The 61,896-nt window shown below is 38.8% G+C and overlaps 2 protein-coding genes and 1 pseudogene across 2 annotated transcripts; all 3 read right to left on the reverse strand.

The window, feature by feature from the left end:
• Positions 1 to 10,150: 10,150 nt before the first annotated feature.
• PPP1R2 (protein phosphatase 1, regulatory (inhibitor) subunit 2) lies at positions 10,151 to 32,800 on the reverse strand. Its single transcript, XM_008568141.1, has 6 exons — positions 32,362 to 32,800; positions 23,004 to 23,111; positions 19,869 to 19,946; positions 19,260 to 19,354; positions 13,303 to 13,470; positions 10,151 to 10,850 (listed from the first exon to the last, which is right to left on the reverse strand). Exons 1-6 carry the CDS (start codon positions 32,481 to 32,483, stop codon positions 10,804 to 10,806), a joined length of 618 nt encoding a protein of 205 aa, XP_008566363.1. The 5' UTR covers positions 32,484 to 32,800; the 3' UTR covers positions 10,151 to 10,803.
• A 13,490-nt stretch (positions 32,801 to 46,290) lies between these two features.
• Positions 46,291 to 49,587, reverse strand: LOC103586812 (annotated as a pseudogene).
• Positions 49,588 to 50,869: 1,282 nt separating this feature from the next.
• On the reverse strand, positions 50,870 to 59,072 carry LOC103586813 (apolipoprotein D-like). Its single transcript, XM_008568146.1, has 4 exons — positions 58,960 to 59,072; positions 57,582 to 57,842; positions 54,240 to 54,328; positions 50,870 to 51,361 (listed from the first exon to the last, which is right to left on the reverse strand). The coding sequence occupies exons 1-4, from the start codon at positions 59,070 to 59,072 to the stop codon at positions 51,126 to 51,128; spliced, it is 699 nt and encodes a 232-aa protein (XP_008566368.1). The 3' UTR covers positions 50,870 to 51,125.
• Positions 59,073 to 61,896: the final 2,824 nt, after the last annotated feature.

Genomic DNA, 61,896 nt, shown 5'->3' on the forward strand with positions numbered 1-61,896 from the left:
TTATTTTTTTTAGGTAAGATCATTTAAAATCTACTCTCAGCAATTTTCAAGTATATAAAACATTAACTATAGTCACCGTGTTGCACAATAGATCTTCTGAATTTATTCCTTCATCTAACTGAAATTTTGTATCCTTTGACCAGTCCCCACACTCCAGCCCCTGGTAAACACCATTCTGCTCTCTGCTTTACTGAGTTCAACACTTTTAGATTCCACATAAAAGTGAATCATACAGTATTCTGGGTTCATCCATATGTATGCATTTAATGTTCTTCCGTGTCTTTTCATGGCTTGGTAGCTCATTTCTTTTTAGTGCTGAATGATATTCCACTGTCTGAATGTACTACAGTGTACTCATTTATCTACTGTAGGACATGTTGGTTGCTTCCAAGTTTTGGCAATTGCAAATGACAGAATATCCTTCCTTTTTAAAGATGAATTGTATTCCATTGTGTATATATACCACATTTTCTTTATCCATTCACCCACTGATGGACACTTAGGTTGATTCCATTTCTTGGTTGTTATGAATAATGTAATGAACATGGGAAGTTCTAAAAATNATGGGTTAAATGTGTTCTACAAAGGTTCATGCATTGGAAACTTATCTCCATTGTTAAAAATGTTAAGAAAGTGAGAAATCCAATTATGGTATTTGAAAGGTGAGGGCTTTGAAAGGTGATTAGATTGTGAGGTCTGCACTCCTGTGAATAGACTCATCCATTGATGATTTAATGGGTGGTAATGGGTGTGGTTATGACGACTTTATAAGGAGAGGGAGTGAGCAACTTAGCTCTCTTTTACGCAGCTATTTGTCATGTAATACCCCAAGTTGCTGTAAAGCTAACACCAAGAATACATCAGATGTCTTCCCTGGACTTTGGACTTCCCAGCCTCCAAAACTGTAAGAAATAAATTCCATTTCTTTAATTAAGAAAGTGAGAAATCCAATTATGTTATTTGAAAGGTGAGGGCTTTGAAAGGTGATTAGATTGTGAGGTCTGCACTCCTGTGAATTTAATGGGTGGTAATGGGTGTGGTTATGACGGCTTTATAAGGAGAGGGAGTGAGCAACTTAGCTCTCTTTTACGCAGCTATTTGTCATGTAATACCCCAAGTTGCTGTAAAGCTAACACCAAGAACACATCAGATTTCTTCCCTGGACTTTGGACTTCCCAGCCTCCAAAACTGTAAGAAATAAATTCCATTTCTTTATAAATTACCCAGTTTCAGGTATTCTGTTATAAGCAACAGAAACAGACAAATACAATGGGCCAAAGACCTAAGCAGACATTTCACCAAGGATGCTATACAGATGACAAATAAGCATATTAAAAGATGCTCCACATCACATGTCATCAGGGAAATGCAAATTAGAACAACAATGAGATACCACTATATACCTATTATAATGACCAAAATCCAGAACACTGACAACACCAAATTCTGGAAAGGATGTGGAACAACAGAAGCTCTCATTCATTGCTGGTGGGAAGGCAAAATGGTACAGCCACTTTGGAAGACAGTTTGGCAGTCTCTTACAAATCTAAACATATTTATACCATACAATCCAGCAATTGCACTCCTTGGTATTTATCCAAAAGAATTAAAAACTTGTGTCCATACAAAACCTCCACACATGTTTATAGCAGCTTTCTTCATAATTGCCAAAACTTGGAAGCAACCAACATGTCCTACAGTAGATAAATTAGTACACTGTAGTACATTCAGACAGTGGAATATCATTCAGCACTAAAAAGAAATGAGCTACCAAGCCATGAAAAGACATGGAAGAACAATAAATGCATACATATTACTAAGTGAAAGAAGCCAATCTGAAAAGGCTACATGCCATATGATTCCAATGATATGACATTCCGGAAAAGGTAAAATTATGGAAACAGTAAAAAGATCAGTGGTTGCCATTAGGGGGAAGGAAGGGATGAATCAGCAGAGCACAGAGGATTTTTAGGGCAGTGAAACAATTCTATATACTATAATGGTGGATACATGGCATTTTACATTCACCTAAACCCATAGAATGTACACCACCAAGAGTGATAATTATGGACTTTGGGTCATTATGATGTGTCAGTGTTGGTTCATTGATTGTAACAAATGTACCACTCTGGTGGGGAATACTGATAGTGGGGGAGGGTATGCATGTCTGGGAGCAGGTGGTATATGGGAAATCTCTGTACTTTCCTCTCACTTTTGCTGTGAACCTAAAACTGCTCCAAAAAATAAAAGCCTATTTAAAAAAAAAAAAATCATAGAACTTCCTTTGACTCATGTTCCAAGTAGACCATGGAACTCGACAACTGATATGTTTTCCAAAAATGTTAAAGACTTTCGTAAAACAGGTAGGGCTGGGCACAGTTCAAGGGATATTACATTTCAGTAACAACCCATTCACTCTGGTATGAGATTTGGGGCAATTTCTAACAGCCAGAAACAAAGACAGTAAACTGGAAGTGAAAACAAGCTTCTTGGCATCAAGGAAAACCATCACAAACCTCACATACAGAAGCTGGTAACTACCCTCAGATGTCTTACTTTTGAAAGCATGTTGAAGCTTAGGGAAAATCCCTTCAGTGGGCTCTTGAGGGCAAGACTGATTTATTTCAGATAATATAATAATCTATGTTCATAAGAACAAGCTGGAGTAAGTAAATTATGTCTGGGGTCCTTGGTTTGTGATTACTGGAAAACGCACCATTCTCTGGCAAGATTTACTACCAAAATGTTTAAAAGTTGGAGTTTTGGTTCTAGGACTCAGTGGTTTGAGAAATTTTACTTGGGTGGAAAAGCTTGTTTTCAGATGATCCTGAATGAGTTAATTCTTAACTCCCTCCACTCTGAAAAAATACAACCACCAAGCAAAGACAGGACTACTGTGGTCCAATCCAAGGAGACATTTTATTGTGAAAATGAGGAGTCAGAGGAACTGGATTCTAGTCTCTCCTCTGCCAATAACCAGTTAAGCAATCTTGACTTCCCTTTGCCTGATTACCTTATCTAAAAAATAAGGAAATTAGACTAGTTGATTTCTAAAATCCTTTCTTGGTTCTAATATTTAAACATGAAGTATATGAAGAAAGGGTAATAGGAAGGAAAAGATGTATCACATTTTGAACAAGTATCATTATTTCATTAATTCAATAAATATTTGTTGAGGCTTCTGTTGAATTGAGCCCATACTAAGCTTTCAGAGTACTACAGTAAGTAAAAGTGCCCTTGCCTTCATGGAGCTTTCTGTTTAGTGAGGACATCAGATAACAATCAAGCAAATCAACCACATAAGGAAATGAGTCAGAATAATACGAAAGACAGCTTTTTTAGATGGGATGGGCAGGGAATGACACCTCTGGGGGAGTCATCTTTGAACTAAAGAATGAGAAGAAAAATAACATGAAAAACTAGTGAAGAGTAGGCTGGCCCGTTAGCTCAGTTGGTTAGAGCACAGTATCATAACACCAAGGCCAAGGGTTCGGATCCCCATACTGACCAGCTGCAAAAAAAAAAAAAAAAGTTAGTGAAGAGAATTTCAGACAGAGGGACTTGCTAGTGTCTAGGCCCTAAAAGAGGGAGAAAACAGTGAATTGGAGAAACTGGAAAAAAAAATTTTATGACTGCAATAACTAAGGAGAGTGGCACAAGATTTGGAGAAGTAGGTGGCAGTCAGTACATGCAGTCTTTTAAGACATTCTACGAAATCTGGACTCATTCTCAAGGGTGGTGGAGAAATCACTGAAGGGCTTTAAAGCAGGGCAGCCAACACTTGCTGTATAGAAAATAGGTTGGAGAGGGATAGAATAAAAGTAGGGAAATCACTTAGAAGGTTATGACAGGCATATAGGCAAGTTATGATGGTGGCTTGACTAAGATGTCTACAGTAAAGATTGGAGAAGGGGAGAGATTTAAATACATAATGGAGGTAGAGTCAGGTTTACTAATGGACTGGATTTGCACATCTGAGAGAATTAAATGAATCAAGATTGACAGATGATATGGTGCCAAGTTACTAATTTTGAGAGAATGTTTGGGGTGGGGAATAGAGCAATTTAGAATAGTTTGGAGGAAAAATAAAGAGCTCAGTTTTGGACATGGTGTTTGTGATATGTGTAAGACGTCTTACGTAAGCAACAGACATCCTGATCCCTCTGTTGTACCTCTCTATGTTCTATATTTTGCTTTTGGTCACAGTAATTGTATACCTTTTTTTTCTAAGAATCACCTTTTATTTAACTTTCTATGCACACTGCCTAGCAAAATTCCTGGGCACATAGTTGGTGCTTAAAAAATATTTAATAATATTCTCAAAAATAAGCATCTTTTGTTCTCAACTTTACATGTAGCAGTGTGTCCTCATCCAAAACATAAAATTTCATGACTCTAGTTTAGGTTCTATAGAACAATGCTTGATGATTTAGAATAATAGAGAATACTAGTCTGGGTTCAATTTACTCTGCAATCTGGTTGTTTTTATCCCCTAGGGCTGTTTTTAAGATTCCTAGATTGGATTACTTTGTGTTCACCATGAAAAACTCATATACTCCTACTTGGGAAAGTGGGACTAGTTTTCTTTTCAAAGTTAGCATTGGACCACAGCACATTTCCTGAGATAGTTTCAAGCTAGAATGGGACTCCCATATTTGTGGTCTTAACTCCCATACTTGAGGTCTTTCCTACCTCAGCCCATTGTCCCCCAATAAACTGACTTAGGGATTAAAATGTCAGCAGAAGCTTAATTGGCAACAATCCACAAATCTTCAATTCCTGAAATCCAACATTTTGTATTAGGCTTCAGTGTCATTTGACATTTCTGATTTTTGTGGGAACTTTGTTGTGGTAAGTGACTATAAAGACATTTTAATTTGGTTTAAAGGGAATCTGCACAAAAACCTGCTAAGTAGCAAAATCTGCTAATTATAATTGCCCATCCGTCCCAGTCTCACCTGCCAGAAAGGACTCATCAGAATGGCTGGAGAGGGTGTGTGTATGCCTACTCTTTTCTTGTTCCCTCAAAACAGTGCTTCCTCTCTGCTCTGTATGCCCATCTAAGCTTGAAAATCTTTAAAGGCAGGGAAAGAGTCCAAAATTTCTCAATTTAATTTGGCACAATGCCCTACAATAAAATGCTTGCTTACTTTTCAACTGGGCATCTCTTTCACATAGGGAGATGAAAATATATTGTCTTTAAGTAGTTGCTTTTACATAAGGGATACTTCAGAGACCAGGTAGCATAACTAAACAAGAGTGTAATTAAACTTCTTCCTATGTTCGTTAGCTCTGTTACTGGTAACACTTTTTCCAACTGAACCATTTTATTAGAATAAGGCATTCTGCAATGCTGCTTATAATCCCCTTTGCTTAAAAAGTGAGGTCAAATGATACTAAGATACAAAAGATTAGCATGCACAATCTTCTTCTATTTCTAGTTAATACTGTCATCAATCCAGAAAGAATTAAACAGAGGGGAACAACAATTTATAGGAGTTCCCTTCCAATTCCAATAATTCCCATTGGTAATAGAACTGAAATGCTAAATACTTGGCAGACTTACTGAAAAAAATTTCAGGTTGGGCAGTTGAGATAAAATCATGACTAAACACTTGCCAAATCCACCCTCACTTACCTACTCTCAGCATTACTCCCCCAAATAATTCCTCAAATAAAAAACTCGATGAGTCAAACCCAAATTTAAAGTATAGGAGCCAAAAAACAAAAATAAAAACCACTTGCTGGGGCAACTAACCAAGGGTTTGGGGTGTGAACCACAGACCAGAGACACTTGCTATCTGCTCTTCTATTTTCCCAACAAGTAGCAGATGTGTTCCCATCAACCAGCTATGCAAGAGATGGTGAGGATAAGCCGTTTTGGAAAACTGCTTAGAACAGCAAGTCTTGGAGCAATAGTCAAATCATACTAAACCACAGCAGCTTATAATCAACCACAACCTTATCTGTCCTGGATATGTATCTTACAGTTTCGTGCACAAGTTACCAAAGACGAAAGTCTTATGTTTGGCAAATTGTATATAATCCATAAATACTATGCAGTTATTGCTACCATGCCTTCTTTCACTGATAAACCATTCTCTTCCTCTTTTTAGAAGGAAGTTCAACTTTCATATATTAGAGACCCTAGCCTATTCTCCTACTTGGGATGCTACTTGATGGACAAGGTGGGGCAGTTATAGTGAAATGTTTGAAAAATACTAGGTTAAACTAAGTTTTAAACAGTTCCCTTTAAGCAGGACTTCTCAGATCCTTTAATATGACAATGTGCATGATTATATGTCTCCAAGGAGGTAAGGGGATAAAGTATGGAGCAAAGCTCACTTGCTCATGGAATCCTTTTCACGGAACATCTTGTGGGATAGGGTTTTATGAAACACACTGGGAAATGCTGATTTAGGTATACGTTGGTTTCATTTTTATTATTTTTGGCAGCTGGCTGGTAAGGGCATCTGAATCCTTGGCCTTGGTGTTATCAACACGTTGGTTTTTATAGGCTAGCTTCCTACTGTACTTTGCAACACTGATTCTATGAGAAAAAAAATCATGTAATCATGATCTGAGCTTGAAACAATCTACTTAGAAACAAACTTGCAGAACACAACTGAATCACATGCACTTAGACATCTGCAGACACTAAGTATTTTTGAAACCCCAATTTTCAATTTTTCACATTAAAATAAAAATCAGAATCTCAAACTAAACATCTGAAAAATGTTACTCCTAAAGCATACAGTATGTATCAATAATCCAAATAAAGCTTGTAAGATGCAAGTTCTAAAATAAATTTTCTAGAGGCTGGTCAGTTAGCTTAGTGGGCAGACCACCATGCTGACAGCACCAAGGTCAAGGGTTTGGATCCCCATACAGGCCACCCACCAAAAAAAAAAAAAAAAAAAAAAAAAAAAAAATCAGTGTTCATGTATAAAATAAGTTTTCTGCATCTAAAAAAGTATGGATAAAGACCATGAAGTTCAGTTAGATCTGGATTTGAATCCTGTCCTTCAGCATGACACTGAAACTGAATAACATGGCCAAGAGCATTTTTCTCACTTATAAAGTGCAGATAAGAATGCCTGCTTTGTTTGGTGGTTTTGAGTATTAGATATGAGGAACCTAACAATGCTTGGCAAGAGCAAATAATACATTCTCAATAAATGGTAGCTCATTATCATTTCTACGACAACTAAACAAACTACTATGCCACATGTAGTCCAAGATCCACTCCTGGTATCCAGAACATCTGGTCAATGAAATATGGTCTCAAGATAGCTAGGTAGCAAGAAAATATAATCCACACACAGGATATTTTCATATTATTTTATTACAATATGTATACTGTATACTAAAAGGGAGAAAATGCAAACAAAATGAAAATCTAGTGGAAAACGGCATTTTGTTCTAATCTTCAACTTAAAGTTGCTCTTATTGTAACAATCCATTTATCCCATTGTTCTTTGGGTTTTAAACAGCCATCCCTGCTAATTTTTAGACTGACAAATGAATAAACAAAGTGACACCCCGGAGTTTAGCAGAAGTGATATTGATTAAAAAGTTGAAAGTAAAATCTATCTTGGCTAGAACTGAACTGTGAATACAGATAACTTTCTCCAAAGGAAAATCTAACTGAATCATAAGGGTTAATTTTTTTGACTAGTCCAATACCATGTCAATTAGATATTCATGACTTGATGAAAATNGGGGCCACACCCCTAACTGCCCATCCGGCTATACGGTACTCAACCCTCAAAGAAAAGGCAACCTAAGACAGGGGCCACACCCCTAACTGCCCATCCGGCTATACGGTACTCAACCCTCAAAGTAAGGGCAACCTAAGACAGGGGCCGTATCCTTTTTAAACCTGGCTGCGTGATACTCAACGACGGGTAAGACCTTTAAATAAAGGCAACCTAGACTGAATAACATGGCCAAGAGCATTTTTCTCACTTATAAAGTGCAGATAAGAATGCCTGCTTTGTTTGGTGGTTTTGAGTATTAGATATGAGGAACCTAACAATGCTTGGCAAGAGCAAATAATACATTCTCAATAAATGGTAGCTCATTATCATTTCTACGACAACTAAACAAACTACTATGCCACATGTAGTCCAAGATCCACTCCTGGTATCCAGAACATCTGGTCAATGAAATATGGTCTCAAGATAGCTAGGTAGCAAGAAAATATAATCCACACACAGGATATTTTCATATTATTTTATTACAATATGTATACTGTATACTAAAAGGGAGAAAATGCAAACAAAATGAAAATCTAGTGGAAAACGGCATTTTGTTCTAATCTTCAACTTAAAGTTGCTCTTATTGTAACAATCCATTTATCCCATTGTTCTTTGGGTTTTAAACAGCCATCCCTGCTAATTTTTAGACTGACAAATGAATAAACAAAGTGACACCCCGGAGTTTAGCAGAAGTGATATTGATTAAAAAGTTGAAAGTAAAATCTATCTTGGCTAGAACTGAACTGTGAATACAGATAACTTTCTCCAAAGGAAAATCTAACTGAATCATAAGGGTTAATTTTTTTGACTAGTCCAATACCATGTCAATTAGATATTCATGACTTGATGAAAATATTGTTACTCAGTTGCATTCGACTACCTAAAATCCTACTGAGCATGCTATTTGGCATGTCTTACTCCTCTGAGATAATTATCTACTTTCTGAAACAGAAAATGAGAATTTGCTTGTAATTTATGTTTCAAGAAATAGTTTGCAGGAAACACCAAAAAAATCAGTTGTTAAAAGGTCTTACCTGTTCTTCATTGTACAGCAACTACTTGTACAAATAAAAAGTATGTGGATACTTTCTAAGAACTCAAAAACCAAAAACAGATGTATAGGTGCGTGAATATTTATATGTACAGACAATTTCCACATCCCCTAAAACAAGTTTAAACAGCTAAGATAACCCCAACATTCTAAATTCAGAAAGCAGAGATAAACACTGTTTTGTTTATAAATCAGTGGTATTATTAGCTAAAATGTTTAGCTAGAATGTTACACCTGCAGTTCAGAGGTACTTTGATTATATCTCGTTAAAAAAAAAAGACATTCAAAATAATAAGCACATTCTTCTAACAGCAAAGAATTCTCCCACTTTTTATTTAGACACAATGGTATTTCCATAAACTTACAAGTGGAAGATAAGCTGTTCAATAAAAGCCATTTCATATATATAATATACAGAAATTAATTAAAAAGTCTGTTCATATACAGATTCTTTTGGTACTAAAAAAATTAAGATACAAGTAAATGACTAGAAATGAAACCATCACAAAACTAAGATACACAGGAACTGCACTTCATTTCAGGGAAAAAATTTAAATGATTCTTACTCTGTTAGAAGAATAAAGTACATTTCTCATCATATACACTTTCCTATTCCCTTAAGTCAGGGACTACTTAAAGTTTTTTTTTTGTTTGTCTTTTGTTTTAATGGTGACCGGTAAGGGGATCTTAACCCTTGACTTGGTGTTGTCAGCACCATACTCACCAAGTGAGCTACCTGGCCATCCCTATGTGGGATCCAAACCCATGGCCTTGGTGTTATCAGCACCGCACTCTCCCTAGTGAGCCATGGGCTGGCCCCTTAAAGTTTTTAAATTAAAAAATGTTCAGGCTTACTTCTGTCTGAACATTCAGGAACAATCATATCACTGCTTATACACAATTCTCTCATTATGCAAAAAAACCTGTTGTTTTCTAAGGTCTGATTAAGTCAAACTAATAATAGCAATTTAATCAGTAATCTGTAAATCAGAAAATTGTAGAAATTTAGCAGTTGAATTGTTTTTCCTGCCTATAGTACTACTCCTACTCAATCTATTTTCTTTATGTATTAGAAGAATAGGCATTGATGATTAAAATAAGAATTTCATTATTTCAGGAAATGACAGAATATGAGAGAAGGAAGAGTTCCTTTAAAAGGTAAAGAATTGTGTGTGTATGTGTGGAAGAATAGGAAACAAAAGCAGGAGGTTAAGACAGGCATTTAAAGGGAATGTTAAGATAGCTACATTAGAATCATATTTATCTAAAAAACTGCTGAAGCCCACCCAGTGTACAAAAAAAAAACACCCCAAAATCCAAAAAACAGAGCAGACATTAGTGCAAGTTTAACCTAATAATTTATTTGTGGAAAAAAAAGCTAGTTTTGATGAGAAAAAGTTTAATCCTTTCCTTGTAAACACAAAGAAACTCAACAGGAATTTGAAAGGTAGTAGGCCAGAAAATGCAACAGTAATTCTTATAATCCGTTTCAATTAAACAGACAAATCAAATTGAAGACAGTGTTAAAATATATTTCAACTTGAATATTTATCAGCCTATATATCCTGTTGTTCCAACTGGCTTTTGATTAAAAAAAAAACCAAACCATTAAACCTTTTATAACAGCTACCACATCTAGAGGTGATGAAAATAAATTAGTTCCCCTCTCCCCCAAAAAGATATTGTTTAACCTCTAAAGCATAAAAAGCTATATAATATCTTATACAAATTAACCAGTGTTTTATAAAAGTAAAGCAGATTTGGACTGATGACATTACACTGTATTTGTGGTGAAGTACTAGGCACAAGAATATACGCATCAAATAGGCATTTTCAGTCTAATCAGTCTCTCAGGTTACCATTTAATTCTTGGCAATATATCATAACAGGTATGCATTTTGGTACTTAAGTCATGAATTGTGGAGAACAAGAAGCAGTGTATTATAATAACAGGGTTTGTATTTGACAACTGCAAGGTTGAACAAATCCCTTCTATGAACTTTGTGATTTGTTTTGCTGTTGGTCACCTGTAGTAGATCCTGCAAAGATAAAAGAAAAAAAGTCAATGTCACTTGTTGTATATTGCCAACCTTTAATCTACCTGAGCAAAAGTTCCCTTCTATTGGCATGACTGATAATTTTAAAAACAAATAAGGTATATTTCATGTAAGCTGAATTAGACTTTTTTTTTTGTCTTTTTCCGTGTCCGGCAACGGATTGCAACCCTCAGTGTCGCCCCCGTACCGGACCGGGACCGGCAACGGGATCGCAACCCTCGGTGTTGCTCCCGCGCCTCACTCAGCCAGTGAGCGGGAACCGGTCTGTATGTGGCAACAGATCGCAACCCTCAGTGTCGCCCCCGTACCGGGCTGGGACCGGCAACGGGATCGCAACCCTCGGTGTTGCTCCCGCGCCTCACTCAGCCAGTGAGCGGGAACCGGTCTGTATGTGGGATCCGAACCCTCGGGCGGGAGCGCCGCCGCGCTTCCCAAGCGGCGCACTACAGCAGTGCGCCACCGGGCCGGCCCTGAATTAGACTTATATGAAAGAATCCATATATACCCTAGTCTAAAGAGCAGAACAGGTGTGTCTACTTGGTGATAGGACAAATAGGTTTCAAATTGAACATTTCTGTGAAGAAATCACAGATGGAAAGCTAAGAGTTTATTACAACTCAAGTATCTGAAGCTATAAATTCCATGTATTACCTCAAAACTATAAAATATAGGCTGGCCAGTTAGCTCAGTTAGTTAGAGCATGGTGCTGATAATACCAAAGTTCAGGCTTTCATCCCTGTACCAGCCAGCTGCCCAAACCAAAACAAAACAAAACAAAAAACTGTAAAATACTACCTTAGAGTCTAATTATGCCACTTTTTTCCAATAAAACAGGTGGCAATAGAGGAAGAAGTTGGGGGGAGGTGGAGGGAGAAGACAGCCAATGCTTAAAAAGTAATGGGTTCTATAGAGCCTGGAGATTTTAAAAGCTGACAGAATTTTTTTAAGGGTTCAAAAAGAGTAGGGGATAAATAAGGAACTTATTTCCCTAAGCCTTATTATGTAGTCTTTCCTATCTTTATGGCTTTTATGATGCTAAGCAGAATATATTCCTATGTAAGGAGTATTTCATCGCCACTGAAGAAAAATCAGGCACTGAGCTAATACAAATTTTAAGCATCTATTATACATAAATGGAAAAATACATTATGTATTAAATGTGTGAAATATAATGTCTTACAAACAGAGATGGACAAAAGGCCAGAGTTATTTCTCAAAAGCCATGGCTTAAAAAAAAAAAAAAAAGAAAAGAAAAAAAGAAATAAATCCCTTTAATCTTGGGAACAGTGGTGGTGGTGCTAATTTCCAGTGGCAGATGAGGGTATTTGAGGGTATTCCTAGTGTCTTACGATAGTCACTAAGAGTTGATATTAAAAGTCTAAGTAGAAATTAATGAAAAGTTATAACCAAAGAAACATTTACTTAAATACATGAAAAGAAACCATTAAGATATAGGTAAAATGGGAAACAAAGGCCCCTGGGCAATTAGGAGATAGGTAATCTAAAAATGGATAACAGATTTTTAAAAAAGGAAGAGAAACATGTAACAACTACTACTTAAGATGAAGTTTGTTCAAGTTAAATGTAAGTTAAACATACTATGGTATATACAATGGAAATGAAATGCTGCATGAAGCAGACTAAAAGGCTAACGCATAATATGGGATAACAAAAAATATTGCAATGTTGACACTTGCCGAGACAGTGACTCATCAGGTTGTATCATAAGATTACTCATATTTCATACTATGCTCATCAAAACAACAGTATGATAATTATTTACTTTGCTAAGACTTAACCATTTTAGGCACCACAAAATAAGTTACACCTCCACTAAAAAAGCATCAGTTTCCAAGTACAAAGACTAGGTAATGGGCACATGAAAAAATCTTCATTAGTGATGCAAAAGATTCACCTTCATTAAATATCAGAATGACTGATCAAGAGTTGCTAGGACACAGGGACTGGTTGTCCAAGAAAAAAATCAAATAAATTGTCAAACCAACAAAGAATCATCATTGGAAAGATAGGACATACTTTGCATCTAAAGGGATGCCCAAACAAATCTTCCATATTAAAAGCACGTTTCTTTAAAAAAGTTTTAAACTTTAATTTAGATTTGTTATGACAAATAAAATATGACCTGAAATATTCAAAACAAAATATAGCTTAATATGAAGACAAACATGATTGCCTAAAGCCAAGTAAACCATTAAAAAGCAGCCATACAATGAAACACATAGTCTTAAATCAACTCTGGGAATAAAATCTTTATTATTTTGAAATTGGCCACAGGGGTTGAAATTTTAGAAACATTTGGCATAATAATAAAGTGAATCTCAGGAAAACTTTGAGGTTTTTCACAAGCTTAAAGCGAAATAAAGCAGGCACAGAGGATCACAAAAGTGTCAGTGATACTTTCAAAACATCTAACCTTCATTTGATTCTTCCATACTCATGCTTTCTCCATCTGCAGTCTCTAACATTTCTTCATCTTCCTCATCATCATTTAGGTCTTTTGAAATTAATTGTCTAGCTAATTTAATATTCAGTCCTTCATTGTAGTGAAGCTTCCTTTTCATTTCAAATTGTCGCTTTTTCTCTGCAAGATACAAAAAGCAAGCTTATCTCAAGGGCCAGCCCATGCCTGTTTTGTAAGTAAAGTTTTACTGGAACACAGTTATGCTTTTTTTTTTTTTTTTTTGTCATGCTTAAGACTGCTTTTGTGCTCAGTGGCAGAGTTGAGTAGTTTGCAATAGAGACAATACAGCCCACAAAATCTAAAATATTTACTATTTGGTGCTTTACAGAAAAAGTTTGCCAACCTCTCTCCTCTCTGCTTTTAATGGTTCAAGTACATCTCAATGGAAGAATAATAAGAGCCATAAGAAGTTGTATTTGTGAAGAAAATATAAAGGTATGGGAAAATTCTCCAGAAAGAGCTGAATGGGGGGAAACAGCAAGCTATAATACCACATACGAGGGTACTTCAAAAACTTTGTGGAAAAACAGAATTAAAAGATAAAAAACAGAATTAAAAGATAAGACAAATCTTACCATAAATGCTTTGAAGTACCCTGGTATATATTATGTACAAAGCCTATGCATGCATGTGCACACACATGCATGCACACACACTCAAGTGGTTAATTCCGGGTCAAGAAACAGTGGAGTAGTTTTAACATTTTCATGTTTTCTACTTTATAATTAAGAAAAGATTTCTTTAAAAAATCCTTATAATCAACTGGCCAGTGAGCTCAGTTGGTTAGAGCACAGCCTTGTAACACCAAGGTTAAGGGTTTGGACTTCCATGCTGGCCTGCGGCCAAAAAAAACCCCCAAAACCAAAAAAAAAAAAAAAAAAAAAAAAAAACCCTTATCATCTGTTAAGAAACTGCCATGATTTAAAATACTGCTGGCTAAAAACATAACCTCACTCCCAGGGTAATTTTAAGAAAAGCTTGTTATAAAGGAATGATGAACTGATTCCAGATTATTCTTTAATTTATAGTCTTCACCAGAGAAACAAAAAGCTGGCAGCAATTCAACACCACTGACCACATTTTATTAATAGAAAAGCACTTTAAAGACCAATTGTCTATGAAGAAATAATTCTCAGATTTTAAAATTTCTTAGACCAGTAAATTACTACACTTGTTCTTGGCCAAAAGGCCAAGAAGTGATTAGACCAGCAAATTTAAAAAAAAAGGGGGAGTTGACATAAAATTGCCAATTGTTTATTTTGTCAATGAAGAGTATTAAAACTAATTCACCATTGTTTTATCAAACATTTCATTAAGATATTTTAATGTCAAAAAAACAGAGACATTTCTCAGAATAAGGCTATTCAAAGTACTTCCTTAATGTCCTCTAATTCCTAAGTTTTATTTATTTATTTATTTTTATTTTTATTTTTTTTTCCTTTTTGTCTTTTTTCGTGACCGGCAACGGATCGCAACCCTCAGTGTCGCGCCCGTACCGGACCGGGACCGGCAACGGGATCGCAACCCTCAGTGTCGCGCCCGTACCGGACCGGGACCGGCAACGGGATCGCAACCCTCAGTGTCGCGCCCGTACCGGACCGGGACCGGCAACGGGATCGCAACCCTCAGTGTCGCGCCCGTACCGGACCGGGACCGGCAACGGGATCGCAACCCTCAGTGTTGCTCCCACACCTCGCTCAGCCAGTGAGCGGCCGGTCTGTATGTGGGATCTGAACCCTTGGCGGGAGCGCCACTGCGCTCCCAAGCGGCGCACTGTAGCAGTGCGCCACCGGGCCGGCCTAATTCCTAAGTTTTAAATATCATCTATACTTATATTTTAAAAACATATTTTTAAAAAATGTTCATGTTACTAATAGATCTGCAACATAACCAGCTACTTTAGACAAGCCCAAGTACAAAGCAGCGCCGCCCACCTCCTCCCCTTCCCTCCCTCTTCCCTTTAGGAGAAGTCTCCTGACTTAAACAGAAACCCCTGTTGCTTCCACAATGACGCAGTTCTCCACCGGATACACGTTAGCAAAATAACCTTCCTTGATGGTAACAGCCAGCCCTTGGCGCACTATATAAGCTCTACCACCCCCACACTGGTGCTGTCCACCATTTTCAGGGCAGCCCCGGGCTGTTCCCCACTTTGGGCATAGCCTGGCAGATTCTTTTCCTTTAATAAAGCTTGGACAGTACCCAGCATCTCGGCTCACTTTCTTTCAGTTACTACTCATCAATCACTTTTCAGCTTCTACCCAGGTTGGAAAAGGGAAAGTTCTGAGACTAACATCCATATCACTCTATAAACATTTGTTTCAAGTTACCAAGATCTTGCCAGCATCTCTTTCCTTCTCTACTTATAAACTACTTTTGTGATTTGTTTTGCTCTTTGAAGGTACAATATTGTAGACAGAATTTAAAAAGAAAAAAAGAGAGACCAAAAAAACCACCAAATCCTCATGACTTAATTTTTAGTGATGTCTTAGGTATTCAGAAGATGTAAAAACAATACTAAAAAATAATAAAAATAGTGGTTCTAATTGCCTCCACTACCAGTTATATTTACTAAAAAGGTAACACTTTTTTAAATTACAAAGTAACACATTTTATATCTCATGAATTTTTGTAACCAATTAAAAAAAGAAAAATAGCAATAACAATTAACCTACATTAAAAACAAAAACAAAACAAAGTTAACACACATTCATAGTAAAAACTGAAAAAAAACCACTCAATTTCCTCAGTCAGAAATTACCATCAACAACATTTTATAACTCTAGACTTTTTCTTACAAATGGATTTTAGAAAAATAAATTATATATTGCAGTATGGACTGATTTTTCACTTAATATATTGTTAGGATGATTATATATCCCAGTTTGCTGAGGGCAGTGTCAGTTTATGCCTAGTGTTTGAGAGAACTATGCTAATGACTCTTTCACTCTTAAAATGACCCTGTTTAGGCAATAAAGCATATAAACATACAGTAAACATTGTGCCATGTACAGATTTACATAATTTTTAAAAGGTTTTAAGGTAATAGTGTTATAATTTAATTCCCTGTTCTCAGTCAAAGATTTCTGATTTCCCCCTTTGCATTTTCAATGTTTTTATGATGTAATAATATATATATATTTGTGCATTTATTCTATTATTTTCTCAATATAGGCCACTGCCTTTCAAACTGTGCATCATGACTCTTTAGTAAGCCACAACAAACATTTATTTATTTTTACTTTTATTTTTTGTCCTTTTTGAGACCGGCCGCACCGCGCTCAGCCAGTGAGCGCACCGGCCATCCCTATATAGGATCTGAACCCGCGGCGGGAGCGCTATTGCGCTCCCAGCGCCGCACTCTCCTGAATGCGCCACAGGCTTGGCCCCACAACAAACATTTAAAAGATGAAATAAAATAAATTGGAATGTATCACCTATAGTAAAGGTGAATACTGCTTTGTGAAATTTTTACTTTTGTAATTTTATATGTGTATTTATAGTGAGTGGGATTTGGTCAAAAATATTTTTAAAAAAACACTGGATAAACCCTGGGAAACTGAATTGCTAGATCAAAGGGTGTATACTTTCTTTTAAATAGCTTTTGGTGTATATTGCCATACTGACCTCCAGAATGACCAAACCATGCTTCATGCCCAATAGTATATAAATAACCTATTTTTCCACATTCACTCTAAAAGACAAATTGTCATTCCTTTTTATTTTTGTTTTCTAAAAGATGACCAGTAAGGGAATCTTAACCCTTGACTTGGTGTTGTCAAAACCACACTCTCCAAAGTGAGCTAACCGGCCATCCCTATACAGGGATCCAAACCCATGGCCTTGATGTTATCAGCACCACACTCTCCCGAGTGAGCCATGGGCTGGCCCAGAAAATTATTTCTTTCTGATGCTAAGAGATATTGAACTTGGTTTTGCTTATTACAAATATATTCTAATTTTGAAATACTCAGAATTTATTATATCATTTAAAAATATGTAAAGTATTCACTGCATAGAAAGCTGCTATAAAAGTGCTCTCAATCTTCTCTGAATACTTATATTCATTTTATTTATAATCCTTGCATGGCAGAGCAACATAATGCAAAGACTAAAAGGACATTTAGGTTTTAGGCCCGGCTCTAGTAACAGTCATCTATCCATATGAACTCAAGAAGTTAATTACCCTCCTTATACCTACCTTTACTCTTTATGGAGAATATTCTGATCATTTTGTTAAAAGTTAATATTTACTGAGCACTTATAATATGCCAGGATCAGTGCTAAATGCTTTGCATGCTTTATCTCATTTAATAGTTACAAATAACTCTAAAATAAGTAGTTTTATACCTCCTAATTTACAAATGAGGAAAATGAGGCTCAGAGAAATTAAGCAAATTAGTCAGTGGCATTATCTGGAGCACAAAGTTAAGTTTGTCTGACTCTATAGTCAACAATCTTACTTGCTATGCTATAAATTACAAGATAATTTTTTTCTAAGAATCTCTACTGTCAATAGCAATGATTCTGTAGACATGTGATTGTCTAAAGCAAAAAACACCTACATAATTCAGTAACTCTAACAGTGGAGACTGAATTAATGAAATTATAATCAAATGGCTCCCCCTGACGGCTGACTCTTGGAACTACAATATGAGGAACAATTTCTCCCTTAATGAAAGCTAACATATACATTAATAATAAACTCCCTATTCTCAATAGGTCATGTTTTTAGACAGCAATGAGGAAACAAACTCTAGACAAAATTTCTATGTGAAACCCTTTTAAAGGGCCTCTTGCGATATATTTTGGGAAAGTCAGTCAGAAAGTCACAGAGTAGAAGATAATACAGCTTGAGAATATGCCAAATGTAAAATTTCTCTCCTGTACAAATAAATATTAGGCTCAGACCATCATAGTTATGTCAAACAGGCTATATTCTGAAGATTATAGGAAAAAATAGCTAATTATATCTTAGCAGCTACATATGACAAAGATCCTGACAAGTAACTAGCAAACATCTGGAGTCTTGGTTCTAAAGTTTCTGAACTTCCTTACTGTACGGGGTAGTCCCCACATCGCAAAGCTTTGAGTACACTTCTACTCTATTTTCTTTATTCTATTTGCAAATGTGTGTGTTTTTTCTTGACCTTTTTTCCTATACATAGGGTTGGTTTTTCTTTTTTAAAAATAGTTGAAAATAAATTATATACACAATTTTTAAATTCTTAAAGATTCTACATTTATGTGGTTCAAAAAATATAAAAATCAACAAGGTAAAATATATTTCTTATCTCCCCAACTCCATAGGTAACCACTGTTACTTGTAAAAATAGAAACCATGAGTAGGTAGCACTGACTTCACTGTGTATGTGCAAGCTATGAAAGCCTCTTCCATCCCTGTTAAGGAGAGTGCTGTCTCTACTTCCTTTCCTATGACACAAGTGCTCTTTCTGTTTGATGAGACCCAATAAAGATTTTCACTCTATGTCTCACCATTTTGGCTAATTTGATAAGTTACACCATTGTCTTACAACAGAAAAAGCACAAGTAATTGGGAAATTAGCTATAATATCTGTTCACTTTAGGATCATTAATAACTCTAAAAGCATTAATTTAATAAATATTTACTGAGTATCTACTCTGTACCAGGCACTAAAAAGAAAGGAATACTTTAATAATTACTTTAAAGATGGTAATATTTCCCCAAATTATTAAAATTAGGGGGCAAAAAACTGTTAAACAATAAGCCCCCACAAGTAGAATCTGAATTATAAAAAATGTTGTTTTCCATTTTCCTACCCTCCACTGTCCAAAACTGAAAACCATTTGCCTATCTTCCAAATAATGGATCTATTTTAGCAAAAATTATTAGCATCATGCTGAGAGCAGTAAAGGAAATAAACTACCTCGTTCTTCAGGTGTGAGGTCACTATCCTCTTCTCCACTGCTTTCTTGTTCCTGAATCCGATACTTTGGCTCCGAGCCTTCAGCAGCAGCTAATCTACAATCATGTACAAAGCAACTAATAGTCTTATTCAACTTTTGAGTCTCATAAAAAAATCTAAAGATCATTAATGTGCTAGCCATAAACCAATGATGAAAATAAAAAGTAAGAGAGTAGGAATGGGTTTAGAAACCAAAAAGCAAAAAGAAGAGTGGGATGAGTGCTAGAAATCAATAAACAGCAAAGGAAGAGAACTTTTGTTTTATGATTTTACTTATTTTTGCCTTTCTCACTTCCATCTTTAAAATGTAGGTGGCAGGATATTTTTTTAAAAATGCACAGGGAACTGACACACCTCAGTATCCCAGGCTCAGGTGCTCTAGTCTTCCTGCCACTTGCATACCTTGCTTTTAATCAAGAAACAAGACTATAAAAGTTGGTATGAAAAAAATCTAGATAAACTTAGCCTTTTATTTACATTTGTACAAATAAAGCAATGTAAAATGCCTTCTTTACTCTGTACAATTAAAAATGGCAAAAATGAAAATGCTTTGTACTCATCAGTACTTACTTCTTAGCTAAGATATCTGGGGTCATGGCTTCAGTGGCTTCTGAATCACTAAATGCATCTTCATCATCACCTATCATACTAGGATGACAAGCACATTGTAATTAATACCTGAAATATAATTTTCCAACTAGAAAAACAAAGTAGAAAAACATAATTCTATTAACCTAGTTAAGATATCAATATATTTATAGCTCTGTTGTCATCTTTGAGGTTTAACTTTAGTTTCTATTCAATGAAATATTTAAAGTACAGCACTAATCAAGAAAAGACTCCAAGTGATTTAAAAAAAAATAATATAACTTGAATCATCTGAAAAAAGTAAAAATACTACAAAGTTTCAATATTCCATCCAGTGGGAGGGAACAAGTAATGAAAAATAAACCACTGTCTGGTTTTATAACATGTATTTGTACATCAATCTTAAGATAGAGATAAATGATCTATGCAAATATAAGCCTAGGTAAAATAACAAAATTAGATCCTAAAGATCTAATTTAGTAAGTTTAAAAGCTATTCAGGTTTCCCACTCTACCACCTAATGAAAAATTTGCTCTCCATTTCACTGAAAAAATGGCATCCTTAATTCTCAAGCCACAGAAAGGTACATGAAGCTACTTCAAAAAGTTCACAGAAAAATTTAATTAAAAAATAATACAAATCCTATGAACTTTTTGAAGACCTCTCCTAGAAAGCAGAACTCAGGTATATATACAAAACTACCAGTTTATACATTTCCTGGTTAATTAAGGAGACAAGTTAAATACATGCTTTCATTTGGATGATGCTCTTTTTCCTAAGGGAAGTTGAAATAAACTCATCAACATTACTGAACTTAATTAAGCAGAGCACGGTAAAATAAATATAATTCGTCAATTTGTAGAATTGTTCTAAAGAAAATTCTAGGTTATGTTAAAATTTACAGATAAATTGTATGTGTGTGTTTGCATATGTTTATGTATATAAAAAAAATAATAACTTTTTGTATCCAAACAGTGTGAGATTCTTAGGTAGTATAACATGATCTTTCTATAAAAAACATCTTCTGGGGCTGGCCCGGTGGCGCACTGGAGAGTGCGCCGCTTGGGAGTGCAGCGGCGCTCCCGCCAAGGGTTCGGATCCCATGTGGAGACCGGTTCCCGCTCACTGGCTGAGCGCGGTGCGGGTGCAACACCGAGGGTTGCGATCCCGTTGCCAGTCCCCGGTATGGGCGCGACACCGAGGGTTGTGATCCCGTTACCGGTCAGTTAAAAAGACAAAAAAGAATAAAAAAAAAAAAAAAATCTTCTGTTAAATAAAACTCTTTTTTAAAAAAAGCCATGAAAGGAACTGGTAAAACTGAGCACTGAACTGATAAAAGTTGAGCACATATTACCTCAATTACTTAGGGACCAAATAACCTTTACATTAACTCTCAGAGAAATGATATGGGTAAGAGGGGAGGAAAAGCAATACCTACCATTTAGATTTCTTATATTTTAAATATTAATAGTCAAAAAATAATAGCTACAACTATTTTTTTAAAATCATGTCTGATCTTAATTCTTCTAGAACAATTATCTCTAACACAGACAAGCAAGGAATGGCTACATTAATGAAAACGAAAAAAGCCCTGACTTTGGATTCTGGTAAAATAAAGGTTTTTGTTTGTTTTTATTATTTTTTAATTTATTATTAGCATATTCATTGTTACAAATTGTGATATTTCTTTATGCCCTTTACTAGACCTGTCACTTCCCAAATCCCTATCCCCTTCCTCCCCCCAATCTCTAGTATTCTTAGGTTTGTTCTCTCCTTCTGAAAGTTCAACATATTGTTGTGGTCTTTTCTTTCTTTCTTTCCTTCATCCCTTCCTCCTTCCTCCTTCCCTCCCCTCCTCCCTTCCTTCCTAGCAGCCAGTTAAAAATAAAGGTTTTAAGATAGGTTTTAAAGTATATGCCTGTAATTAGGAGAAAAATACGTATATAAACTTTTCCCCTCAAATTTCATTAGTATTGAGTTTTAGTGTCTGTACATCCTATTTCATGATTTCTTTCTACTCCTGTCACAATCTTTAACCTCTTCATGTTTATTCTTATTTTTGTTGTTTTTGTTAGTATCAAGTTATCTCAAAATAATCTTTCAAAGTTTTCATCCACTGATTTAAAATACAATATTTCTTAACCTTATTTTAATGGTAACTTCTGGATTTATGTTGACTTACTTTAATGACAATATATTTTAGTTCCGGAAATCTTTATTTTTTCAATACAAGTTAGAGCATAATTTTAATTGGTATTTCTACTTATTTAGAATCTCCATCTTCTCATAATGCTTACTGATGCATTATTTTTGTCTTCATACTGGTTACTACTATACAATACCATTTCACAATTCATTTAAAAAATTCTTGGAGGGGCCGACCCGGTGGCGCACTGCTACAGTGCGCCGCTTGGGAAGCGTGGTGGCGCTTCCGCCGAGGGTTCGGATCCCACATACAGACCAGTTCCCGCTCACTGGCTGAGCGAGGTGCGGGGCAACACTGAGGGTTGCGATCCCGTTGCTGGTCCCGGTCCGGTATGGGCGCAACACTGAGGGTTGCGATCTGTTGCCGGTCACGGGAAAAAAAAAAAAAAAGACAAAAAAAAATTCTTGGAGAGTCAAAACTGCCAAAAATCACAATGTGATTATCTGAAGTAAAACATTATGACAGTTCAAAAATAAGGACATAAAACAGCAATAATGACCACCTATCTTTCGGTGGGTTAAAAAAGAGTTATCGTTCATGCAGTTATCCTTTCCTGCAAAGAGAATGAGTAAGCCCCTGATTTCTACTTGGGAAGCAAACAAGCCCAAATCTCATCTTCCTTTCAAAGAAGGCAAAACTCACTAAACTGGGTGCATCATTAGCAGCTAGCAACCACTGAGGTGCAACAAATAAATGTTTTACTACTATGATCATAATGGACATAATGGATTCCATAATTTTAATGTTACACATTACTTATATTACTACAAAAAAAAAAGTTAGGTTATTAACATAGTTCGTCAGTAACAAAAAATAAAACACAAACTCAAATAGGCTTTATTCAGAAGCTCCTATCAAATGCAAGGTGGAAACAAGTCACAAAAGGAATGATGTCTATTTTATAACATTACCTGTGGTAAGGAGTGCTTGGTTCATCTATTTTCATTAAACCATAGTCTTTGTCTGCTGGATGGTATGTCGCCAGGATGTTCATTTCATCCCACTTCTGGGATTTTTTACTAAAATTAAGAAAAAAAGATCCCTGATGCACATCTAAAATTCATAAGCATTCAAATCCCACATTTAAACTTCTCTTTGACCGCTAACCTCTATTTTACATATACTCTCTTGGAATTGAAACTGACTTATGATAAAAGCCACAAGTAATTTCAGTAAAGTGTCAGTAAATATTTTTAGAACACTTAGTGCCCACATACTAAAAACACAGTATTCAGAATTCACATCAGACATTCAAAATACTACTGTATGATGCTATGACATGCTTAGTCTTCATCTGGCCTACAGAATTAGTAACAACTAAAATCAAAATCTACACATTGCCTGGCCTCAGTAGTTAAGGATTTTTGATCTACTGTATATTGGTAACTCTTGACAAAAAACATAACAGGAATATTTCCTTGGCATAATTTCTTCAGGGATATCTATAACAATCAGAACATAAAGAATCAGAACATAAAACTACAGAGAAAACCTCATTAAATTCAGACGCCACTGAATACTTAGATTGCAAATAAAAATATAGTTTAGTTTTTTTTTTAATCTACAAAAGTAAGGGTTAAGAAATAGTTTATTCTGATTTACTTAAGAGAAATAGAAATGCTTTATAAGTGCTTTAGGGGCATCCACGCATATTCTAAGAAAGTATTTGCACAACTACTTAGGGTGCTCAATAATTAAATACCTTAATTACAAACTCTTACCTATTCATTAAAAAGGACCTCAAAGGCCTCTCTACCAGCCACAATATTTTGTTATATATACAGTTAGTGACTTTGTTATGTACTTCAATGTAAATTTTACACTGATTGAAATCATCCCTTCTGCATTTGGTCCAAATTGGTGAGGTTTTACTGTAGATATTTTCAGTTTCCCAGATCCTGAAATGCCCTTGAAGAATGACATACTTAAATTTTAATATCATATTCCTTTCTCCATGTTCTCAAACGGGTTTGACGAGTCACCTTAAAAATTACACATGCCCACTTCTCGCAGGTGAGCCTGACTTTATGTTCTTTTGCTTTCTACCTTAAGAGGTCTAAAGCGTTCCCATTTCAGACTAAGAAGATTTTTCTTATTGTGGTAAAACATACATAAAATTCACCATTTTAACCATTTTTAAGTATACGATTCTGTCATTAAGTACATTCACACTGTTGTGCAGCCATCACCTTTATCCATCTCCAGAACTTTTTCATGTTCCCCAAATGAAACTCTATATCATTAAATACTAATTCCCCACTTGCCCTTCCTCATAGCCCCCGGCAACTACATTCTAATTTCTGTCTCTATCAACTTGACTACTCCAGGTACCACATAAGTGAAATAATACAGTATTTGTCTTTTTGTAACTGCCTTATTTCACTTAGAATAATATTTTCAAGGCTCATCCATGTTGCAGCATGTGTCAGAATTTCCTTCTTCAAGGCTGAATAATGTTCTACTGCAGACAAACTAAGGTCTATTGACTACAGCTTCGAGCCTCACGTACCCTCCTTTTCTCAAGAGGCAAAGGTTGGCCCAGACGGATATTCCACAGGTGACTGAGACTAATACAACTCTCACTTCTCCCCCCAAAACAATGCCAGAAGTCTCTTCACTATGAAATAGTCGAAAACTTAAAAAATTAAGACATATAGGTCATTACTTTTTTTTTTTTTTTTGGTCTTTTGTGTGACCGGCCGCACCACGCTCAGCCAGTGAGCGCACCGGCCATCCCTTATATAGGATCCGAACCCGCGGTGGGAGCGCCGCACTCTCCCGAGTGCGCCATGGGGTCGGCCCTAGGTCATTACTTTTAAGCACAGAAACAGCATTTCTTGTTTAAAGAACATGGAACTCATACAAATACCCACTCAATCCACCTGAATTTTCAACCAATCAAATTAAAATGTCACTAGTACCCCCCAAAATTCACTTGATTGAACTAGACTGGGTAAACAGACCTTGCTTAAACAATACAGATACTCCTGGACTTTAGAATGGTTTTACATCCTCATTACCCCATCTTAAGTGGAAAAAGTAAGTAAAAAATACATTTAATAACCCAATAAACCCAGTGTAAAGTCAAAACATCATTAAGTCAAACCATGCTAAGTTGGGGGCATCTGTATAGATTTCTGCAGATGCCTAGACTTTTGTCTATCACAGTAATAGTTGGTCTTGTGGCAGAAAACAAAAAAATAAATTTAATTGAGAGACAGACATTTAAGGCTCAAGTTCTAGTTACCATTCACTAATCCTGTAACTAAAGACAAGCCCAATAAACATCCTCTCTGGGGCTATATTTACTCTACATAGAAATGATAATAAAATAGGTTTTAATAACAGTCTTTATGATTTACAGTTGTTGAGACAATCAACTGAAATAATGTCCGTGAAACAATTATAAAACCACCATACAAATATAAAGATTTTAAAAATCTAAAGTCCTATGTTACAAATCCCCAAACATGATCTCACTTAGCACTGTAAGGGACTGAGTTCAGATACGGTATTCTGAAAAGAACTTTAAAAGTGCTTTTGTATTGAAGTCCTTCTACCTTTTGGCTTACAAGACTCAAAGTTTAAATGATTTTGAAATATTTAAGATCTGCCACAGAATGAGAATTTCTAAAAATCCATCAGTTTTTTATTTCTGACTAAATCTACAGTTTCAGAAATTTTATTTTGTTAAATAGCTCTATTACCTACAAATTTCTGTAAACTTAGAAAACAAATGTTCAGGTCTGCTCATGGCCATATTTATATGGAAACTCACAATGAAAAGAGATACACTTCTAAAGATTAAGATAGCAGAAATGATCAAGGAGCTCTGATTAGCAGGACAATGAAAAAAATGGATACAATTTTAAGAGATTTTTGTGAAGAAAGCAATCCAATTAACAGACGTAGACACACCATACTATAAGTAAATATTCCCTCCTTATAAAGATTTCCTATTAAAGCTACTATAAAGAAATAAAAAAACTAGCACTAATCCATTTACATAAAGTTCAAAAGTAGGCAAAACTAAACTCTGTAGGGATATATACCTAAATGATTACAAAAGTCAGGATAGTGGTTTCTATTAAAAGGAGGAAACTATGATTGGAAACAGAGGGGACATTTCTGAGGTGATGGAAAAGTTCTTTTTCTTAACCAGGATGGTGGTTACATGGGTGTATGCTTTATAATAATTTCTTAAGCTTTAATTTTACATTTATTTTTCTGTATGTGTATTATAAATTTTTTTTTAAATAAATGCATATTAATGACCCTGTTGGGTGCTTCCTAATCTCAAAGTAAAACAAGTTATTTCCTAAATGGTGTTAACAATATTGAATTAAAAATGACAACTTATCATTACTATTTCTTAGGAGAGAAAAAGAATAAAGATGAACCTTTGGAGTCTAAAAGGTGTCTCTAATGGGAGGAAGAGGAGGAGAAGGACACAACACCCTGTAAATCTGTTTTGCAAGATAGTGATAGAAGAATAATAACTACAGGACACAAACAGAAATTACGTTTTCTTTAAATTAAGAATAAAATGTAATGATCACAAACCCAGAACCCAAAGCCATTAAAAATTTTGATTTCTGCATATTTTTTCCACTCTATTATATAAAAATATATATAAGCTATCAATATATATATACATATATAACTGTATTACATGCATTATATCTAAAAATACATATTCTGATATATAAGCTATAAATATATGTATTATATAAGCTGCTTGTGTTTTCTAGTTTTTACCTTTTTAATGACTGCATAATATTCAACAATAAACTACTCAATGTTAGATATTTAGATTGAATCCAAGGTTTTCTTATTTGAAACAAGGCAGAAATAAACATATTTGTGCATATTCTATTCAATAACGTTTTTAGTATAACTTGCTAGGACAGGTGTTTCTGAGTTAAAATTTATCCATGTAGCCATATATGTTTTTTAAAAGAGCAGATATAACACAGTATTTAAAAGCTGTTTTGTTTGTGTGTTTTTTGGCAGCTGGCCAGTAAGGGGATACAAACCTTTGACCTTGGTGTTAGCAGCACCACACTCTAACCAAATGAGTGAGTTGTTTTGTGTTTCTTTGCTCTCATTACCTAACACATTATATGAAAAATGTGCATTTTACTTTCCTTGTATTCATACCCTTTGCCTATCTATTGGAAACCTTCTTATAAATTTGAGTCCTTTAAATTTATATAAATAAACCACATTATATATAATGCCAGTTTTTCCCAAACTGTTTGCCATTTAGTTTACTTTCCCCTGTAAATAGAATTAGAAGTTTCACATATTCAAAGCCTCACTCAACTTCCATTTCCTCAACACAACACTAAGAAAAAAAGAAATCCTTAGAATTATTCAGATCCAACAAAGATAATATCTTGCAAAAACACGCACTTAATAAGGGTATAAAACAATAGGCTCCAAAAAATCTTGGAATTCTTTAGATGGAAAGATAGTGAAGTAGAAGAAACTCTCAGCAGAGAACACTGGATGTAGAAATTAACATGTCAAGTTTTAGTAGAATTAACACTAGTTGTGGAGTAACAAAACCCAAAGAGTGAACATGAGTTTAATCCCAATACCATCATGAACTGAATGAAGTTCTTTGGGTTAACATCTCCACAGACAAAAATAGGGGTAATACCACTACATGGCAGATTTGCTGTGACAGTGAAAGCACCTGCTGGTTTCAGTTTCCCCCTCCCTCTTGGGTGATTGGTTTTCCTACAGCCTAAATCTGGTCCTGAAGAAGTCACTACTTTTCACTTTCGTTAGCTCATATGATGGATGCCATCTCAAAGACCTGCTCAGACTTCTTGTTGCTTGTGACTAGCTTATTTGAAAGTTCTGGCAATGCTTGGAGTGGGAACCAGGATTTTGCTTCAAGGTGTTAAACTTTAATTGCATATTTCAGGAAGTAGTTCTTTTTTTAAATGAAGACTCAACATATGTAGGTCAACAAAATACAAGACTTTCAAACCTGACACCATTACTGAACAATTAGGTAAGATTTAACAATAAAAGCAATTACAGGCCTTCTCTTTGTGGTGAAAGCTGAGTGGAGAGGACAAGAAGGAAAAAGAAAAAAAAAAAAAGGAAAAAAAAAAAAGCAATGACAAGCAAGCAAAAAGTAACTTTTGGAAAACTTTTTATTTTACTCAGTGAGCCTTCGACATAATATTCCACACCCCTCTATAGGCAGAAACGGACAAAGCTGGAGCATGCTTATATCTTAAATTATATCAAAGGAAATTAAATTCAAGTACAATTTTTTCAAGTAGAATTTGCCTGCATTATCTAAGACTTCTATAGAATTCAAACTGAAGAGACATGAACTCCAAAGCAGATTGTGTAAAACAACCCACTGAGTTATAGGAAAAATTAGATTTCTCTATCTCTATTAATAAGACTAACATTTGAAGGTAAGGCACTAAGGGTTAAACACTTTATATTTATTAACTCATTTAATACTCAAACTAAGGCAAAGATATAATGAATAACTTACTGAAAATCACAGCTAATAAAGTCTGCTAATAGTGGCAGACAGGATCCCACCTAGGCAATCTGGCTCCAGATTAACCACTAAACTTTCTGAACTATAATACTTCTCACAAAATAGGCTTTAGTAACATTTAATATCATATTTCAAAAGTTCAAAATGCACATTTTCCACAATTTAATATCTCTGAAAAAGAACATATCTTAAAATGGATGGCATCTTATAATCATAACTGACAGTATTTTTCTTGGTGTTACATCTTAGAGTCAATGATATCTCGTTTTCAGTGAAATTCACACATGTATTCACTAGGTCTGTCGCATTAGACCTTCAGGACTTGTGCACTATATTCAAAGTATCCTGAAAGAAGAATGGAAATTCCACAATCACAGATGATAGTGGCTGAATAATGTGTTGCAATGTACTGAGATTTATCTACGCCTAATTATGTGGATTTAGGAATTCTATCCAGTTTTAATTTAACTAGCCCTCAACATTAAAAACCTGACAAATGGTACTTGAAGAAACCACTCATTGAAGATAATAGTACTATTGCAAAGTATAAAGAGAACAATAAGAAAATAATGGCACTGAGTCATCTAAAAAACAAATAAAAAATGCCCAGTGATGTTTGATCAGTTCTGACAAGAACTGGATAAAAAAATTAAAATGCTAAAGACTACCTGAAATATGGCTTTATATGAACCTTACTTTAAGTGTATATTAAGTCTTGAGAATTATCTAATGGCAGGTAGTATATACATATATGAAGTATAAACACACATTTGAAGTGTGTTTGAACTTTTTTCCTTAAAACAAATCCCTTGGTAATATCCCTTTATGTAAAATATTACCCTCTCACAACAGGAGGGGAGGTGGATAGTGGTCAAACTACCACTGTATTTTACGTGATAAAGGCACCAATAAAAGGTAGGGTTCATCCTCATTATACAAGGATTCTTTACTTGTGAATTCACTTACTTGCTAAAATTTATTTGTAATTCAAAAACCAATATTGAGGCGCTTCAGCACTTGCTCACAGAAAGAAATATGCAGAGCAGGAAAATATTTGAATTGCCCAATGTATACATTCACAGCTGAAGTCAAACAAGGCAATGCTCTGCCTTCTTATTTCAGCTCTCATACTGTATGTACACAAGTGTCCTTTTTGTGGTATATTTAATACCACATTTCTTTGCATTTTGGTTGGTGAATTCACTGTTTAAGATGGCTCCCAAATATAAAGTGCTGTCTAGTGTTCTGCCAGGTAAGCTTCGTTCAGGCATGAGTTATACAGTTGTTGGCTCAGTTCAAAGTTAATAAGCCAACAATACACATCAAATAAGATACCTTTAAATAGAAACACTCAGAAAACAAGGTTATGCATTGATCAGTTAATGAAAATGTGACCAGAGGCTTGTAGGAACCTAATCCCATAGTTCCCCTAGAAGTGAGGGTTCAGTACTCACTAATTCAGTACACATGGGGACTTTATAGAATATAATTACTGTGAGTAATAATATAGTTTGATCCCTGGTCATTTTCACATTAACATGAGATTTTTCTGACTTAAACTCTGTTCCAACATCTGAAGTTGGACCATTACACTACCTTTATGAGGTTTTGAATTTTAAGTGCATTGCAATTTCAAGAGCTACTTATCTTCAGTACTTTTTATACAAAAGGGGGAATATTGGTTGTAATGAAATTAAAATTAAACATTACAAAAAGTTTGTTTCAAATGTATTCAACTATACTTTTATTGTTTCAGTTCAAAGAGGCTCTCCTAAAGTTTCTAATATTGTCTGCATGAACTGTGATATAAATAATAATGTATATTGTATTACTAACAGAATTAGTTTCTTTGCTGTACAGTCATAAAACACTGACCATGAAAAAGCCCATCCCTTTTTACCACTTGGAACCAAACATTGTGAGCCTCAATGAATTAGGGCTTGGTAGCTTCCTTTGAAGAGAGGACTAGACAAGTCACTCACTCACCTTGTAAGTCCCTTTTTGGATGTAAACCACAGCCAATGAGAGAGATCAATGAGAGGGAGAATCAAGGCCAATCCACAGGGTGGGGCCATGGGAAATCACAGCAGATCAAAGTTCAGCATACAGAGAAGTTAAGGAAGCAGAGAAAGATAGAGAAAAAGAATACCCACTTGGTAGCTGGACAAAAAGAAGCTTACACGGGAAAATGGCTAAATAGCATTAAGTACCAGTGAGAACCATATTACTGCTGCTGAATACCCTGAAACTGCGTTACAGCCATACCATTATGTTCTGGTGAGATCCATCGCACCCGGCCGCCCTCCCTCTGGTCACCCCCCGTTTAAAGTTACTTAGCCCAAACAGAGGCTGTAAAACTGCGTGGGAAGGAATGTAAGATTCAAGCATCCAAAAGAGAGTGGGAGTAGGGTAGTTGCTAGAAAAAACTAAGGTCCTTTCCAACCCCAAAAGGCCACGATTCTAAGTTGTGATTCTACTTAATATTTTCTTCAAGGCTAACACAAGTCCCCATAAATATACCACCACCAAGAAATAGTGGTTCCTTTTATGGTCCTAAATTAGATTTTTTTAATACAGGAATGCCTAGTTCCAATATTCTAAGATTTCATGGACATTTTCATTTTAGCTTCACGACTACAAATTCCAGTAACTTTTCTTAACCCTCATTTCCAGAATGCAGAGTCCTTTAATTTTTAGTATCTTAAAACATCCAAGCTCCCTTGCGTGTCTAACCCAGTGGTGTATTTTACACTATAGATACTGTACTGCAACGTTTCTTTCATTGAGCACTGCACCTTGGTTATCTTTCTCTGTGCATAAACGCCTACCCTCCTTTTTTAAAGGCTGGTAAAACGCCTATCTCATTCTTTTTTAAAGGCTGGTATATTGTCCCATTATACAAATGTGCCATAATTAATATTTCACCAGTTTTTACTAATGGACCTTGAGTTGTTTCCAATTATTTACTATCACACATAATGCTTCCGGTCAACATTTTTACATGTGTATCTGCAGAGGATGCAAGAAAAACTAAAGTATCACAGGATCATTTTAGGTTGCTCTTCTCCCAAGTGTTCTGAACCTAGGTATGTCTTTGAACAGGAAAAAATTAGAAAGCATCCAAAACTGTCGTTGCAGGTGCAAAAATAATTAGAAATAAACAGTATTCCATTCAAAAAAGATCGAGGACTTGGAAAATTTGGGCTTCTCTTAGTGCAGAGAAAATGAAAAACCAGGAACTAAGAGAGTGAGCGTGGCACGAGGCTAATGTGGAAATGCTCTCTTTCTTTGCGGGGGTATCTTCTTAGTTTAAACCTAGAGCTAAAGCCAAGGCAAGAAAATACACGTTAATTTTAGCTAGCTCTTGGAGCCGAGGTTAAGAAATAATAAAAAGCTTAACAGCTGAAGCTCTGAAACTCTAAGTTGATTCTATAATGTTCCCAATTGCAGAAAGTTCAAAGATCAGGTTTGCTTAAAAAATATTATATATGCATATGTACTTTTTTTAAAAAAGGAAACACGATAAACGTCATCGCTCCTGCCTTCTTTACATCACTCCACCTTGCGGCTGGCCGGAGAAGGAGGAGACCCGGGCGGCGCCGGAGCCGCATCCAAGCAGTCGCCCTGCCGGCCGGCCGGCCAGCGCTCGGGGTCCGGGTGGGTAACGGCGGCGGCGCGCGAGGCCGCCAGGCCAAGAGGGAGGGGCTTTCCAGGCCGTCCCTCCCGGCTCTCACCTCAGCTCCTCGTCGACATTCCCGCGGGGCTGTTCGGCCGACGACACCACAGAGGAAGTCGTAGAGGTCTTGTTCTTCAAGATCCCCTTGATGGGCCGGTGCGAGGCCGTCGAGGCCGCCATTGCCTGTCGCTCCGGCTGTCGGCTCAGGGTCGCTGCTGGCGTGGGGACCGCGAAGAGAAGGGTCGGGCGCTACAGGAGACCCGCCAGGCAGCTGCGGAGCCCGCTCGGGTCTAAAAGCGGCCGCACCTGCTGTCGCGGAAACGGCTACTCGCGGCTTCGTCACAACTCAACGACCCTGACGCCAGAGCCGACGCCAGAGCCAACGCCGCGCGGCTGGCGGCCCTTCGCGCGCCCTCCGCCACCAGCACTTTACCCGCGACCCGCGGACACAGGCCGGCCTAGTGCCCCAGCGCCGGAGCGACGCCGACGCCAGAACCAAGTGGGCCCGCCCTCTCGCGATATCTAGGGCGGGGGCGGGGCGAGAACAAAGCCAACCTCCTCGCCCCGCCCCCTCCGTACCTCTCGCTTTACTCGCCCAACCCCGCGCGGCGCTGGGAGCCCGGGAGCGGATTCCGAGCCTTCGGAGAGATTGGTTTGCTTGTGTAGACTTGTAGATCTCTCAGGCACCCTCACGCCCACCACTTTATAAGGCCGTATGGTTATTTCTATTTTATAGACCCCTGTAAAACAGAAATAACTATTTCTGAGGCTCAGAGGTGACGTCACTCCCCAAAGAGGTTAGCTGACTTGCAGAGAAATATGTCTGCTCTTTCCAATTAACCCGCATAAAAAGCTTAACTCCCTCTTATGAAATCATGAAATATCAGCATTGGGATGGTCCCTAGAGACATACTATGAAATCATAAGTATTGACTTTTATGAAATCGTAGAATGTCCGCATTGGAAAATTCTAACCCCTTTTACTATTGAAGAAGCTGATTGACAGAGAGGGAAAGTGACCACCACTGTCACATAGCCCATCCATAGCATGTGAAGACGGACAGGGAGAATGCCATGTGACAATGGGGGGTTGATGCATCTACAAGCCAAGGAACACTTGGCCACCAGAAGCCAGGGAAGTACATGGAAAACATTCTGCTCATTCTGCTTCACATTCCAGAGAGAGAGCCAACCCTGCTGCTCTTTGATTGTGGACTTCAAGCCTCCAGAGCTGAGACAATACATCTGTGTTGTTTAAAGACCCCAAGTTTGAACTTTGTTATGGCAGCCCTGTACACCCTCTCTCCTCCAGGTCCCATCTCCACTCCGCAGCTCACTCATCACCAGGCTCTTTCTTCATTAGGCCCCTTCCTCATCCTCATGGTAGGCCAGAGCAGAGCAGACTGAGCCACCTGGAACTGCCACCTCCAGCAGACCATCCCCCCTGTGAATTCACAGACTGCTAAGTCTGGAAGGAACCTTGTTAAGCAGTCCCATGAGGTGGCTGTCCAGCCTCTTTCTCCAGCAACCTCAGTGGCAAGGAGCTCCCCACCCTCTAACGCAGCTTGTTTTATCTTTGTACAGCTCTGAGTCAGAAGTCCTTCCTCAGATGGAGCTGACACCTGGTCTGTCCAGTGGTGTTGGGGTTGGGGTGGGGGGTTCTACACTATGTTAATTGTACTCATGTCTCATCTCTGTTAACAGGGGCTCTGTGCCTGAGGACGACACTCAGTTCTGTGTCCATAGGACCCTTCTCCTCAGGAGCAACTTAAGAGTTCCTGAAACTATTCTTTTATTGTTTGGTCCCAGAACGGGGCTTCAGTAAGGGAATGAATGCTGAATGGAAATAATGGAGGGGACATGAGCAGGAAGGGGAGAAAGGAAAGGGTGTGCTAGTCCTAGAGCTGAAGCTTCCCTAGGAACTTCCCCCATGTAGAGGCCTCCACAGCCACCCTCAGCTCTGGCCCCACCTCTGTTCCCGGTCAAGTGTCCTCACTGTCCTCCATCCCTCCCAGGCCAGGACTGCCCAGTGGATCTGGCATCACACCCTGACAGGCCTGTCCAGCCCATGGGACAGAGAGACGGTTCTCAGTGAAAGGAAGTAGGATGGCTGCCTCTCTTCCTTTCCTGAGTCCTTTTCACCCCAGCTTCCAACACCTGTGTTGCTTCTCCTGCCCTGTCAGCAGGAGCACAGGTCAGCGGTGGTAATCCTGTTTTCAAGGGAATACACAAAACTTCCCTTCGTGTTCTAAATTATTGGGCAGATTGGCTTTGTTCCTGCTTGGGCCTGGCAATCATCACCCTGAACCTGTGACTGGGCCCTTAATTAAGCATTGCCTTGCTTTGAGACCCTCTAATGAAAAGTGCTACCACACTATGACATAATTTTATTACAGTTAATAAACTAAAAGACATTGGAACAGGAGGTGGTGAAGAGTTCCCCAAAGAACCTTGGGAAAATATTTCCCTCAGCAAAAGTTAAACTTTACCTCTTGTACTATTTCTTCCACTCCCAACTCCACCAAAAATGAATGCAGATGAAGAAAACTTCCTTAACACTTAAAAAAATATATATATCTACATAATCTATATATCTATATATATATTAGTTTGGCTGCAAGATTGTGAGTGCCAGTAGAGCTTTTCTTTATATTTTAGTTAAACCACTTTATTCCTCACTGTGCCCCAAAAGAAGATTTCCAAATGCCTCTAAACAGAGCCCTCCTCCTGGCCTCTGCTGAGGTTTGCTCTCATAGGAAGTCATCTGGACCAAAGAACCTAAGCATTGAATTTGGCTGTATTTGTGTTACATTTCCTGTGTGTTGAGGGTTTGGCTGCCAAGAGATGGATTGTGGATGGAATCTTCTGGTTTCAGTTTCTGGAAGCAGCTGTTGAGCTCAAGGCAAATCATATATTTAAGAATATATACACGTCTAAAGATTATCTGGCAATTATCTCTGCTCTAATTTTGAAGGCCGCATCATGGTTGCCTGACCCAATGCAACATACTGGGAGGAGAAGAGGAGACACTTAATGTACCTCCTTAAGTGGCTGAGCCAGTTGGCTCTTTGTTCATTGGAATAAACTAGTAAGGCTGACACCAATGGATTCCCCACGAAGAACAGAATTCCAAAGCTAGAAATGGCTTCCCTGGGTGGCTCCACCCAGCCTGCCTAAATCATCAACCGGGGTCCGCTGAGTAGAGAAGTGGATAGTTCTCCCACCCCAACCTCTGGAAAATTACCCAGAGATTGTGACTTAATGATCACTGAGTCAGCAGCAGCTCCTTGTTTGCCAAGAATAGCACATTATTCTTTTCCTTTTCAGGTAATCCCTCCACTAGACAGGAAGATAACAGATTTTGTAGTACATTGTAGATTATTTAAACAAAATACAAAAAGTATTGAAGAGAAAGAGAAGAGACAATACAGAGAATAATCATTTTCTGTTTTGAAAAATGGCTTTGATTCAGAACACGGAATGCTCCACTGTTTCTTTTCTCTTTGAAAACATCTAGGAAGAGGATTCCTTAACTTCACCACAAAAGCTTCCAAGTGGCCAAAACACTTTTCTCAGAAGACTCACAGAGCATATGCCCCCCTCAGGTACACAAGGTTTCATGAGTCTCTAGATGTTTCCTGATCCTTTAAAAACTAATTAAATCCAAGGACTCTGGAGAAGTACTTACTTTTTTCAAAACCTATGAGACAAAAAGTGGAAAGAAAAAAGAAGGCAGGATAAGTACTAGGATGAGCCTTGGAATGGTAGGTAGAAAATATGAGTTGATTTCTTGGCTAAGCTATGAATTTATCTTGTGCTTGCCAGAAATCACTCCGTTTGTTTTTGTGTGTGTGTGTGTGTGTGTGTGTGTGTGTGTGCGTGTGACTATGAATTTTCTATAAGTGTTAACTTGTTTGGTTTCTAAACTATTGCAAGAAGTAAGCAAGTAGTGCCATCTGTTGTAATTTCGTTGTGTTAATTTTGCCAAATTCTATTGCATCTTTTTATTCTTTGAGCTCATAATGGGATAAGGAGTATAGACTTTGATTCAGAATACATGTGATTTTGGTATGAACACTTCATGGAAAACCCTAAATATATTTTGAAGCCTAGATTGTCATTGTTTATAATAAGGAGACTTTTTTTTACTTTAATACTGTATTTATTTATGCTCACTTGCGTTTGTCCTAGTTTGACATTTCTCAAATATGTAATTTTATTATTTTTATTTGACTGTTGCAACAGTCTCCAGATTGGTCTAGGGACCTCCACTTTCTTCACTGTCCATTTTTCTTCATACTGCTCTCATATTTTTTTAAAAAAATAGGATTATATAATGATCCTTAATTTATAAAGTCAACTCGGCCTTGCCACACAGTGTTAGGCATGGGGCAGACAATTAGATCCTTCCCTCCTTTTTGCTTTTTTGCTCAAGGAGCTCAGTCTTCAATGGCTGCTCATTGAATAGGATAAAGTTCAAATTTCTTGGGCCTTCACAGTCTGGCCCCATCTGTTTTTCTAGGCTCCTTTTCTTTTTGCATCCACTTCCTTTCCTCTGTGTTCTTCACACCAGTCATAATGTCCTTCTTAAGGTTCTGGAGCACTCTGTCTTCCTTCACTTTTTCATGTCATTACTAATCTATGTGAAATGCTGTCCCCCATTCTTGCCCTTCAATTAGCCCAGCTCAAAGGTCACCTCCTCTGACTCCACACAGACAGAGTTAGTCTTTGCCTCCACTGAGATCCCATGGAACTGTCTGCATTCCTCTATCTCAAAGTATCATAATTATCTAAGTGTCTGTCTCTCCCACTGTGACCTCTTTGGGAACAGGCACATGTCTTTCTCTTCTTACTCCCCAACAGCTTAACTTAATGAATATAGTGTCTGCTGTAAGAAGCCTTCAATAACTGTTGGTTGAATCAGGGAATAAATGAATAAACTTTTCTGAAATCCTCTCTCCCCAAATAATGATGCCCATAAAGACATTGATTTGTTGGAAAGCAATCTGATTATATGTCTTGTTCTACGTGGCAGAGTGCAGTATTAACAGCTATAATACTGGAAAGGAGATAATAGAAATAAGAAAGACTGCTGAGTAGGCAGAAAAAGCATTAAAAGGAGGAGGTTGTCCTGTCAACAATCAGTCAGAAATCTTTATTGAGGGCTGGTATGTGTCAGGCCCTTTTGTAGGTCCTGTCTATTGCTTGATTTCATAAAACAAACTACAGTAGGCATTTCCTTTCTTTTCATGTTAGGTCCAGAATGCTTTCTAAAAAAATTTTTTGTTATTAGACACACGGACCCCAAGGTATATTTGTTTCTCCCAGCTTTGGTTATGTGCTCTGGGAGAGTAACATTGCTGATTTCACAAAGGTTTGTCTACGTGTTTGTGTCAGTCAGGTGTTCTTATTAAGTGGTCCCATGCTCTGAATAGAATTCAAGACCCTCTGTGTTTTCCTGTGGCTAGGGCAGGTCGGGGTGGGGAAACTGAATAGAACCACAAAGCTGTCTCGAGAAACTGGTGTCTAGTTGTTTTCTTCTCCATGGGCTTGAAGCCAGGGGAAAGCAGCGTTAAGGGAGGTTGCAGAGAAAGCCCAGGCTTGGGAAAACAGCAGCAGGGACTGCGTGGGTTGGTGGTTCCTGTGCAAACGTTCTGATCTGTGAAACATAAAGCAGGAAATGCTGAAGCCTTCCAATACTCCTTTTTTATATCTCATATCAAGAACATTCTGGAGCACAAAAGAGTTTGACTTTTCACTGTCTCCCATATATGAAGGTTTTCTAGCCAGCATCTTGAACTGAATTAAATTAGAAATGAAGCCAAAGTGAAAACTAGCTTTGTCCCCAGATTTTTTTTTTTTTTTTGATACCTGATAACAAACAAACAAAAATCTGCTCTGATCAGGTCAGCTAAATTGTAGTGCCTTGGCAGATCTGGGATAAGTCAGTAGTCAAGTCCACATGTCCTAGAAAACATTGTCATGAGACCATTTTTACTTAGAAGTAGATATAATGGCATCAGAAAGTCATAAAATAACCCAGAATGCTTCCTGCAACTCTTACCCTAGATCCCTGCATGTAGGATGTAACCTAGTAATAATCCCAAATCTATATGTCATCTACAGTGGGGCTGTCCTTTCTCTTCTCTCTCTCTCCTTTGATTCTTACCCCTTATGATCATAAAATGCTAAGCTCTACTGGCCCTCTTCAGAGAGCATTTCTCAGGGCCACCTGACCTATGTGCTTCCCCCGTTGCAATCATCATATTGGCTCAATAAATCCTATACTTTATGTGTTCGGCCTCAGTTTTTTTTAGGTTAACATATATATACTGTTATCTTGTAGGTAACCAAGTAGAATGTTCTTTCTAACTGCCTGTAATTAATGGTTTACCTACTTGGAAACCCAAACCTTAAGACAGGCCCCTAGCCAATACTAATTTTAGTCTTAATTTTATGAAGGTCTACCACACCCCTAATATTCTGACATTCTTGAATACACTGCTCAGTTGTGCAGTGTATTAAAAGTAATTTCATTTGCCACATTTCGGAAGAGAGTCCGGAGCACATCTGACTCTGTTAGGAGTGGCTGCAGTGCAGGCTCGTGGAGCTTTATGGATGACCAAAGCTGAAACTCACTTTGATCTTACTAGATCCTTCCATATAGGAAACAATGACTAAATCTGCAGGGTAAATTTCCTCAGAGTTTTTCAGGGTCAAAGAGAATGCATTAAAAACATTAACTGCTTTTGTTTCATGTTTTCTCTCTCCGTAGAAGGACATAAACATAAAATTTATATGAGTGGGCAGGAACAAAATCTTCTGGTTAATTGAGTTAGCATTCTTATTGGATGTGAGATTGTACTTCTTGAAGGATTAGAATATAATACAATTAAGTCAGTGCTATAATAGCTCTAAGCAGAATTGAGAACAAATATCTTTTGCTCCCCCATGACAGGCATTGAACTCTACTTTCAATCTTTCCAGCTCTGGGAGCCGGCCAAGCCCTTCCCTTCTGGGACAGCTGCTTTCAGAACTTGACTTGGCTAGTCTAGCAAGCTCTTGGAGTGAAATGGCATGGTGGATGGTCCTCTCACACCCCAGGCCAGTCGGCTCATTAGGCCTCCCATCCTTGTCCCCCTCAGTTTCCCTGGTCATGCAGCCTCTTTCCCTATCATCATCCTCAGGCATCTCAGTGTGGCTTCTCCTCCTCAGCCCTGTCTGTTGGGCACTCCAGCCTCCATTCCTCACAAGCAAACTGCTTATACTCAGGAGGGTGTTCAGAATATTTGATAACCAAAATAGTGTGGGCTGGCCCCAACCAAGCAGAAAAGAAAATGGCCATCATGCAGGCAGGGGTTCATGTAATTCATGGAGACCTTTGCTGTACCAGATGTTAGCCCTTTAGTTTTGGGGCTCACTGAGGAGTTCCAGAAGTGGTCAAGTAATGGGGAACATTCTGGGGACTCAGAAGAGTGGCTGCCTACCAAGCGGTATTGTTGTGCTGGTACACACCCACCAAGCATCAGCCAGCCTGCGACCCCAAATGCCTTCCCAGAATGTTGCCCTCACTCCTCACCTTCACAGAATCCTGGTTTCTCTCTCCCATGTGGCTCTTACAAATAGTGGCTGGCAGTTCATCCACATGACACGGAGTCCAGGGCCAGCTCCTATGAAGGAGGTGGGTTTTCTCCTAGACTCCCAAGCCTGCCACTTCCTTCTTCATCACTCTCCCCAGCCTGACCCACCCCCAAGGTAACAACTTCTTGAGGCTCACGTCAGCTAACTATGTATCCCTGTCTGCCCCTTTCAGTTGCTGTCATCTGGTAAGCTCCTGCCAATCTCTAAATTTCATCAAGAACTTTGGCTCATTTTTTTCTTATTTAAGAAATATTTATTAAGCATTCACTGTGGCAAACAGTTCAGGGCATGTACAAAGATGTGAGACATCCTCGTCCTTAAAGATAAGCTCATAGTTTAATGAAGAAATATAAAACAAAGAATTACCAGACTAGATGGTAAATGCCTAAATGAACATACAATATTTACAAACATGGAAGCATGAACACATGGAAATGGTGGCGTATTAGTTTCCTGTGGCTGCTGTAACAAAGTACCACAAACTGGGTGGCTTAAAACAACAGAATTTTATTCTGTCACATTTCTGGAGGTTAGAAGTCAAAAACTCAAGTTGTCAACTCTGGGACCCTGGGTAGAATCCTTCCCAGCCTCTTCCTTGCTTCTGGTGTGGATAGATCTTGGCGTTCCTTAGCTTGCAGCTACATCACTCCAGTCTCTGCTCAGTCATCACATGGTGTTCTCCCAGTGTATTTCTGTCTTTGCATGGCATCTTCCTCTTATAAGGACATTTGCCATATTGTATTAGGACCTACCCTAAGGACCTCATCTTAACTTGATTCAATATGCAAAGACCCTATTTCCAAATAAGGTCACATTCACAGGTACTTGGGTTTAGAACCTCAACATCCTTTTGGGGACACAGTTCAATCCATAACAGTTGGATAGGAAGGAAAACAAGGGCCAGAGAAGAATTGCTGGACAGACTTGGTGAGACGGCAAGTTGGAGTCATCCAGTTAGAGAAGGGAAGGGAAAAGGGGTTCGTGTCATCAGGAGCCATGTATATGAACAGACTGCAGAGTGAGAGGATGACACATTTGGAAACTGCAAGTGGTTCAGTCCAGCAGGCTTACAGGATCTATGCTCAATCATGGAAAGAGATAATCCTAAAATGTGGCAGGAGCCAGATCATGAATCTAGTCATCTCCCACACAAACGTAACTTCACTTCCTTACTCCTGCTTTTTGGCTCATCTTAGGCTCCTGATTCCCTTGTCACTTCCCACTTGCAGTTGATCATAGTTCTTCCTCTTAAAAATCTCCTGAATCTGCCCTCTCCTTTCTGCCTCCCCTCCCTTCCATCCCCACTGCCTCATTCAGGCCCTCATCATTACATTAGTGCAGTGACCACCTCACTGGTGCTCCCACTTACAGGCCCACCCGTCTCCTCTCCATCCTCCTCTGCTGCTGGAGCCACTGCTTCATATTATCAACTCAGGACAGTGCCCTTCCCAGGCGGAAGGTGTCTGGGCAGGCTGTATGTGGATCCCATTGTGTAATGAATAAGGTTGCCTTGGCCTGTTGCCTACGCTTCACCAACCCCTTCCCACCATTCTCTGTAGCCAACCTGAAGACGGAGAATTGCTTCCCGGAGGACTCCAGCTTCAGATCTGCTCGTTAGGGACTTTTTTTTTTCTTATTGTGAATTAATAAGTTGGTATTCTGATTTTATTTTTCAAATATAAGTTAAAATCCTTCCTAGATTTAAATCTTTCAATAACTCTCCTTCACCTTCAGATTGAAATTCGAGCTCCTTGTCATAGTTGACAAAGCTGCCAGTGAACTGACACTTGGCCACGTATCTAGCTTCACATTCTGTTGCTTCCTCACAGGACTCCGGACCCTAGATGCTACTGAGTTATTTGAGTTCCTTCTGGGTGGCAGTCTTTTTCTGCCTGGGATGCTGCCTCTTCCCCCTTCTATTTCTGGATAACTCCAGTTTGTTCTTCCAAATGCAGGGCGGGATTTACTCCTGAATGAAGCCTTTACCACCTTTTCCAGGGCAGGGTCAGGTGGCTCCCCTTTGTGCCACACAATCCCCCAGGCTACCCTTGATTACAGTCTCCTAATGCTATGTGGTCTCTGAATCTTAAATGGTTAGTTTTCTTGTCTTTCCCTGTAGGCTCCAGGTCAGTTCTCCCAAAAGCAGTGTACATAAATCACTGCCCTTTTGGATCTGTGGGGGTATCTCAGGCTTCCTCCCCCATCCCCGCATTTTTGGAGTTTTTATTTTACTTCTTTTTGGTGGAATTGCTGGATTTGCACAGATGTTAGATGCGGAGTCTAAGGCATCTCCTTTCAAAAAGGTAGCGTTTGTGTCCATGATGGATGCTGAGCAGCAAAGGCTGAGTGAGGCGGGGATGGAGCGATCGGCAGGCAGCTGGGAGCCGTGCTGTGGATGAGACATTGAAGTTATATGGAGACTCTGAAGATGTTGTCTGCGGGCGGATCCCAGTGTAAATGCTTGAAATAACTTGCTTTCAGTAATCCACGATGTTTGGTACAAGTTAGTATTTATACTTAGTATTTCAGAATCCAGTATGTTATTTTGTGACTTCAGGATCTTGATTAATAGTAAATAAAGAAGAGTAACAGCCACAAGGGAACTAAACAATACAGTCACTCATAAAGTGCTGGAAATCTGTTATGAGTTAATTTGAAATATGAAGTCTGAGGTGCCTTTGGTCAAAATATTTTTTAAAGTCCTTAAAATGTCAAAAAGATAGGAATGAAGAAAAGAACAGATTTTTAAAAACTACACAATCACGTGTTAATTTTATTCTTCTGTACCATAAGTGGGGAATACAGAAATAAATAAGACAGGACTCCTGCCCACCATCTAGTGGGAGAGACAGGCCAGCAAACCAACAGTTGAGAATCAAGGAGATAATTTAGGTAAACAATTTATAGTTGAAACATTGGATTCATCTTGGAGGCAGTAATTCTAAGAACAAGAACTAGCTACCTTCCTGCTGAAGCTAATATATAAGAGTGTTGAAGTTCTCAGGCATAATTCAAATAATGAGTCAAACTAGTTCACAGAGCAGATAACTGAAAACTTTGCATATGTTTCCAATCTTTGTTCCTCAGGCAGAAAACTACATAGTGTTGCTTGATTGCATTGAATTTGAAGACTAATGCAACGTTTTGGGGGATGTTCTGTGGATTCTTTTTCTAGAGAGTTGCCATACTACCTGGATAGTTTCCTTTGAGTTTTCTTTTATTATTCTGAAATAATTATGTATTATTTTAAATTGCTTTGCTTGGTCTTTTTTTTTTAGTTTTGTGTTTAACATTTAGGGTACAATCATTCCGTGTTGAAAATTGTCTCTTAGGAAGCTTCACATTGGTTGCTCTTTGTGACTTTAAAGGGAAATGCTTTTCTTTAAGATGATGGTAGAAGTGGTTGCTACAATACTAGACATAATTAATGAGTGCTATGGATTGATGTCGCCCCTAAACTTAGTCCACAGTGTGACAGTGTAAAGACGGTGGGAAATCTTATTAAAGTAATTGAAAGGTGGGACCTTGAAGAGGTGATTAGATTGTTGGACCATGTTGTACTGAATGGATTAATAATGGTGGCCAGGGGCATAGTTCTGAGGGCTTTAAAAGGAGAGCATGTGAGAGTCTCTCTGCTCTACTATTTCGTGCCCTGGGTCACTGTTGCCACCAAGAAGACCCTCGCCAGATGTGTTCCCTGGACTTTGGACTTCTCAGCCTCCAAAACTGTAAGCAATAAATTTTGTTTTCTTATAAATCACCCAGTTCCAGGTAATTTTGTTATAAGCAACAGAACTGGACTAGTACAATGATCAATATTAGGTAATGAAGAGATTTGTTTGAAAACTAGGAAATATTCTCTATGGTAGGCTATTCTTTGGTAAATCACTCATCTTCATAGACTTTTTTCTGTTGGTTAGCAGTGAACTTACTTATGAGAAGTGACACTTTGGGACTTTTATTTGTTTGAAATGAAAAAAATTATTTTTCCTTTAATAACATAGTGACACTTTTCTAGTATAATTCAAAACAGATTTCAGAACAGGAGATATTTTCTAGGTGAAAGAAATAAGAAAGGATGAATGAATGAGCTGGGTATACTTTCTATCACATAACAGAAAAATGAGAACTGGACACAGATAGAACATTCACACTTATTACGGAAAAAGTGATGTTTTTCAATTGATATATTAAGTACATGCAATCAGCACTTGCTACTCAAATCACAAGGAGGCAGCATAGTTTCATGGGAGGAGGGAAGTGGGTTTTCTGAGGTCCTATTCTTCATGCTTCCTGTGCTGTCCTTGTTCAGATGGCCCTGAGAGCTGGGAAGGTTCTCATGTCATTTAGTTCCCTGCTTACTGGGAGAGTTGTGCCTTCACCACTTGAAACAATATCTCCCTAATGCTAAAAATAACCAGAGTCTGAGTCCAGGACTTCCATGTCAACCATCTAGTATGCCCAGTAGCCCTGGGAAGCAGGCCATGCCCATGTCCCTTGTCTCTAGTAATACAGAGTACCACCAAGCCTAGCCTAAGTTGCCTCCCTAATAATTATTCCTTGAATAGAACGCATATGTAGTGGTTATTTACTTGCCAAATATAACACTGACTTTATATCATAGTTTTATATCTCACGGAGACAAAAACACTTTTATCATAGAATACGTTTTGTTTGATTGTGGGGGAAAGGAGCAACATGAGGTAAAAACCCCAAATCATCCTATGAGTACATTATTTCTCTGATAGAAATCAGGGTCCAAGTTTAAGTCATAACTATTAACTAGCCATAGTTTTGTTCACGTAACCTCGCTTTGCTGAGCTTCATTTTCCTCATTTGGAAAATGAATGTGCATGTAAGAGGGATGATATTCCAGCGGTAAGTTGTGGGAACATACCAGAAATAGCAAATCGAGAAGCAAACTCTGCCAAATATGTTGAGGCACATGCATATAGGACATTTTTATCTGGGCTCAGTTTTCACTTCTGTGACTGATTCTTTCTGGGTTCTGGAACATTTATTCAGCTTCTGCATTCATTCATTCATTCATTTGTTTATTCACTTATTTATTCAATAAATATTTATTGAGTATCTCAAAGTGTGTCAGGCAATGTCCTAGGCTCCGAGGATACATGAGTGTACAAAAGAGGTAGGGTTTTTGCTTTCAGAGAGCCTACATTCTAGTGGAAGAGATGGGCAATAAATACATAAACAAATAAACAAGATAATTGCAGATTATGAAAAGTGGTAAGAAAGAAAAAAGGTGGTGGGATTGAGGGTAACTGGGGCAATCACTTTTAGGTAGATGCCTCTAGAGATGCCATCTGAGCTGAGACTTCACAAACGAAATGCCAACAATCTCAGCTTCTAAGCCTGCCAAGGTAGAGAGGTTATTCTTATTAGTCATTTATAGGTGCGAAAATGACCCATTTAGACTGTTTTCAATGCACGCTACACTTTGTTGAGAAAATGCCCTTAAGCAAAATGCCACAGATGTAACCCTCAATTTTGTGGATTTCTATAGCATTGTCAAATAGGGTTGGTCCTGGTCATTACCAACCACTCTTCATTTGGGGAGAGAGGATGCAGGGAGTCCTCTGATTCTGTGGTGCACACACTGTCTTTCACCAGTCCTGCTTGGACCAGACTGCAGGCAAAGAACACCCACTTAGTCACAGCTGAACTGTGCGGACAAGGGAGTGGCCATCTGCTTCCTCCAGCCCTGCACATGCCAGCCAGGGGGCTCCTGAGCCCATTTGTCACCTCCTGGGGAAAGAGCTGACTCATAGTGAAGTTTTGACTTGGGAGGGGCAGGAGACGGAAAGTTTGGATTAAATGCAGGTGGAGCTGGTGGTTGCCTATGTAACATGACTGGAATTTTTCTCCACTAACCTGTCCACAATGCTTGAAATTCTACTGCTAGAAGTTAGCATCCAATCCAATTGATTTTGAAAGTTTTCTGAGTTTTTTTTTTCAGTTTTTCTGTTTTTTATTTTTGGTCTTCAAGTCTCCCATTAATGCGAATTTTTAAAGGAGAAACCACTCTTTAAACATTATAACATAACATCTTAAAAGAGGCTCACGAAAAGTTCTAAAAATGACAAAAGTCAGGTTATAGGTGTCATGACTTGAATCCCATCTTATCCAGAATTGCCCCACCTCTGAAATAACAAATTCATACACTCTACTCAGCCTCCTGGAGACCTCTCTTTCTATGAGTGGTTCATGAGACACATGTGCAGAGAACTGTAACTCAAGGTAGAGGGCCATGAGTTCATGGTTGCTTTTTTCTTTTTCTTTCTTTTCTTTTTCTGCCCCCTAGTTTTATAACTTTGACAATCAGTGGTTAGTTCTCATCCAAATTGACCATCTATAGATTTTTGAAAGTGGTTACAGGTACATAGGTAATCAGTGTATAGAGCTTGTTTGGTGAATCTTGATCCTCATTCGTTTTCTGGACAACTGCACATGGATATGTCTAGGACATTCCTTATTCCTTTGGCCCAGACTGCTTTGTTGAGCCTGGTATCAACGTGCACACCTGAGTCCCCATCTACCTCATGGAAAATTTCTGGATCTCTTTGAGTGCCTGAGGGGCACACTTCTTGAAGCCCACTCCATGGATGCACCTGTGAATATTAATGGTATATTCTCAGGTCACCACTTCATTGATGACAGAATGGCTCTTCTTCTCACCTTTTTTTGCAGGAGCCACTCTGATGGACCCAGGTTAAAAGCCCAAGTCCGGGGCCGGCCCAGTGGCGCACTGGATAAGTGCGCCGCTTGGGAGGCGCGGTGGCGCTCCCGCCCGAGGGTTCGGATCCCACATACGGACCGGTTCCCGCTCACTGGCTGAGCGAGGCGCGGGGGCGACGCCGAGGGTTGCAATCCCGTTGCCGGTCCCCGGTCCGGTACGGGGGCAACACTGAGGGTTGCGATCCGTTGCCGGAGACGGAAAAAGACAAAAAAAAAAAAAAACCCAAAGCCCCCTTTTAAAAACCATTCCTTTTAAAAAAAAAAAAAAACCCAAAGCCCCCTTTTAAAAACCATTCCTTTTAAAAAAAAAAAAAAACCCAAAGCCCCCTTTTAAAAACCATTCCTTTTAAAAAAAAAAAAAAAAAAAAAAAAAAAAGCCCAAGTCCGCTATTAACTACCATTCAGTTTAAGAAATAAAACATTACTGTGGTAGGCTGGAAAATGCCCCTCCAAAGATAGCAGGTCCCAATCGCTGAAACCTGTAATGTCAAATTTTGAAAAAGGGTCTTTGCAGATGATTAAGTTAAGGCTTGAGATGAGGAGATTATCCTGATTTATCCAGGTAGGCCCTAAATGCAATTACACGTGCCCTTATAAGAGGCAGAGAGACGGAGATTTCACACACACACACACACACACACACACGCACACATGAGAAGGCCCTGTGAAGACAGGGGAGAAAGAGGTTAGAAGACTGGAGTGATGTGACCACAAATCAAGGAATGCCAGCATTCACCAAAAGCAGGAAGAGGTAAGGAACAGAGTCTCCACTAGAGCCTCAGGAGGAAGCACAGCCCTGCCCACACCTGCATTCCAGCCCAGTGATACTGATTTTGGATTTCTGGCCTCCAGAACTGTAAGAGAATAAATTTCTGGTGTTCTAAACCACAGTGTTTGTGGTAATTTGTTACAGCAGCCACAGAAATGAATATAATTACCAATGCAATGAAAGCCACCTGTGTTCCCCTACTCACTTGCAACTCTCTCCTTCCACTGTCTGGAGGTAACCAGGACCTTGAAGTTGGTATTTATGATTTTGTGAATTTCATGCATTTTTATTACATATGTATGTATTCTGAAATAATGTCATTTTATATGTAGTGTCATACTTATCCCTCTGTATAGTTTTTTAATCAACATATTTTGTAGATTATATATGTTGATACGAGTAGCGCTAGTTAGTTTTCACTGTTGCATGGTATTCCATTGTGTGTGTATATGAGGGTGTGTATGTGTACCACAATTTTTAAATCAGTTCTTCTGTTGATGGACATTTAAGTTGTTTCCAATTTTTCAGTCTTTCAAACAGTGCCACAATGAACATTTTTGTATGTGTCTCCTTATGTTCATATACAGAAGTGTTTCTAAGATATTTACCGGAGAAGAGAATTCTCAACTTTATTAGATATTGCCAAATTGCTCTGCAAAAGTACTGATGTACACTTGGCAGGTTGGATTCTGACAGCAGCATATTTTGATAAGAGGAATGATGTGCAGTAAAGGTAGAGATGGTAGGCAAAGGGAGCTGCAATTAGTCAATTGTCTTTGAAAAAGCAGTGATTCTCAGTGGAGGCACTGGAGCAAATCTGAATCACTTGGGGGAATTTTTTGTAATCTTTTGCCCTCTTTTGCTCACTCTCTCCCCATTCTGGGATGTCTTCCCAAGGAACTGATATATTTTCCCCATGTGATTGTGACATACCTTGGTTGAGAAAAGTGGACTGGACACCTGGAAAGGAGCCGAGGCAGGAAAGCTAGGTTGCGAGGACTGAGATGCCAGGCTGGGAGGTGGCATATCAATCGGGGGCATAGTCAGTTTCTGAGCAGAAGCTGAGCACCTTTCCCTCAACAGGTAGTCAGAGGCATCATTAGGGATGCAGCACCCTTCAGTTAGGAGATTTGGGATGAAGTTTGTGTTTGACCACATGTATTGAGCTCCAGCCCCTGATAGCTCTTGTCTCAAGTCCCCTTGTTCACTGAGAGAGTCATTTTATAATTCAATGAGCTATTGCTCCCCCTGGGTCCCTGGGTGTACTGAAGAGCTGAAGAATTGACATAAGGTTGGTATATTTATATTTTAATCAGCAGACTAGGAAAACTCAAGATAATATGATGTAATATTTCTAATGCATTTATAAAACATAACATGTAACATGAGTAAAATATATGTATCTCCATGGAAATATATATATATCAAAATAATTTATACATTGATAGGGTTTAGAAGAAATACAAAAAATGTAAAGGGCTGGTCTTAAAAATAAGCTTGTGGTATATTATTCTTTAAAAAGGTCCAGGTACTCCTTCCTTCTCAGCAAAATTTTGCTTTATTATTCATGTACAAAGCCATAACACTATAAATGTTTGACCTGGGGCCAAGCCCGTGGCGCACTCGGGAGAGTGCGGCGCTGGGAGCACAGCGGCGCTCCCGCTGCGAGTTCGGATCCTATATAGGGATGGCCAGTGCGCTCACTGGCTGAGTGCGGTGCGGCCGGTCTCAAAAAGGACAAAAATAAATAAATAAATAAATAAATGTTTGACCTGGAGGAGTCCTTAGAGAGATCTGCTGGAATAAGGGGCTAACTAGTGGGTCCCATTCCCATGTTTCCCACCACACTGCTCCTTAGCCTTTCCAAATAGTTTGGATCACCTTATTCTGCTGGAAAACATTATGTAACTCTCTAGTCTATTATAATGTCATATTTAGTCAAAATGATTATAGCATAAAAGTTGACCATATTTAAGAAATATTAAAAATTTTAATAGTTTCTAATAATTATCAAAGTGAAAATGCTTGCTTTTTTTGGCAACCTATTATAAAATAAAAACAATGGTTAGACTACTATGAAAATAAAAACTTTCTAAATTACCTGATATCTCCCTTCATGTTTCCTAGCAGTGGTATAGAGGAACTTGTTGGTAGTAAATAAAGATTGCTTTAATAGAGAAGTTTTAAACTACAACACATCCTATATTCACAAATTATGCCATTATCTCAGATTTTTTATGAATGTGGTGGGATAGGAGAATAGTCCAGAAAGGTCTCGATATCTGAGCTAGTTGTTGGAAGAAGAGGCCTATTTATGTGGGGTTTGGCACTAGACTTACCAGTGTCAGGTTGAACTAGGAGGAGGTTTTAGAGTCTAAAGTTGTAGGGCCTTCACTACAAACAGAAGTAGCAAAAATCAAAACGGAAAAAAAATTCCACAATTCCACCACTCTAACACATTAATTGCTTTCATTTTCTCCGTTCACTTTTTGTCCTTGATTTTATATGCAAAATACTCTTTAAATTTTATAGAGATTACATTCTCTGAGCACCTTCAGGAGATAAAATATAACCTTTCAATTTTGTTGTTGTTCAAAAAGAATTTGTATTTGTGAGATATTTATACTTAGGTTGCTATGGGCAAAGTAATAGGATGTGATACCTGAGATTTGCTTCAGAACACTCTAGGGAAAAAATTGGGGGTGCTGGGGGATAGCTGAAGCAAAATTGGTGAAATGTCGATGACTGTTGGAGCTGATGATGGGTATGTGAGGATTTATGACATACTCTTGTCTCTGTTTTGCTGTGACTTCCCACTTTCCTTCTCTTCTTCCCACAGCACCCCCTCCACATGCCTCTACCTTTGCATTCCACCTTGGATTATAATTTCATCTTTGTTGATCTCCCTCACCAGACTATGAGCTGCTGCGGGAGGACAGGGATTCTGTATTTTTCAATGCCTGGAATGCAGTTGGGCCTCATTAAATATTAGTTGAATGAAAGACCAAAAAATATATATTTTCTTAACTACAAAACAATCCCCATGTCTTCTCCCCCATAGATTCTCTTCTTACTTGCACAGACTCCGAGATGGTCTTGTTCTTCAGCCTGACTCTGAAAACCTCCTGATGAGAAAGTAAAATCTTCAAGGACACTTCCCAACAGAAACTCAAAACCCCCAGGATAATTCCCCCCAAAGAAGTGTCTACTGCAGAACGGGGGCACCTGAATTCCAGCCGCCCAGAATATGCCTTTGCCATCAGCCTTCCCCTTCTGGAAACAGGAATGTTATCTTTAAACTAGGACAGTTCAGTGCTTGTTTTTTTCCCAACATAACTGCTTAAGGATTTCTAAGCATAAGTTTATAATTAAAGCCCCACAATAATTAATCCAATTCATAATTTACTGTGAGCAGGTCAGAAACAAGTTTATTTTTAGGCTGGCAAGGTAGCGGGGTGGGGCATGTTTGGGCCAACTTTCCTTGAGTTCCCTCCATTGGCTTCTGCCGTCAAACTTCCCTTCTGGTATTTGCAACGGTTTGTCATGGCAGGTTCGTTTGTCTTTATGAAGAGTGGGATGGGGTGGGGTGGGGTGGGGGTGGGGGGAAAGCAAAGCAAAGTGACATGGACTGGATGCAGCCTCCCTTTAGAGCCTTGTTAACGGGACTTGGGGCAGTTCACCTGATCTGTGACCGTCATTTTCTCCACATCGATGTTATTGGAAGTCAGGATATCTTTTAGATAGGTCACTGTTTCTGGAGGGAGATAAGGGTTTCTTCCCAAGATCCAAACATAATCCAAGTGAAAAAGCCAGACGATCGTAGTACAGGAGTACACAAGGGCATAGTTATCATAGTCGGTGGCCAGGACCCAGTACGGGGCTGACGGCATCACTGATAACCAAAGAAAGGCAGCATTAGGAGGGACCAAGGTGAGGGAAACTTCTTCTCTAGGACTATGGAGGCCAGACTCTGGAATCCTATTTCTTCTAAATCAGTGGTTCTTAACTCTGGTTTCACATGGAGGTCATGGGGGGGGCTTAGAAGGAAGCCAAGCCCACTTTCCCCCGCCCTTCCTGAGATCATGATCTGGAGGTGGTTTGTACTTTTAAAAACTCCCCAGTGATGTCAATGTGAGACCAGAGTTAAGAACCATTGTTATGGTCCTCCTCCCTGGTAGCAGGTGGTCTCCTGGGATAACTGAGGAGTTTGGCTGGACCTCCTGGACTGACAGGTTGTACTTAACACCAATGTACACGGAGGCTAACTGGAGTCAAGAATATAAGGTCAGGGGCCCTCTAACTTTCCACGTCTGTACCATCCAATTTCCTCTAAAACCTGCCTAAGGGAGGAGGCAGAAGCTAATTTGTGTGTGTATATATGTGTGTGTGTGTGTGTGTGTGTGTGTGTGTGTCCTTTCTGTATGTTCTTTGAAAATCCTTCCATTCTTAAGAATATGGTAAGCCAGTTGGTAACAGGTTATAAGCTTTTTTTCACAAAGTGCCTGTAAAGATACATTGATCGACATCTGTAAAATATCGAAAGTCCAAGAATAAAGGGGTCCTTGAGAGGAGAGATGGAGGATTTACTCTCTCCATCTGGATCTAGAAACTTCCTCTGTAAACTTGATCTCCACGGCCCAGGTCCAAGCCAAGGAAAACTCATAGCCCAGCTTGTTCAAGTTAAATGGAAGATGGACCCAAATAGGAAAAACCTGTGTGCTGACCCCATAAGCACAAGACTTGGACACATATGCAGTCAAGCATCCCATCTCCTCCACTCAAAAATAACTTCTGTTTGCCAAGTCAAAACCAGAATTCAGAGCTTGTGAATGACCTGAGAAGCTGTTGGACAAAGAAAGCAGTGTCTGAGTGGTAGAGCTTGGCTGGGTGTCAAGGACCTAGCTGGTTATCAGGACAACACAAGAGTGCTGGCCGAGATAACCACCCACCAAGATCCTTCCTGCCTCTGGGTTTGTTTATAAATACGAAAACAGAAGAACACTTGGAAGAAGTCTGGATGGGAGCCTGGACTGTGTGCTGTTTCTGACTTTCCTTTCCAGCACTGTTGATCCCTGCCTGCCTTTCTCACTCACCCAGAAAGAGAGAGTTATAGTCTTCATAGTCTGCTATCTGTGAATTTCAGCTGTGTGCTGTATTCCCAGTTGGACTGAGAACTCTTCATCCCTGAGTGATTTTGGAAAAATATGTCTCCCATCTCTCTTAGCAGCAGCATCATGTCCCACCTGCACACACCCAGGCATGAACATTCTGTTTTCCTCTCAGAGGGTCTAGCTCTCAAGAATAAATTTACCCAGATATTTCCTCTTAGTACAGAAAACTTCCGTATTTCTCTCTATTAGGAAACTTGGACAGTCTCCCATTGCTTATGGAAGAAACTTCAAACTCTCTAACATGGCTTTCAAGGCTCTCCCTAACCTTATCCCACACTCTGTGTGCCCTCGCACGTTCTAGGCTTCTTCCCCAGACCACCTCCTATGTCATCCCCTCTGCTTGGAACATCCTTTTCCACCATCTCTCATACATCCTATAGGCCCAATGCAAACATCTAATTCTTCCAACCAGTATAAATCTCTCCCTTCTCAGCCTCCTCAGCCAACAGCTCCCACCTCTGTTTTAGCTCCTGTCCCAGGCTTTGTTATGAAGATCATGCACATAATATTTAACCTTCACTTCCGCCCCCATTCCTGACCTGTTTATGAGAAAACTACTCAGTTGAGAGTTTGGAAACCTAGGTTAAGGTTTAAGTCCCAACTCTACCTCTACCTCTAATTAGTTCAGTCACTGCCTACAGTCAGTCCTTGTGCACTTCAACTTCCTTTGTAGAAATAAGAGAAACTAATGTGTAAAAGCCCTTTACAGTTTACAGAGCGTGTGTTATCTAGTTTACCTTCACCATGCTGGGCAGCTATCCCTGCTTTGTGTATGTGAACTTAGTTGCCCATAGTCATGAGTGGGAAAAACTGTTTTCTTCTCCCAGCATTCCTTTCTTGGCTTATAAAATAAGAACATCCTCTCTGCCCCGCTCTAGGGCTCTGACGGGTGTGGGGTGGAGAGGCGGCAGGATGGGGAAGGGTAGTGATTTCTCTTGCAGCTGGTGAGTTCGGTGTCTGCCCTGTGGGTGCAAAGAGGGGCTCCCAAGCACTTTCAGCATTAGGAAGCCTCACGGTTCTGTACTGAATTCCCTAGTGCATCCACTTCAGCAATAAAACTAACATTTAGTGCTGTCTCTGTTGCCTGTGTCCATCCCTCAGAAAGCTCAGAACTCAGAGGGCAAAGGCCTGTGATTAAATCTCTCAGGGTCCTCAACAATGCGACTGGAAAGTGGCAGAGCCAAGACTCAAACTTGTCTTCAGTCTTGTCATCTTTTGCCTCCAAGAGTTTGCACGTGCTAGTTCTGATAAATGCTACTAATTTGGGGGGCCTCAGTTTTCTCTGAGAAACAAGTCTGCATTGGGTCTCCTACTGCTCATGCCCTATGTTCTCCTATTTGTGCTTCACCTATTGAAACACTGACTGTAGTTTCACAGTAAATCTCCTGGTTGCTCATCAGTATCCACGGGGATGTATGCTCCATAAGTAAAAGAGCCAGCTCTGTCCTGCTCATCATTGCATCTCCAGTGCATGGCATGTAGTAGGCACTCAGCAAGTAATTCCATATTGGGTCATTATAGATGACACTCAGATGTGACAGGAGTGCTCCAGTCCAAGGCTCCTGTCCCTGAAACCTTCTGAGAGAAGTGGATACTTACACCAGAAAAACTTAACTGCCAACTTGGCAGGCTCTGTGAGGTTATCCTGGGTGGCTTCACCTTCAATTTGATTCACGGTTCCATCAGCTCTGCAATTAGTAAAAAAAAAGGAAAGAAAGAAAAGAAACAATTCATTGTAAGCCAAAAATCAATGAAAGGCAAGATTTGTGACACTCAGGACTATGATTTCTGGTGAGAGAGGCTCTCAAAGGCAGGCTAGACCCTAGTTCCATCCCCTGCCCTTTCCTTTGTGACTGTCTCTGAGACCAAGCAGAGGAAGACAGCTGTGGGGTGATAAGAAGCAACAAATGAAATGCTCTAGGACTGGATAATATTTTAGGCCCTCGCACTTCAGCACTGTTTTCTGGACTATCTGCAATGGTCTGAAAGGCCATTTCTTGCTTTTAGGCTCCAGAGAGAGAAGGACTAAATGAGAAGGGGAAATGAACAAAACAACCCAAGACACAAAGAAGATTCACTTCTTTAAAAATAAGAAAAGGCCAAAGGAACAAATAAGGACCAACTTGATTGCTGAAAATAATGCAAAGCAGGAAGTCTGGAGATCTGCAAGCTTTTCCCTTCTTTGGGCCTCAGTGACATCATGTGACATCATCTGTCCCATCAAGAGGCCTGAGCTCTGAGACCCCTTCCAGTTCAGCAAGTGAGTGCAGGAGATTTTGACACATGCCAGGTAAAAGCAGGCAGTGAGGAAACATTTAACTTATCTCAGTGATTTTCAGGAATGCCCAGATCTCAGAGACATTAAATGTGAAGAAATGTGCATCTTAAATTTAATGCCACCTGACAACTTGCAATTGGCAGTATCATTTCTTTCTTAGTGGTGTATGACATAGTGGTGCATCTTAAAAGTGATGATGTTAGATTGTATGAAATGCTTTTACCCTCTCGAGGAGACCTGGCCCCATTTCTGGATAACTGCCAATGACCTCATGAACCTTGGGAGAGGGGAAAGGCCTGGGGATGGAGACACTGAAGGGAGGGTGCTCAGGCATCAGGGAGCTCTTCCTAGGAAGCTGACAGAGGAGCTGCCTGTCCATCAGTCCTCAAGGTGGGCAGGCAAACTAAAGTTAGAACCGTAGTATGTGTTAGAAAGCCAGCAGGTTATTGCTATGGTTAGTGGTGACGAACGTCCTGGAAACCAGCCAATAAGCAACAAGTAAGAGAAGTTGGGAGATGAACTCTGATGTTCCCAACTACATCGTCTGTTTATCTCCATGTAGGCTGGAGGCTGTGCCCTGCTCTCTCACCTGGAACTCAGACAGCTGGGGAAGACGACAGGTTTGTTAGTTCAGGAAGATTGTATGGTTTCTCCTGTGTGTAGTAACAGCAACAAACCAGTCTCTTCCCAACAGACTCTTCCTCTTCTCACCATCATTTATGTTTTACTCCAGAACAGTTTTCAAAACACCAGTCTCTAATCATAAATTTACAATGTGTTCATGGGGAAAATGCATTTGTATTTTCAAGGGTAGCAGCAGATTAACAATAACAAATAATATTTATTAAATGATTACTACATGCCAAACCTCACTTAATGCTCTAACAGCCCTGTGGAGGTAGGTTCTATTATTATTGCCATTTTACAGATGAGGAAACTGAGGCCTAGAGAATTATCATAACTAACCTAAGATCACATAATAAGTGGCAGAACAAGGATTTGAAACCAGGTAGCCTAAGTCCAAAACCGAACCCTTCAGCTCCCAATCCTGTGCCAGCTATTTGGTCCCCAGATTCTCTGACGTGGACTAAGATTATTCTCCTGCTCAGACTCCCTGCTGTGCCTTCTGCCCATTCTGCAATCCTCCTGAAAGGAGAAACTATACCATTTTCCTGGACTAACAAACTTCTTTGCATGTGCTCTTGTGTCTTAAACAGGTGTAACCCTAGACGCAGATCAATCTAATACTAAAGATACATTTAAAGAGGACTCCTGGCCAACTTCAAAGGAGGGATGCAGGAATCTCATGGGTTTTGAGATCTGTGTCATTCTATGACATTTGGTCTTAGAATGGGACAAAATATTTGAAATGAGGTCCTTGCAATTTGGGGGCCCATAAAATTCCTATGAGATCTTCTGGGCATCTGTATCTTAATTCCTGCAGCTCTTCCCCAGGGCTCTGAAATAAACTGGATTTTTCTTTAGAGGCCCTCAAGATCCTCTCTGTTTCTCTGGTTTATGCAGGGCCAAGGAGTCAATCCACTGGGTTTTGGCTCACGGGAAGGTTAGTGAATGATGGGACGGCCACAGAAAGCCTAGGATCTTCCAGGCTGGGCTGTAGCTGTTTTCTTGTAATTGAACACAGTTCTCAAATCCTGTGGGGATCGGGAAGAACAACCTTCATTCCCAGCCTTTCTTTCGTTTGTCTCCTTTCTTTCATTTTTCTTCTGTTCTCTTTCCCATTTCACTTCTTTCTGGATTTGAATCTCAGCTTCATTACTTATAAGCTGTGTGACCCTTGGGCAAGTTACTTTACCTCTCTGTACCTCAGTTTCCTCATCCATAAAAATGGGGTTAATAATAGTACCTAACTCAGGGTTGTTGTGGGGATTAAAAGAGTACATATTCGTTTACATGTATGTACGTACATATATGTACATTCAAGTGTACACACACATATATAGAATAGTGTCTTGCACATAGGAAATGCTTCATAAATATTAATTGTTGTTGCTGTTATCTTTGTTGATGGAGGATGGGTAGGAAGGAGTTCTTCCTGGGATTTTATGTTTGTTTGCTTTCCAAAATGTAAATTTTGAGATCAAATATCAATGTTAGAAGACCTCAGTAATAGAAATATACGCTTTTGTAGGATATCCCGTTTACATAACTTAGAGTGTGAATATATATGTATTTGATTCTTGTGTAATAAGGAAAGGAGTTTTCTAACACGTACAGCTGCCTGGAAATGGGATAAGCTGTTAGGGAAGGTGAGGAGGTCCCAGTTCCTGGAAGGATTCGAGCAAAGCTGGATGCCCTGTGTCAGCAGATAGTACAGATGGGGCTTCTCTCTTGGTCTGGATGTCAAACAAGATGGACCCCAATGTCCTTTGCTACCATAAAATCTATTTGGCAATAAGGGCAGGAACCCTGTCATTTTGGGTTGTTGTTGAGTCCCCATTGCCTCTCAGGGTCTGGTATACACTACAAGTGCTCAGCAAGTGGAAACGAGTGAATTCTAGTCCTTGCCAGTCAGCTCCTGCTGTGAGCAGGCAGTCCAGACCCAGCAGGGTTCATCCTTCCCAAACTGGACTGCACAGATAGCCAGTCACTCCGGGACAGCATTCCGCAGGCCTTGCACTCGGATGTGCACAGCCACTCACCTCATCTCCTTGTTTATCACTTTGATGTTTCCATTTTCCATTAGCGAGTAGTCGGCTTGGATGCAGTTTCCTTTCTCAAAGCTCACGGGGATCTTCTCAATTTCATACCATCTTCCAAGATACTGCAGAGACAACAACAAGCAGAGCAAATCCCTGTGGCTCTCTGGGGACCTGCAAACTCTTCCCCATTGTTGTCTTTCAAAAGCAGAGCTCTTTCCTGAGGAAACCAGGCAAAATGAGCTGTATTGTTCCCAGTGGCAACTGCACAAGATATTGATTCAAGAGAGAATAAAGGAATCGGATATATGGGCACTGTTGAATTCTACATTAGATTCCCAGAGTGCTCTTTATTTAGATATGCTCTCAGCCAAAATTCCTGTGAAATTCTAGACTCTATAAAAGAAGGGGATGATGTAAAGTACCTTTCATCTCAAACATTTTATGATTCGACAGGCATCTCTGAATTTTATGCAGGGTCAGATATGTTTGCAGTGAAGAGCTAGGACTCCAGAGTTGGTTGAACTTCCGTCCATAACTACAGGGGTACAGGGTCAGCATTAAAGAAAGCTTTCACTATGTGGTGAGGGCAAGGGGAGCAGGCACTCACGTGCTCTCATATACGCCTTGCATGGAGACTGTGCCAGTTTATAAACTCTGTGGAGGGCAGTTTGGCAATAGCTAGCAAAACTAAAAATACATATACTCTTTGGCCCAGCAGTTTCACTTCTAGTAATGCATCCTCCTGATATAAGAAATGATGTATATATAAGGTTATTCATTACAGTACTGTTTGTAATAAAAGGCAGGAAACAGCCTAAGTGAACATTGGTAGGGGGCTGGGTAGATAATGGTGTGTCCATACAACGGAATGTTATATATCCCCTTTTGAAAGAGTGATATGCAATTATCTTTAAGATATATTTAATGAAAAAAGAGCCAGGTACTAAATAGTGTATATATTAAACTACCTTTTGTGTAAAAATTGGGGAAAAGCTTATTATATTGGTTTTCTATTGCTGCCTTAACAAATTACTGCAAATTTAAGACAGATTATCCTACAGTTCTGTAAGTCAGAAGAAGTCTGACACTGGTCTCACTGGCTAAAATCAAGGTGTTGGCTTTGTTCCTTTCTAGAGACGCTAGGGGAGAATCCATTTTCTTGCCTTTTCCAGGTCTAGAGGTCACCTGCATTCCTTGCCTTGGGACCCCTTTCCTTCATTTTCAAAGCCAGCAAAAGCAGGTCAAGCCTCCTCACAATGCATCTCTCTGACTCTTATTGCATCGTCAAACATCACTCTTTGGCCACAGCTGGGAAAGAGTCTCTGCTTCTAAGGATTTATGTGATTAGATTTGGCCCACCTGGACAATCCAGGCTAACGTGGTCATTTCAAGGTCCATAACTTTAATCACATCTGCAAAATCCCTTTTTCCATGCAAAGTAACATATTCACAGGTTTCAGCAATTAGGGTGTGAGCATCTTTGGAAGCCATTATTCTGCCTCCCACTGTTACATATGTTTTTGTTTATATGTGTACATTATCTCCACAAAGATACACAATAAGCTGTTTTTAACTTTTTTGCTGGTTACTACTGGGGGGAGAAACAGAAGTACAGGGGTGGGAGAGAAACTTCCTTGTATGCTCTTATGCACCTTTAGAATCTCAAACCATACAAGTATATGAGTCTGTGAAAAAAACAATTAAGAAATACGAATCTTTCCATAAACTTTTCGAAATACCCTCATATTGACCTAGTCAAAATGTTAATTCAATATTCATTATTTTAGAAATTTAAAAGTGCATTACTAAACAAAACAAAATTAAAGAGATGTACTCACTTTTTGAAAGTTAGAACTTGAAATGAGAGCATATTACATACAGGTGGCAGTATTGCTTCAGTCACATGGCTTTCTGCTCAAATACACACCCACATTTATGACCATAAATTTCCCACTCATTTTAATAAAGCATGATTTTCAATTAAAACCACTGAACTTAACATTCATTTAAAGCACCAAAGAATATGGTTAAAGTTCTACTGGTTTCATAAACATCCTCAGAAAAAGCTCCATTTTTTTTTACAGTGCATTTAAAATAGTTCTATTATTGTTAAAGTGACTTTAGTGCTCCACAGTTAAAACTGAGGAAGCAGGATTTTCTAGAAAAGAGGAAACTGAGGAAGGAGAGTGATTTTCATGTTATGCTTCCTCAAGATCTCATATTATTTTTGTGAAGTCCTATTTAATCTTTTCAGGTCTCAGTTTCTCTATGTACATAAGGTGAATTCAATTCAATGTTTAAAAAGAATCCTAGAAAGGAAGATGTAAAACTATCTCTATTTAGAGATGACATATAGAAAATCCTAAGAAATATACAAGGAAAAAAAAAACTATTAGGTCTAATGAGTTCAGTAAGGTTAAAAGATACAAATCACTGTATAAAAATCAAATGTATTTCTATACTTGCAATGAACAATCTGCAAATGAAATTAGGAAAATATCATTTACAATACCATAAAAAGAATAAAATATTTAGTAATAAATTTAACCAAGCAAATGTAAAATTTACATTGTGAAAACTACAAAATATTGTTGAAAGAAATTACAAAAGACCTAAGTAAATGGAAAGATATCCTATGTTCATGAATTAGAAGACTGGATATTGTCAAGATGGCAATACTTCCCAAATTGATCTTCAGATTTAATGCAGTCTATCAAAATTCCACCTGGCTTCTTTGAAGAAATTGGCATGCTGATCCCTAAAATTCATATGAAAATGTAAGGGACACAGAATAGCCAGAAGAACAAAGTTGGAGGACTCATATGTTCTGATTTCAAAACTTAAAACAAAGCTATAGTAATCAAGATTGTGTAGTATTGGCATAAATATAAACATAAATATCAATAGAATAGAATCGAGAGTCCAGAAATAAGCCCTAATGTATACGGTTAACTGATTTATGACAAGGATGTAAAAACTCTTTAATAAGGGGAAGAACAGTCTTTTCAAAAAATGGTTCTGGGACAACTGGATATCCATATCAAAATAATGAAGTTGGACCCTTATCTTATTGTATGATTTCATTTCTATGGGATGTCCAGAATAGGCACATTCATAGAGACAGAAAGTAGACTGTTGGTTGCCTGGGGCTGGAAGGGTTGGGGAGAAATGGAGAGTGACTGTTAATAGGTATGGGATTTCTTTTGGGGATAATGAAAATGTTCTAAAAATGATTGTGGTGATGGTTGCATAACTTTATGTATATACTACCAACCATTGAAAGTGAAAGGTAATTTTAAACAAGTGAATTATATGATATATAAATTATATATCAATAAAGCTATTATTTTTTAAATCCTGCTTTAATTCTCCAAGGAATTTTGTAAATACAGATCAATTATAATTTCCAAAGTATCTTGGGATTTTTGTCAAAAAAACAAACAAACAAACAAAAAACCTAAAATGTAACTCAAATTTGCTGGCTCTTTTCTGGAAAGCTGCTTGTGGTCCACCACGGTTCCCTGACTAAAGGCAGGTGGGGAAAGTCAACGCAGACGTCAGTGTCCCATATCTCCGCTTCTTCCCTCACCTGTGAGCTCTCCCAGTCCCCTTGAAGGTGCTGTTTCCCCCTCAGGCTTCAAGCTCTCTTCCCTCACACCTCCACCTAACTCATCCCCTCACAGCCCCAACACTCATTCACACTGAGGTGTGAGTGACTGATAACAACTTTAATGTTATTTATACCAAGTGGGTTGCTTCCTTAAAAAAATCAAAACTTTCTGCTAAGGAGGGGATGTCTTAAGGGTGAGATTCCAGGCATGAGTTAGCAGGTGGGAGCCTCTAAGTCATATCATTCAGCAGCTACCTCTTTTTGCCGCTTCCTTACTTCCTTCCCTCCAGCCCTCCTCCCCATCCCAGGAAGAAAGACTATTTATGGGGAAGTTGGTTATACTGATTTCTTTTCAGTGCAGGTAACAAGAAAGCCCCTTGAGCAGTTCTGGCCTTTCCTAGGTCCTGTTAGAGTAACCCTTGTGTGCCCTGCAATGCTGGGAAGCCTAGTTTTGAATCCTACTTGCACTACTAGCTGTGTGACCCGGGTAGGACATACAGCTTCTCTATCTGTAGAACAGGGATAATAGTACCATAGCAGCTACTGCCAATGCTCCCACCCATCCAAAGCCCCTCAGCCCACCCCGGAGTTCACCTCAGCCACGGTGGATAATTCCCATACGCACTGCCAGCTTTCCACCTGAGACCCTGTGTCTCTCCTCCTCTGCCAGAGGGCTTGGCCAGTGCCATGCATGGGAGCTCCCGT

The sequence above is a fragment of the Galeopterus variegatus genome, unplaced genomic scaffold (genome assembly GCF_000696425.1).
Source record: "Galeopterus variegatus unplaced genomic scaffold, G_variegatus-3.0.2 Scaffold380, whole genome shotgun sequence".
In the NCBI taxonomy this organism is placed as follows: domain Eukaryota; kingdom Metazoa; phylum Chordata; class Mammalia; order Dermoptera; family Cynocephalidae; genus Galeopterus; species Galeopterus variegatus.

What these genes read in the sequence shown, in the direction of transcription:
- PPP1R2 (XM_008568141.1), bottom strand. Translation starts at nt 32,483, where the DNA reads ATGGCGGCCTCGACGGCCTCGCACCGGCCCATCAAGGGGATCTTGAAG. An exon ending in CCAGATATCTTAGCTAAGAA is followed by an intron (nt 19,355 to 19,868) that starts GTAAGTACTGAT and finishes ACATGATTGTAG; the next exon opens with ATTAGCTGCTGCTGAAGGCT. An exon ending in CCTCACACCTGAAGAACGAG is followed by an intron (nt 13,471 to 19,259) that starts GTAGTTTATTTC and finishes TGTATCTTGCAG; the next exon opens with AGAAAAAGCGACAATTTGAA.
- LOC103586813 (XM_008568146.1), bottom strand. Translation starts at nt 59,072, where the DNA reads ATGGCTTCCAAAGATGCTCACACCCTAATTGCTGAAACCTGTGAATAT. An exon ending in ATGGACCTTGAAATGACCAC is followed by an intron (nt 57,843 to 58,959) that starts GTTAGCCTGGAT and finishes TATCTTGTGCAG; the next exon opens with TTGCCACTGGGAACAATACA. An exon ending in GTGATAAACAAGGAGATGAG is followed by an intron (nt 54,329 to 57,581) that starts GTGAGTGGCTGT and finishes TACTAATTGCAG; the next exon opens with AGCTGATGGAACCGTGAATC.